We start from the raw sequence: 72,089 nt of genomic DNA, 5'->3' as shown, positions 1-72,089 counted from the left end.
CGGTGCTGCCCTGTTGCCTTGAACACTATCGCATCCTCATTATCCTGCAATGTTTCACTATCTCTTTGGCCATAGGTGCTGTCCACCAGTCTTTGCAATCTCCTTGCAATCTCAGTTTGTATTCCTCAACCTTTCTTGAATCTTACCTCAACTTAGATATTTTTCTGTCAGGAAAATTACTTTACTACCTCTAAAAATCAACAATGACAAATTTTGCAATAGTTGCAGCTCTGAGATGATCGCACAATGTTGAGGTGATGGAGCAATGCTGAGATGATCCTAAATGTTAAGGTGATATCACTAATCTCTCCACCTAAATGTTAAGTGTGCTTGTGGAAGGAACTTTGTTCACATGCTTTGCAGGGTCATGTCATGTTTATTCTTGGATGTGTAAGATTGAGACAGAGGTGTTCTCCTATCTCGCCTGCACTCTTGAAAGGTGAAGGTCTAGTGTTCAAGGACAGATGTGTTCACGCATGGAGAAGGCTCATATATCGTGCTACTCCATGTGCTCTCTGTGTCTCAGCAGGGTTTTCATGCTATGAGCCCGTACCCAGGGTTTGTGTGCACTTCTGTCAACCAAGCACTTTCAGAGTGTACATCTGCTAAGCTCACCAATAAGTGGGAGCACCTTACCAGCACAAGGTGACAGAGCTCGGCCCCTCTCAGCCACATTATTGTACTAGCGCTGAAATGTTCAACTTTGAGCATCTCTCACCCTGTAGGCGTGTGTCCTACAGGGACAAGCCCCTCGTCACAAACTAGGAATATAGCGCTGTGCGTCCCCTCACCTGAGCACTCGCCAAGGCCACTGACGCTAACTCCAAATGATCATTTGCGCAGGCAATAGAGGCTTTGAGCGTGCTCTGGAAGTGCACATGGTTGCTTTAGACAATGGAGGGGAGCAAAGGGATAGGAGTGAGATGTACAGAAGTGTGCTCTTTATTAGCAATGACGTGAGCCCTTGGGGCTTCATGGTGTGTGTGCATTTTGGACTTGGCATAGGCCTTGGCTGACCATGAGGGCACAATATCAGCATTAAAGAGAAGCCATTTTAATATCTGACAGGCAAGTGTTTGATGTTGTCATGCTCTGGTGGTCTGCATCCATATTAAGCTGAGGATAAATGCAACCCAGGATCCCTAACTGAGATTGCCGGATGTCAGTGTGATTTGGAAGAATGCAGCACAGGCTGCATGAGTCATCTCTGAATGGATTCACAGCAGCAGAACGTCTTCAGCTGCCTTGGCCCAAGTGTGACTTATCTGATTCACCATCAATGTTACACAGAGTGGGCGATTCCCTTGAGGGGATGGATCTCCTTGAGGAGCCTTGTCACATTGAAGGCATCCAGCTACAAGACCACCGAGGGTCGACTGACAGCTCCTGGCTCTTGTAGGCTGCCGCTGTGAGTGGGGTGCTGGAGAGACGCTTGAAGAGGCAGCACCTTCTAATGTCGGATATCGGGACCCCTTCCTCCAGTTAGCACCTCATCTCAGTAAGGAAACATGCTGCCGAGGGTTCATCATCGTCCAAAAAATCAGGACAATATGAGCCTGATGTGTAACTATTCACTCTCATATTGAAATACAAGGGAGAAATGAGAGGAATAGCAATGCTGGAGCTCATGCTGGCCCATGATGGGGAGATCTTGTTCAAGAGGGTACTCACTACAAGTCATCATCCTCCTGGTGGAATCTGGTGGTGGCCTCACATGCACGCCTGTCTTGTCTGGCCTGTGCTATGGCCTCTTCCCCTACAGCCTCGGCTTCCTCAAACTCATCACCCTCATCCCTTTCGGAGGAGTCGTGCAGCTCCTCCATCTCGTCATCTGGCAAGCCCTCCCCACTTTGCAGTGCCAGGTTGTGCAGCGCGCAGCAAGCCACGATGATCTGTGAGACCCTCTGGGAGTGTAATTGAGTACTCTGCCAGGTCTGTCCAGGCATCAGAATCACAGCTTCACAATGCCTATGGTGCGCTCCACCAATGCTCGACTACTGGCATGAGCCTCGTTGTACCTTCTTTCTCCAGGAGTCTGAGGCTGCCACATGGGCATCATCAGCCACTTCCTTTGTGGGTACTCTTTGTCACTGAGGAGCCAGCCCTGGATCCTGTGTGATCCCTCAAAGATATCTGGGATTTGCGATCTGCTCAAGATGTATGAGTCGCGGACGTTTCCTGGGTATCTAGTGCAAACCTGCATGATAAGTTTCTTAAGGTCACGAATCGGCTGCACCTCGAGCGTATGGTTTATGTATCGGAGTGCCTGTTGCCAGGGGACTTTTTTTTAGCCACATGAGTGCAGTGGATGGCGCCCTACACTTGTGGGAACTTGGAAATCTCTGCAAAGCCCAGCGCTCTGGCATCCTGGGCTGCTCTATCTCTGTCGAAGTGGATGTAATTGTGGGCCTTGGTAAACATGGCGCCTGTGACCTCATGTATGCATTTGTGCGTGGGCGCTTGAGAGATCATGCAAAGATCCTCAGTGGAGCCCTAGAAGGCACCACAGGTGTATAAGTTCAGTGTGGCCATTACTTTCATGGCCACTGGCAATGAATGCCCTCCCAATCCCCGTGGCACCAGTTCCTGGAGAATGTGGCAAATTTGAGTCACTAAATCCCTGAACATGTGAACCCATTAGCGACACTGGTTCTTATTCAACTGCAGATAAGACATGTGAGTTCTGTAGACCCTGGGTCTTGCGAGCCACCTACAACGTTTCTGTGAACCTCATCCTCTGCGCCCAGAGGAAGCCCTGCTGGCCCTTGGTCTTGAGGGTCTTACTCCTCCCTTTGGCAATCCAGGTGCCTCTGTCACAATCTTCTCCTACTTTCCTACCTGAAAGCGACAATGCAGGCAGCGATAAATCCAGCCTCCATCTTCCTGATGGTCTCCTCTCTGCAGTATCAATGAAAAACAGACAAGAGTTAGCATTAGTCTCCAAAGGTTCTCTTTCTCTCAATAACTCGCCAGTGAATGTGGGTTCAAAGGCTTTGTTCCCGTCTGGGAGAGTAATCACCCCTGAAATGATTGTCAGTGCGGAGTGTGTATGAAGGCCCCCCCACTGACCCCCAATATGACTGACAGCTATGAGATTGCTTTGGCCAGGCACTTGGATGTGCTGCTTTCAGCCCAGGTGCTGGGATCTTCATTCACTGCCTTCTAATACTACACCCTTAGGAATAAGCATGAGGGTAAATGTTTATTCAGGAAATTAGATTATTTGAGGGGGGGACCTGAGGCTTCTCTCAGTGAACTGTCCAGCGCCAACTTTCTAACAGGCTTCTGGAGTTTGTCTATTCAACTAATTGCTCTGGAGTTTGCTATGACTCTGGGGAATTCCCACGCTGCAAACAAGGGGTTAAAACAAGGAGATCGATTAGTGCCACTGTGTGGGATTGGTCTCACATGAATGGGCATCATTGCTTCTCTTTCCTGATTCCCTGCACTGTGATTGAAAGGTTCTTAACATGTCTCAGCTGTACCTCTCTCCTCACTTGGGAATGCACAGTTCAGTTGGGTGCCACTTTAATCAGACCCCCACCACCGTCCCCCCCAACAACCCCTACCATGCATACATCAGCCCGCCCCCAACTCCAGTGCATGCAGCTGCCCTCCAATCTGACACAGAGCTCACAGCAGCAAAGCTTCTCCTCATTTTAAATTTGTACTGGGCCATCTCTGCAGGTTGGAAGATGGTAGTGCAGAATTTTCATTGCCAGACCAGCTTGGACCCTCCTTGTTTGAACATGGGAACCCTTCCCATCACCTCAGAGGAGTTTCATGTTCAGGTTTCCCTCCCTCACGGACCTCTTCATCCGCCTCCTGAAGTCCTTGATCCCGTCATGCTCCTGGTGCGTTTCCATTAGTTAGCCCGTGAACATTTTGAAGTGGATGTGCCTATGGCCTGTGTTGACCTCACCCATCCCCATCTTGAGGCCACTTAACCTGTTCAAGATATACCCACACCCCTGCACCCTCCCCACCAGTCATGTTTCTGAGTCCAACCTTCCCCACTCGTAACCCCCAGTACAGGGGGTCCTGCAGCCCCTTCTCCTGCCTGAGGCCACTTGCCCCACTTCCTTAGTACAGGCCTAGCCCTGCAGCCCAAGAGAAGCTGGTCTGGTAGTTAGCGACTTGCCTGTGAAAACCCCTGAAAGCGATGGGGTGCTGCCTGTGGAGCCTGGTGCTAATTCCTGCAAGTGCTACATGGTGCAAGGTAGGCGAACTAACTAACTAAGTATGGAGCTAAGTGCAGGTTGCCAGGTGCATGTCGCTGATATCCTGTTGTGAAACACATCGTTTCAATTGCACGCTGACGTACCTGGATGATCCAGCATCGGGAGAGGGTGATTATTCTGGCGAGGAGACCTGATAATGACATGCAAAATGAAAAGAAATGATGTTCCCAACATGCCGCGGTGGGAAATGTGGACCGCCATTGAGGGCTGGAGTGCACAATCCCGACCTGGCTTTACAATGCCCTGAAACTGGTTTCCTGGCCGCCTTGCAATATTTTCTGCTCCTGCCCACCATGACGCCCTCCATGAACGGGAGCGGGAAACCCTGGCCAATGTCTCAGGTTTAACCTTTCATCAGAACTGGAAAAAGTTAGCGATGTAACAAATTTAAAGCAAGTATGGATTCAGGAAAAGGGGGAGCAAAAGAACAAAAGGGAAGGTTGTGATAGGGTGGGAGACTAGGAGAGGTGAACAGGCAAAGAGATGAAGCGAAAGCAAAAGGATTGGTAATGGCACAAGAAACAAAAATGTGTCTCCCATTCTCTGTCCTCAATTTCCTACGTTGTTCTAATGAAGCTGAATGTAAGCTCCAGGAACAGAACTTCATCTTCTGACTAGGCACTTTATAGCCTGCCGGACTCAAGATGAAGTTCAACAATTTCAGATCATGCCCCATGCCCCTCCTTTTGTTTTTTGGTTTGCCTGTTTTTGGATTGCTGTTGTTGGCGATGACTCCGCATTTTCCCATTCGCACCTCCGAAATTAAAATGACAGGCAATTGGAAGCTTAGGGCCACTCTCGCAAACCGAATGGAGGTGTCTGTGAAGTGGCCGCCTGATTTGCGTTTAGTCTCCCCAACACAAAGCAGATCGCTTCATGAACAGTGAATTCAGCGTACGAAATTGAAAGAAGTGCAAGTGAATCGCTGTTTCACGTGAATGAGCCACAATCAATATAGGAATACAGAGGTATTTGGACCATACCATCTGTCAGTAGTTTCTCATTTTATATTTTTTTGCCTGAATTCCAAATTAATACTGTAAAGGAATCCAATTGCTGCAGTTAGTTGAGAAGCAAATGTTCTGTGATGAGTGAGGCAATGGAATCTGCCACATGAGAGACCAACTGAAGGCAGAGTGCACAAGTCCCTGGAATTCTTTTGTCAGATTGTCTTAGGGTGCATTTGATCCCAACCCCCCTCCAACCCTCCTTTATCCTTGTAGCTTTCTTAACTAGAAAGAATTTATTTAGAAAACCCTTGAATTCCAGCAATATAAGTACCAAAATTACACTAACTCTTTCAATACTGAAAGAAGGGTGATGGAGATCTGGCATGATCGCTGTGTACCAGTTTTGCTTTTGCACAGAGGATCAAAAATACTGGCAGAAAGAAAGAACCTACATTTGTATCGCTCCTTTCATGGGCTCAGGATATCCCAATATACTTCAGAGCCAATGAAGTGCTTTTATAGTATAGTCACCATTGTAATGTAGGTGAATTGGCCACCATTGTTGTTATACACAGCTCAAAGCCGCATAAAAGCAAACCTTTTGCTGCTCTAATAACCATGCCCAATTCAGCAGCGGTAGGAGCATTGTTATTTTCTTTATCCTCCTGCAGCTTAAAACGAAAAGGTTATTGCAGGCTTCTTGTCATCCATCTGTCAAGGGTACACTTGGGATCTTTGCATTATTTTTGAGATGTTGTACATTAATAGCTTCAGTTGGTGTTATTTATACAAAAGCCCAACAAAGTGAGTCATTCTGCTCACAAAGGAAATCAAGGAACCCCGCACTTCCTCCATGCTGCTAGACAGCACCCGTGTGAACAGCACGTCCCCTCTATGTATAACTGTTATTGGGGACGACAGATATTTTTACACCCTGAAGAAGGTTTCCAATTTCCTTAGAATCCTGTGCCCGAGGCATTCTTGCATCAGACCACATAGAATTCATGTTGCCAGTCTTTGGGATGTATGGTCTACGTATCTAGTATCACACTGGCATTGAAATTCTTATACCACATTACTCATTTGTGCGATAGCTTATCACACAAACGAGTAATGTGGTATATGAATTTCAGTGCCAGGGTAATACTAGATATGTAGACCATACGTCCCAAAGACTGGTGGATCGTATCAAACAGCATGTCCCTTCTGCTGTTCGCAACAGGAGGCCCACCAGAGTCACCAATCCAGCCTGGGAGGCAGTGGCAGCAGCAGTCAGCGCCGCTAGAGAACAGGGGGGTCAGCCATCCAATGCAGGAAGGGGTTGAATGTTCTTATTCGTTCCACCAGCATAAGTCAACCACCTCATCACTCTCAACTCACAAACCCACAAACCCAACACACATCCTCAGTGATCTCACACCTCAAGGGACAACAGCACTAACTCTCACACACACCCTCATATCTCCACCATGCTCATATCCTCTGGAGCTCGCGTCCTCATCCCGCCCATGGCTCTGCTCACCGCACAAACATTCCACACAGCGCCAAGTGTCCTGCTCACACTCTCTCCATCTGTTTTCATGCAGGAGAAGCTGGCTCACAACAGCAGGGGGAGGTCCCAGACCGGGGGTGGAGTGGCCCCCATTAGGCCCCTCACTCACTTTGAGGAGTGTGCCATTATGCTGACTGGTGAGGACATAAGGACATGGACCCTGCCTGCAGTGATGGTGAGGTCAGCGGCGAACACCCTCATGAGGATCCTGCACTACATCATCCCTCACTCAATGCAACTGGGAGTGCATTTGACTCTGCTGCCATGCACTAATTATCTCTACTTTGGATCACAGGGAGCTCTGCCAAGCGACTGACACCCTCAGCCAGCCTATCCCTCAGCTCCATCCAGGTCCTCACCTCCAGCCGAGAGGACACCTGCTCCATTGAGGAGCTGGAAATAAGCAGCCTGGAAGACCCATCACAGCACTTACCCACACCCTCCACCAGCACAGAGACGCACACCTTAGAGGGACCTAGATCTAGGGCAGGCTCAGGTTTACAACCTGGTGGTCACCGCATGGACACATCTCTGCAGCAGGAGGAGGCAGGTTCCACTGAACTCCCCGACACTCGGGGGACTGCTGGGGAAGAGGCACCTGGGAGGTCCAAGTCAGATGATGAGCCCCTGGATTCGGCCTTCCAACTCATCCTGGAGAGTCAGCAGAAGGCGGAAGAACAGCACGCAATACTGTTGGAAGCCCTTAGCAGAGTGGTACGTGATTTGGTGGAGTGTGCCACCTGCTCTCTGATGAAGTGGTGCCCACATGTGTGCGCATGGAAGTGTCCATGGGAAGGATGGTAGATGCCATGGAGACCCTGGTCCAACAGAACACGGAGATGTGCACAGACCTGCACTCCATCGCTGTAGCCATGGGTGAGTTCCTGCAGTGGCAACACGAGAAGAAAAAAGGGCACCTCGATGTCCCTCCAGGTGCTCATCCCCCTCAAGGAGTCAGGCTGGGGCCCTCGGACGTGCAAAGGGAGGAGGAGCAGCAGCTGGATACCCCAGGGTCATCCACCCAGGAACCTCAGGGCTGCCCATTCCCTCCGAGTCCTCTTTGCCTGTGAGCCCCTCAACCTCATCCTCTGTCACCGCAGAGGTAGCAGCTGGCCCACAGGAGGACAGCCAAAGCAAGCTGGGGCACTCGAAGCCTTGGGTTTCCAGAGGACACACGCAGAAGGCAACATGGGCAACCATTGCACAGGCTGTCTCCACCCCTGCTGTGGATGTCAGGGCAGCACCTAGAAGAAGTGGCAGGCCTGGAAAAGTTTTGAATTTCTCATCACAAGTGGTTGCACAGGTGAACACATTTTGTCACTTTATAATCTGTAAATATATTCACTTTCATTGAATAATGTGTAATATTGCCTTTCAGCTTCATTGACAGGCTTTGCAAGTCCTCACATTGTATCCCTCCCACCACCAGCAGTTTAGCTGCATGCAGCCGGACCACGGGTGATTCTGGAGTGTGTGTGTGACAGGGCCTTTTGGAGCCTCGTGGAAGCACTCTCCCACGCTCACAGAGCCGTCATCCATCGCACTTATCTCACTGTCCCGAGCATTTACAATGCTGCCTGCTGGGGTTCTCTTTCAGTTGTCCATCTGAGCTGACCTGCATCTCCGCCCACCCACTGACTGCACTCCCATGCAGCACCTGTGCCCGTCCACACACCACTTTGCTCACTTTTGATTTCGACGGCCGTGGGTGTAGTGAAGTTTTGGATCAGCTGGCCCATCCTTTCCCCTCCCTCAGTTACCCACGTCCTTTCCCCCATCACTGTTGACCCCCTGGCATCACCTTCCACCTCTCCCCCTGTCACCTGCCAACCAGAACCCTTTCCTTTCCAGGATGCCCAGGTGAACGTGGACATTCCCTACCTTCCCGAGAATCCCACCCTCATCCACTTTGACCTCCCCAACTCCCTCCTTCCCACCCACAGGGTCCGTGTCTGCCTCCGAGACCCCACCAACCACCCTTGCTGTCCCTTCTACCTCTACTGTTGCACCCTCACCCTCCCAACCTACCAGCTCTCTCTGCCCCCTCTCATACTCACCATTCCCTCCTATCACACCCACCCTCTGTTTTCTCCCCAGGAGGCAGCCATTGACTCCACAGGCTCCTCCCTTGCACATTCACCTGGACATCCCCCACCCTCTTACTCTTACCTCCACCCTTAATCCCTCCTCCACCATTATTTCTTCCTCCCCTCGGAAACCTTCCCCTCTCTGGACTCCCTCTTCCCGTGGGCACATTCTCCCCTCCGAACTCCCTCCTCCCCCCAAACTCTCTCCTCATCCCAGAAACCTTCCCCACTCCGAACTCCCTCACTTACATCTTCTTAACCCCTTACATCTACCTCCCCACTTGCTGCATTCTCCCCCGTTACATCCTCTTCCCCCATACACTCTCTTCCCCCTCCCAACCTCACCCCCTGACACCTTTATTCCCCCACTTTCCAATCTCACCTGTCCCCTCCCCCACAGTACACCGCCCTCTCCCACTCAGCTAGACCTTCCTCTCCCTCCCTCATTGATCATCCATAGTAGCCCTTGGCCAAGACCATGGCGTTCCGAAGCAGACCCGAAGCATCAACGGAGATCTCCCACCTTCCGTTAGCTGCTTCGCAGCAGAGCCGTGTCCATGAGAATCCACCCAGCACACGATGCACATGTAGGGCTCCAGCATCCTCTTCTCTTCAGATATCCAGGATCTGAGCACGGCCTTAAAGGTGAGTCCTGACTTCTGCACATCTCACTTATCTACACATGTTCTGGGCTGGCGTGTTTTCCCTCTGGCATAACGGCAAATCGGGCGTAGGGGGACGATTCCAGTCGGACCTTACTTTGCATCCTATTATCGGGATGCAAATCGGGTTCACGCCAGCCTCCAGCGGGATTCATGTTTCACTATGGCAGACACCATCGGATGGCCCCACTGTGCTTTCACACTGACGTGAAACCAATTTCTGCCCCTCCCGCCAGAATGTTCCTCTCCCACTCTCAATGACACCCACAGCCAAAGAGACTGGACAATTCCTCCCTATGTCATGTTGTTGCTTGTCTAGTCTGGGACAGCTATCCCAATTTTGGCACAAGCCCTCATGATGGAAGGGAATTTACAGGGTTGACAGGGCTGTATTTGCCATTGTCATTTCCAGTTCCAAGGTCAATTTGTCTGGTTTCATCCCTTTTTGTAGGCTTTGTGGTGATTTGATACAACTACCCTTGCTGTCCCTTCTACCTCTACTGTTGCACCCTCGTGTATCAAAAGTTGTATCAAAAGATACAACTCGGCCATTTAAGAGTCAACTGCATTGCTGTGGGTCTGGAGTCACATGTAGGCTAGACCAGGTAGGGATGGTAGATTTCCATTCGTAAAGGACATTAGTGAACCATATTGGTTTTTACGACAATTGACAGTGGGCACTATTAGCGCGACCAGCTTTTTTTTAAACTTCAGGTTTATTAACTGAATTTAAATTCCATCAGCTGCTGTGGTGGGATTCGAACCCATGTCCCCAGACCATTAGCCTGGGCCTCTGGATTACTCATCCGGTGACATTACCGCTATGACACCACCTTCCCCTTATGCCCTGGGGTCTCTCTGTTCCCTGCACCCACTTTTGGGGTTAGGGTGAGATGCCATTTTTACTCAAATCTCCAATGTGTAGCTTGGGTGAGGATGGGAATTTTGGAACCTCTGTTAAAATTTGCCTATAGAAAGTACAATTTTTTAAAGAAGTCTCCCAGTTTACTGTAATTGCAGATGTCTCATTTGAATTTTTCATTTACAAACTGTTTAATAAAGATCTATCACAAACACATATCAAAATACAACGTAATTAATTTTAATACACAGGCAACTCTTCAAGACAGAGAAAGCTACTTCAGCAAGAATTCTGCTGTGTGACCACTAGATGAGCACTTAGATGACACAAAGTCATCAAAGTATTAGAAGACCTGGTTTGGGGACAAGTGGATCAGAGATCATAGCTTCATGGTTAGGATGTATGAGCAGCAATAGCACAAGCATTAATGATAATACTCTAGCAAATTCTTGGAAACCAATTCTGTGATGTGCTGGACTACAAGTTATCTGCATCCTGGTCCACTATGAAGGAATGACATCCAATATGGTGACACACACACACAGTAGGGTGATCAACCTTAAACAGTTTTAACTAAATCCAATATGGATTAACTCTTTAAGCTGCTTGAGGGGAAGGTTAACTAAAAAATTAGAAAGGATTGTGTTTGTCTACAAGCGAAGCTCAGAAATGTCCTTCAATCTAATCTGAAGCAGATAGTTGGCCTCCTCAGATGTCTGAAAAACACTTGTTCAAAATTGGTAAATTGTCGTGAGGGCATTACACCACAAATGAAGTACCAGGTTAGCATTGAATAGGCCTAACAGAAAGGTTTGGAGTCCTCCAAGGAGATGGTCAAAGGCATTCCTTAGGCTATCCATAATTTATCCAGAGCAAGAACTATGAGGTTTGCCAATTCTTTATAGATATAATAAATATTTACAACATGGCAATGATTCTTGACAATAGCGACAAAGAGCAGCAAGCTGCTGCTCCTGCTATAATTTTTTTTCCAATTTGTCCAATTATATTTTTCCTCTATTTCTTTTAGGGTTCTCCTTCATGGATACCACATTCTCTCAGTGAAAAGGCGAGCAGTGCTCCCTGTGGATCAATTGTCATTGTCTGATTGTCTTCTTTCCTCCATGGTCTCCCCATGATGACTGCTCACCTGTTCTTGCTCACTGCATGACTGAGATCGGAAACACTCATGTATCTGCTGAGAAACTTAGGGAAAGGGCCAATACCCATGGCTGGGGACACTATGGAGCTGGAAAGGTGTGAAGGTAGATGAAGTAAATCAAAAATAGGTCACAAGATGCCCCACTTCACCTCGGAATAGAAGTGCAGATGTGGAAGGAAGAAAAGACTAATGCTGCGAGGAGATGCCCATCATCTTGAGCCTCTGCTAACAAAAATGACTTAATTGAACATTATATTAATTGCAGTTCCATGGGTAAACCCAGGAGGCTGCTGTTAATATAATCAATATGCAATTCAAAAACATCCATTCGATGGGAAAATTCCACTTTGGGTGCAAGAACTACTAATAGCAATATGAGGAAACATCCTTTGGTTATGTTTATGTTGGTGTTAATTTATCAATGTTAACTGATTAGACAATCAGAGCTAACTAATCAGACGATGTCAGTGTTAAATAATTATATGAAGGTTTGATTAGAAGACTCAATTTGGCTAATGTATTACATCGTTTAAGCAGGAGAGCTGGCAATTTGATCCCTAATGACTATGGTCTAAAAACGTAAATTAGTTTCTAAATAGCATTTAATCTTGCAAACTTGACTGTAAGTATTAACACTTATGCAATGATAAGAAATTTTTTATTTCTAAGTGGGAAATATTTGATTTTAAGGCGTGATTTTATCTTATTACAACTGATCACATTCAGCTTTAACCCTAATGCAACAATTAAAGTTTTACAATGTTTAATTAGTGTAATAATTATACTGTGCTAATACCATGCAGAGATAAAGAATTACAGATAACTAATCTTCAGTGTTGATTTATAGACAGTATTATGCAGGTGCAAATTGTTCAAGTGATTTTTTCTCCTGAACAGTCCTGATATTTCCCTTACATCCAGTGCCAGCCCATGCAGCAGTGTGCCAAGCACCTGGAGGAGTTGTTAAAGCATCATATCTTCCTCTGCTCTTATACTTGTTTACATCTCACTCAGCCCCATGTGTTGCAGTCACTAAACTTCTTTGCTTTGTGATTGAATCAATCCTGGGGCCATCTACCAGCACTTTTTTAAAAATTAGCTGCTTTGCTACCTCAAGGGAAGAAAATTCAAATCTTTGTTTATTTTCCAATTCCGTGGTCCTGCCAATAGTTTCCATGACCTTTGTAAACATCAAAACTAGGCAAAAGGTCATTTATTAACCTCAATTAAGAGATATGCTGGAAATCAAGGAGAACAGCCGCTCTGTGAACCTAATCCACACCAGGATGTGAATTGTATCTGCTTTACTGGTTATTAAGGCAGTTTGACTGCAGATGGTCACTGTGTTTAAGGGTTAGTTTACTAGGCTAATCATCTAAAATTCTGCCTCCAGCCACTCCCTAATCTGAGAGTCATGTAGGTTTCTTCAGTTTAATGAACAATTACATGCTTTATCATTATCTGAATATTAGGTTAATACAATTTACTGCACTATACAGAATGGTCATGCAGTCCGGACATGAGGACAACTTTAATAGGATTTTACAACTTATTAAGCTCGGAAGCCCTTACTTCAGAGTATCTAATTGAGATATGTGTGACAACAATTTTTCACCCAGTATTAAGAATATTTCAGTTCGAAAGCTAATTATAGTCTAATCCTGCAAGATCATTAAATCTCATTGAAAAGAAGTGCTATGGGATTTCAGAGCCTTCAAGCAGAATAGCCTTCCATTCCGATAACAATTATTTCTAAAAATTATCCAGTTCAATGCAGAATCCATTTATCAAAGAACTACATGTGGATGACATAGACTAGTTCAGTTCATTTGGTTCTGGGTCAATCATCAGGGTCAGGCTTTTTGTCCTAGAAGAATTAAGGTATGTAAATAAATAATGTCTGTTTATGGTCTTAGTACGAATTCACCTTCTCTGCCCGAAGCCAGATCCAACCCGCAGTGCCATGACCTCCCACCATGGCTAGGGCAAGGAGGCAAGTCCCGAATCCACCACAGCCGGAATGGGGATCGAACCCCATGCTGTTGGCACCAATCTGATCCACAACAGGCCCCCAACCAGCCAGCCGCCAAGGATTCCAAGTTGCTGTGGCAACACACTCTTTTACATGCAGGTTGTAGCCTGAAGCTATGGATAGTGATGGGAGAGGCTCCAATTTCTTTCCATCACATGATGGAATCTCTTCCATTCACACCACCTGCCATTGGTGCATGTTGGAAGGATTTACAAGTTGATACTGTTACAGGCGGAGGGGGATTAATTTGAGCAGCCCTGATTTTCCTCTCACCACTCATCCATAAACAGAAAGGGATTTTTGATTTTTGATTTCCCCCTTTTTTAAGTGGTAGTGTATTTTCCCCAACCTTTTATTTTTTGGAGTTATCCAATTCTGTGTTAATAAACCCACAGCAAACTTGAGATAAGGTAAAATAAGAGGGTTGGTTTATTTTGGACACACACAAAACGTGGGAAAGGGGTTTTGCAATGTCCTTTCCATTTTTACAATAAAAGAGGGATAAGGGAAAGAAAGGGTACGGGGCAAGACCATGATAAAAATGAGTTATGGTTTCATGTAAGTCCAGAATCAAAAGTTCAGTGGTGTCTTCCTTCAGAGGTTAGCAGGCTGAAACTGCTGCGTGACCTGGCTTTCCAGAAGCGAGGACTTCCATGATGGGAGGAGGCATGTGGAGATGAATTAGCCTTGAAGGTACAGATACAGAGGTTCCAATGTTCCAGTAGTTCACAGTGTAGATGAGGGCCAGGCACTTTACCTGGACAGAGCTCTTTCTGCAACTACCTGTTAGATGGTAAAATGGTAGGCTGCCTATGTTCAGCTCCACACGGCAATATTACAGCCCTGGCTGTTGGACAAAGGATATATTTTCCCAGGTCTGGAATCTTGAGGTGTTTAACAGACGAGTCAGGGTCCCTTCTGTCCTTTGCAGACATACCGTCTCCATTGGCCAGAGCTCTGCCTTAGAAATACAAAGTGGGTTGGTGCACTTCTTTTGAATTTGATTGTCAGCAGTCACAGACGGAATTAGCATCTCTTTAAAGATAACTTTACTCTTTTGGCTGCATTATGAACAGACGTTCTTTGGCCATCAAGTCCTGGTGTGGGACTTGGACCCAGAGCTTCTGTCTCAGAAGCAAGGATACTACAACTTAAGAATAACATGTAATAATTTTACAATAGCTATTGGCTATATTATAAGTGAAACTCCAAGCAGTTTCCCTTCAAAAGCTGCATTACTATCAGAAGATCTTAAATCCTCCCATTTTGGAATCATGACAGGTCAGCTGTGGCTCAGTTGATATCACTCTTGGCTTTCAGTCAGAAGATTGTGGAATCAAGTCCCACTCCAGCCCTTGAGCCCAAAAATCTAGGCTGAGTACTGAGGGAGAGCTGCACTGTTGGAGGTGTCATCTTTCAGATGAGGTGCTTAAAACAATGTCCTTTCTGATCTCTCAGGTGGATGTAAAAGATCCCATGGCACTATTTCCAAGAAGAGCAGGGGAGTTATTCCCAGTGATCCGGCCAATAACAGCACTTCATTATTAAATTAATTATAGTTTTTGGAAACTGTTGGACTGTAACTTTAAGAATAATCCTGTGATGTAAGATCACATGATCTGTGTAAACAAAGGTATTAGCAGTGCAGGGAAGCGCTACAGAGTACAGTACTCCTGAGTGATGGAATTTGCTGGACACATGTAGTTGCTACTGCTATCTTGTAAATAAAGCCAAATGTTTCCACTAAGAAAAGTTGTCTGAAGATCTATAACTCTATAACAAGCACAAAAAAGAGCATCTGACAAATATTACATTGCAGTTTGTGGGAGCTTGCTGTGTGCAAATTGGCTGCCTCTTTCCAACAGTACAATAGTGACAACACTTCAAAAGTATTTCATTAGCTGTAAAGTGATTTGGGATGTCCATGCTATACAAATGTAAGTCTTTCTATAACCATTGACCAAGGGTGGGAAATTTCAGTGGTATAATGTATCTTCCATAAAGATACCATTAAAAGGCTGCTGCCTCTTTCCATGCCTTCAAGAGGGAGCTGGAGTAGTTCATGAGTAGGGCAGAGATCATATCACTTGGAAGACAAGTGTCTTCATCGATAAAACTGGATCCCCATGTGATCACCTGGACTGGTTTTAATTGCTTGAAGGGGCCAGATGGGAATTTTCAAGAATATTTACTCTCTAATTGGCCCTAGGTTTTTCTGTTTATTTTTGCATCTCCCAGGAGATTACATAGCTGTGTTGGCAGGAGGTGGGAGAGGGTTGTGTGGGGGCAGGGTGGGGGATGCCACGAGAAGCAGGGAGGGAAGTATCTAGTCATGATACTCCAAGGTATTTTTAAAAATGTATTATTTCACGGGTTGTGGGTGTTGTTGGCTAGGCCAGCATTTATTGCCCATCCCTAATTGCCCTTGAGAAGGTGGTGGTGAGCCACCTTCTTGAACCTCTGCAGTCCCTGTGGTGTGCATTGGAACACTCACAGTGTGTTAGGGAGTTCCAGGGTTTTGACCCAGTGACAGTTGAGGAACAGCACTGTAGTCCCAAGTCAGGATGGTGTGTTGGTTGGAGGAGAATTTGCAAGTGGTGGTGTTGCCATGCATCTGCTGTCCTTGTCCTTTGAGGTGATAGAAGTTGCAGGTTTGGAAGGTGCTGTCAAAGGAGCCTTGGCAAGTTGCTGCAGTGCATCCTGTAGATGGTATATCCTGCTGCCACTGTGTGCCAGTGGTGGAAGGAGTGAACGTTGAAGGTGGTGGATGGGGTGCCAATCAAGCAGACTGTTTTGGATTATAAGTTGTGGGGCAGGTTTAATGGACTGGCTGCCCATCAGTTTGATATGTTTGTAAAGCAACAAACACAGGAATTATTTGATTCATAGTGACTGGTTTTGTTATAATTTTAGGATGGTGAACAGCAACAAATATTCATAATAGACTGGAATGATGCAGGAATCCTTGAAGAAATGATCCCCACACAGTTCTTTCTTAACAATAGCCAGGTTGCCAGTAGAAATTATGACTGGTCTCAGGACAAAAAATTCACAATGGAGCCCATTCCAACCGAAGTGCCAAAATAACGGTGGACATTAGCACATTGATGGAGCCTGTCCAGTGAAGAGATTGACTTTTGGAGCCAATTAAACCAGGCTGTCTTGAGTCAAAGAAAGAGTGAGTTTATTAGTTACTAAACGCAAGAAAAAATAATAAAAACGCAACACACATACACGCAGATTGGAAATGAGAAATTGAGTCCAAAAATAAAAGTTAAGAAGATATACGAATCAGTCCTTTAGCTTGCCCGTGAGGAGTAGATGTTGAAACATTGCAGCCGTTAGGTTGGGGTGGTTCTGGTACCGCTGATTTTGGCAGTTGAGCAGTTGATTTGGAGATTCTTGGTTCTGCAGGTTACCTGAAAGGAATTGTCCTGTTTCCTTTTCAACTGTGGCTTTGCTGACTTGTGACTTGCTCCTAGCAATCAGAAAGACAGGATTTTTTTTTTACCTGCAAGTGCAGGGATGCCCAGTTACAGTGCTTCAGCTGTGACCGTCACAGCACACACACAGACCAAAACAGAACACCAGACTAGCACACAGAACTAGGGTTGCAGTTGGCTTTTTAAATCCCTTTCCCTGTGTATTCCTGGAAGGGAAAAACCAAATATGTCTTTCGTGAAGAATTTGGCTTTTTTTAACTCAGTTCGTGTTCACAGTCTGGGATATAATTCAACAGGAGGTGGTTTCGGCTGAGATGCTAATAATTTTTCCATTATCTCCACAACTACAGGAGATTACAGTTCAGTTTGCATTGTACTTTTTCCTTTGAAGTTCCACTGTCTGCATTAGGCCGTGTCACACCTATTAGGTGCGGCATTCCATTCTTTCTGAACAAGCTGGTCAAGTAATCCACATAGAAGCTTTCCAGCAATTTTACAGTCTCAGTGAGCTTTTGCTTGTATCTCCTTTAAAAAAAACACATGTCTTATTTAAAAGTTCAATATGTCGGTAAGTAATTTGGGGATAGGATCCATGGTCATGACACAATGAAGGAACAACGATATATTTCCAAGTCAGGATGGTGAGCGGGGAACTTCCAGGTGGTGGTGCTCCCAATTATATCTGCTGCCCTTGCCCTTCTAGATGGTAGCAGTCATGGGTTTGGAAGGTGCTACTGAAGGAGCCTTGGTGGGTTTCCGCAGTGCATCTTGTAGATGGTATACACTGCAACCACTGTTTGTCGGTGGTAGAGGGAGTGAATGCTTGTTTGTGGAAGGGCTGCCAATCAAGCAGGCTGTTGGTCCTGGATGGTGTCAAGCTTTGTGGGTGTTGTTGGAGCTGCACTCGTCCAGGCAAGTGGAGCATATTCCATCACACTCCTGACTTGTGCCTTGTAGGTGGTGGACAGGCTTTGGGGAGTCAGGATGTGAGTTACTTGCCACAGGATTCCTAGCCTGTGACCTGCTTTTGTAGCCACATTACTTATATGGCTAGTCTAGTTCTGTTTTTGGTCAATTGTAGCCCCCAGGATGTTGATAGTGGGGGATTCAGCGATGGTAATGCCTTTGAATGTCAAGGGGCGATAGTTAGATTCTCTCTTGTTGGAGATGGTCATTGCCTGGCATTTGTGTGGTGTGAATGTTACTTGCCAAGCCTGGATATTGTCCAGGTCTTGCTGAATTTGGACACGGACTGCTTCAGTATCTGAGGAGTCGCGAATGCTGCAGAACATTGTGCAATCATCAGCGAACATCCCCACTTCTGATGGAAGGGAGATCATTGATGAAGCAGCTGAAGATGTTTGGGCCTAGGACACTACCCTGAGGAACTCCTGCAGTGATGTGCTGGAACTGAGATGATTGACTTCCAACAACCACAACCATTTTACTTTGTGCTAGGTATGACTCCAACTAGCAGAGAGTTTTCCCCCTGATTCCCATTTTACTAGGGCTCCTTGATGCCATACTCGGTCAAATGCTACCTTGATGTCAAGGGCAATCACTCTCATATCACCTCAGGAGTTCAGCTCTTTTGTCCATGTTTGAACCAAGGTTGTAATGAGGTCAGGAGCTGAGTGGCCCTGGCGGAACCCAAACTGAGCATCAGTGAGCAGGTTATTTCTAAGCGAGTGCCACTTGATAGCACTGTTGATGACCCCTTCCATTACTTTACTAATGATCAAGAGTAGACTCATGGGGTGGTAATTGCCTGGGTTGGATTTGTCCTGCTTTTTATGTACAGGACATACCTGGGCAATTTTCCACATTGCTGGGTAGATGCCTGTGTTGTAGCTGTACTGGAACAGCTTGGCTAGGGGTGCAGCAAGTTCTGGAGCACAAGTATTCAGGACCTTTTTTTTTAATCATTCATGGGATGTGGGGGTCACTAGTCAGGCAAGCATTTATTGCCCATGTTCAGAGGGCAGTTAAGAGTCAACCACATTGTTATGGGTCTGGAGTCACATGCAGGCCAGACCAGGTAAGGATCATAAGACCATAAGACATAGGAGCAGAAATTAGGCCTTTGGCCCATCGAGTCTGCTCCACTATTTAATCATGGCTGATAAGTTTCTCAACCCCATTCTCCCGCCTTCTCCCCGTAACCTTTGATCCCCTTACCACTCAAGAACCTTTCTTTCTCAGTCTTAAATACATTCAATGACCTGGCCTCCACAGACTTCTGTGGCAATGAATTCCATAGATTCACCACTCTCTGGCTAAAGAAGTTTCTCCTCATCTTTGTTCTAAAAGGTCTTCCCTTTACACTGAGGCTGTGCCATCAGGTCCTAGTCTCTCCTACTAATGGAAACATCTTCCCCACGTCCACTCTATCCAGGCCTTTCAGTATTCTGTAAGTTTCAATCAAATGCCCCCTCATCCTTCTAAGCTCCATCGAGTATAGACCCAGAGTCCTCAAACGTTCCTCATATGTTAAGCCTTTCATTCCTGGGATCGTTCTCGTGAACCTCCTCTGGACCCTCTCCAGGGCCAGAACATCCTTCCTGAGGTACGGGGCCCAAAATTGCTCACAATATTCTAAATGTGGTTTGACCAGAGCCTTATAAAGCCTCAGCAGCACATCTCTGCTTTTATATTCTGGTCCTCTCGAAATAAATGCCAACATTGCATTTGCCTTCCTGACTACTGACTCAACCTGCAAGTTAACCTTAAGAGAATCCTGGACTAGGACTCCCAAGTCCCTTTGCACTCCAGATTTCTGAATTCTCTCCCCATTTAGAAAATAGTCTATGCCTCTATTCTTCCTACCAAAGTGCATGACCTCACATTTCCCCACGTTGTATTCCATCTACCACTTCTTTGCCCATTCTCCTAACCTGTCCAAATCCTTCTGCAGCCTCCCCGCCTCCTCAATACTACCTGTCCCTCCACCTATCTTTGTATCATCTGCAAACTTAGCCAGGATGCCCTCAGTTCCTTCATCTAGATCATTAATGTATAAAGTGAAAAGTTGTGGTCCCAACACTGACCCCTGCAGAACTTCACTAGTCACCGGCCGCCATCCTGAGAAGGACACCCTTATCCCTACTCTCTGCCTCCTGCCAGACAGCCAATCTTCTATCCATGCTAGTACCTTGCCTCTAACACCATGGGCTCTTATCTTACTGAGTAGCCTCCTGTGCAGCACCTTATCAAAGGCCTTCTGGAAGTCCAAGTAGATAACTTCCATTGGCTCTCCTTTGTCTAACCTACTCGTTAGCTCCTCAAAGAATTCTAATAGATTTGTCAGGCATGACCTTCCCTTGATGAAACCATGCTGACTTTGCCCTATTTTGCCATGCACTTCCAAGTATTCTGAAATCTCATCCTTAATAATGGACTCTAAAATCTTACCAACGACCGAGGTCAGGCTAATCGGCCTGTAATTTCCCATCTTTTGCCTCACTCCCTTCTTAAACAGGGGGGTTACATTAGCGATTTTCCAGTCCTCTGGGACCCTCCCTGACTCCAGTGATTCCTGAAAGATCACCACTAACGCCTCCACTATCTCTTCAGCTATCTCCTTCAGAACTCTGGGGTGTAATCCATCTGGTCCAGGTGATTTATCCACCTTCAGACCTTTCAGTTTTCCTAGCACCTTCTCCTTGGTAATGGCCACCATACTCACCTCTGCCCCCCCAACTCTCTTGAACTTTGGGGATGTTATTCGTGTCTTCCACCGTGAAGACTGATGCAAAGTACCTATTCAGTTCCTCCGCCATTTCTTTGTTCCCTACTATTACTTCTCCAGCGTCATTTTCCAGCGGCCCAATGTCCACTTTTGCCTCTCTCTTACCCTTTATATATCGAAAAAAACTCTTGCAATCTAGTTTTATATTACTGGCTAGTTTACCCTCATATTTAATCTTCTCCCTCCTTATTTCTTCTTTAGTTGTCCTCTGTTTGTCTTTGTAGGCTTCCCAATCCCCTGGTTTCCCACTGCTCTTCGCCGCATTGTATGCTTTCTCTTTAGCTTTTATGCTGCCCCTGACTTCCCTTGTCAGCCATGGTTGCCTCGTCCTCCCTTTAGTATGCTTCTTCTTCCTAGGGATGAATTTTTGCTGAGTCTCCCAAATTACTCCCAGAAACTCCTGCCATTGCTGTTCCACTGTCTTTCCTGCTAGGCTCATCTCCCAGTCAATTCTGGCCAGCTCCTCCCTCATGCCTCTGTAGTTGCCTTTATTCAACTGTAATACCGTTACATCTGATTCCAGCTTTTTCCTCTCAAATTACAGGGTGAATTCTATCATATTATGGTCACTTCCTCCTAAGGGTTCCTTCACCTTAAGCTCCCTTATCAAATCTGCCTCATTACACATCACTAAATCTAGAATTGCCTGTTCCCTAGTGGGCTCCAACACAAGCTGCTCCAAAAAGCCATCTCGTAGACATTCTACAAATTCCTTTTCTTGGGATCCACTACCAACCTGATTTTCCCAGTCTACCTGCATATTGAAATCCCCCATGATCACTGTAACCTTGCCTTTCTTACATGCCTTTTCCATCTCCTGGTGTATCTTGTGCCCCACATCCTGACTACTGTTCGGAGGCCTGTACATAACTCCCATTATGGTTTTTTTACCTTTGCGGTTCCTCAACTCTACCCACACAGATTCTACATCATCTGACCTTACGTCATTTCTTACTATCGATTTAAATTCATTTCTTACTAACAAAGCAACCCCACCCCCTCTGCCAACCTGCCTATCTTTTCGATAGGATGTATATCCTTGGATATTTAGCTCCCAGTCCTGATCCCCTTGCAGCCATGTCTCCGTGATGCCCACCACATCATACCTGCCAATTTCAATCTGCGCTACAAGCTCATTTACCTTATTTCATATACTGCATGCATTCAGATACAACACCTTCAGTCCTGTATTTCCCGTCCCCTTTCTCATTGTCGTCCCTTTATCTGATGTGCTTGAAGTTAGATAGGACAGTAGATTTCCTTCCCTAAAAGGCATTACTGAACCAGGTGAGTTTTTGGAACAATCGACACTGGTTTCATAGTCATCATTAGGCTTCTAGATTTTATTGAATTCAAATTCCACCATCTGCCATGGTGGGATTCAAACCCAGGTCCCCAGAGCATTACCCTGGGTCTCTGGATTACTATTCCTGTGACAATACCACTACGCCATTGCCTTCTCTATTGCTGGATAATTGTCAGGGCCCATAGCCTTTGCAGTATCCAGTGTCTTCAGCCATTTCTTCATACCACGTGGAGTGAACTGAATTGGCTGAAGACTGGCATCTGTGACACTGAGGACTTCCAGAGGAGGCCAAGGTGGATCATCCACTCGGCACTTCTGGCTAAAGATTGTTACAAAAGCTTCAGCCTTGTTGTCCTGATTTGCTGGTCTCCTCCATCATTGAGGATGGGGATATTTGTGGAGCCTCCTCCTCCAGTGAGTTGTTTAATTGTCCACCACCATTCAAGACTGGATGTGGCAGGACTGCAGATTTTAAGTCAGATCCATTGATTGTGGGATCACTTAGCTCTGTCTATCACTTACTGCTAATGCTGCTTGGCACACAAGTAGTCCTGTGTTATAGCTTCACCAGGTTGACACCTTTTTTTTAGGTCTGCCTAGTGCTGCTCCTGGCATGCCCTCCTGCATTCTTCATTGAACCGGGGTTGATCCCCTGGCTTGGTGGTAATGGTAGAGTGGGGGATATGCCAGGCCATGGGGTTATAGATTGTGGTTGAATACAATTCTGTCCCTGCTGATGGCCCACAGCACCTCATGGATGCCCAGCCTTGAGTTGCTAGATCTGTTTAAAACCTATCCCATTTAGCACGGTGGTAGTGCCACACAACATAATGGAGGGTATCCTCAATGTGAAGGCGGGACTTTGTCTTTACAAGGACTGTGTGGTGGTCACTCCTACTGATAATGTAGAAACATCCACTTATAGATACTGTAGATACTGTCTATCCACTTGTTCATCCACAGACTCTGTGCATCTATATCATGTAGGAAAGCAGGTTTTTTAAGACTTATTAACCCATGGGTAGTGATACTTTGTGTTCTTTTCATTGACTGTAAATTTCAGTATGCACAAGTTTCCCATTTAAATGGTTATAGCAAGGATATATTACTCAAAGCATTTGGTTGTCACAGTATTTTATTAGAGGAGGTCTTGTGGTACAGTGGGTAGTGTCCCTGTGTCTGAGCCAGAAGCTCTGGGTTCAAGACCTACTCCAGGACTTGATGGCCATGGAAGATGCATTCATGACACAGTCAAACAGGTCGAGTGCCAACCTGTAAGTTGTCTAATGGCAGGTGTTAAGAGTGGAAGAGATTCCTGGTCAGTCATGTGATGGAAAGAGCATTGGATACTCTACCATCATTATCCATAGCTATAGGGGTTACAACATGCATGTAAAAGTGCATATTACCACAGCAACTTGAACACTTTGGGGGGCTTGTTGGCTGGACAGTTGGTGTGGATCAGATTGATGCCAACAGCATGGGCTTTGATTTCCCTGTTTGGCTGGGGTGGATTTGGAACCTGGCTCCTTGCCCTACGGCAGTAGGGGTCGCGGTGCTGTGGATTAAACCTGCCTTTGGGTAGAGAACTCAGAAGAAGAAATATTCTGTGACCTGTAAATAAATCCTGCCTGGGTGCATCCTTAGTTGAATCTCAGGATCCAAAGAATTAAGAAACACTAACAGTCTGTAAAGGCTGTTGAAATTGTGTCACAAAATGAAGTTATTTTTAAGTTATGAATGATATCGAGGAATACATTTTCTTCTACAGCAGAAACAAAAATTGCTGGAAAAACTCAGCAGGTCTGACAGAATTTGTGGAGAGAAAGACAGAGTTAACATTTCGAGTCTGTATTGGACTCAAAACGGTATCCCTGACTTTCTCGCCACAGATGCTGTCAGACATGCTGAGTTTTTCCAGCAACTTTTGTTTTTGTTTCAGATTTCCAGCATCTGCAGTATTTTGCTTTTATCTTAATACATTTTCTTCTGTCTACTCAAGTTAGTGGAAGAGTTGGCTTGAGTATTAAAGGGGAAATCCGGCTTTAGATCAGGTCATTGGGCAAATGAGGCAACTGCTGTGCTAATGAGGCTGCTCCAGCTAGGCTCTAAACCCAATCATTTCTAATCTGGCTGTGGCTGCAATACAGGCATTCTCAGTTAAGAAAACAATGGCATGTTGTATTGGTACCTGAATATGGCGCAGAGTAATTTTCATGAACGTTAGCACACCAGAGGAAAATATTCCCAATACCATGCAAAGGACTGGCTCGGGGTAGAAGCGGCTGCTATTAATGGACAAATTTATTCTGATTGTGCATTTATGCTTGTCTGAACATCAAAATGATAGGCTTACCTATTTCAGCTGCTGGTGGAAATTAGACTATCTTGCACCACTGAATAAATACTTAGGTCACTTTAACTTGTTTCCTCGGTGCTCTCACATTGACGGGCTGGAATTTTGCCAATGAATTCTGGTACATATGAGACTTTCAAAAAGGAGCTTTTTTTTATCTTAATGTTGAGGGAACCATTGTGCTGATTTCTCAATCAAACCGACAGAATTTAGTGCAGCAGTGATATCAAGCCTGACTTACTCTGTAGTCATATTACACCAGCAGTATCCTAATGGCTTTGTGACTGAAAATAGAGACTTACTAGGGGAAAAAAAAGCATTAAGGCTGGTTTTCAGATGCGGGGGTCACAATGTGTGATCACCCCATGACCAGTTGCAGAAAACTTAACGCTGCCGCTGGGTCGAAATGACTTTAGCGTGCAGTGCACATGAATGCACTACTAACTGGCTGCAGGGTCAACAGGGGCCCAGTGATGCATAGCTAACCTGCAAATCGGAAAAGCAGCCTGCCCCTCTTAAAGGAGATTGCACTCATTGTGCAAAAGCTGCTGCAGAATGTGGCGGATTTGGAGGGAAGCAAAAGGGCAGAAAAAGGAGCGACAGATCGCAGAGAGAGCTCCCATGTTTTCTGATCCAGTGCTGGAGGTATTGGTGCAGGAGGTGGAAAGGGGAGATGAAAGCAAAAAAACTGCAGATGCTGGAAATCCAAAACAAAAACAGAAACAGAAATACCTGGAAAAACTCAGCAGGTCTGGCAGCATCGGCGGAGAAGAGCACAGTTGACGTTTCAAGTCCTCATGCCCCTTCAACAGAACTCAGCAGGTCTGGCAGCATCGACGGAGAAGAGCACAGTTGACGTTTCGAGTCCTCATGACCCTTCAACAGAACTCAGCAGGTCTGGCAGCATCGACGGAGAAGAGCACAGTTGACATTTCGCGTCCTCATGACCCTTCAACAGAACTCAGTTCTGTTGAAGGGTCATGAGGACTCGAAACATCAACTGTGCTCAGGGGAGATGAAATGTTTCATTAGGGGGCCAGGAGGCCATGGAGGCACATCCTGGGAGCAGGTAGCCAGAGAGGCCACTCCCCAAAGTCTGGACCCGAGGACTTGGAAGCAGTGCTGCAAGAAGTTCAGCAAGTTAATGTTTCAAGTCCTTATGACTCATCCACCTCTCCACTTTGGCTTGGACAAAGGATGTATATTTCTTAGTCTGGATTCTTGAGATCGGTAATGTTTCAACCATTAATAATTTCATAAGAGGGTTTCAGGGTCGTTTCTCCTCACAGACTGGTCATTTCCATTAGCCAGGTGTGGCCTTAGGAATGTAAATGGCCTTTGTACAATTTCCTTGGATTTGATCTCTGCAGTCACAGGGGCCATTAGTGCCTGTTCAGAGATAACAAGGTAGCAGCTCTTCTGAATGCCAGGAAGTTCATTTTGTTTGAGTCATAGCCAGTCATGGCTTCAGTCATTTTAAAGTCTTTGTCCAGTTTTTAAGATTTTATAATTTAGCCATGATGATATATATAAAAATATGGAGCGACACTACCAATGATATATCAACTGTTCCCTCTGTAAAACATGCTTCTGATGATCTAGTTAATAATGAAGATACATAATCAGGAAATGTCAATAAATAAGATCCTCAGCTTCCAATGTGAAGCATTGATTATAATATTTAGTTGAAAGACACTTTTTGGAAAAAAAAATATTTAAAAAAGCATAATTTGAATAAAATATTTTTTACAAATCCATTACCTCAAAACAATGACTCTACGGATAAAAGCCTGAATTTTGTGCCTGTCGGGCACATGCAATCGGTGGTGCTGGAAGCAGATGTGGAATCTGCTTCCGGACAACTTTGGGTAGTAAACTCAATTTCACGCCAGCTGGCCAATTAAGGTCTGCCCAACGTGAATCGTGTCTTTTTGTTGGCTTTTTGGACTGTGTGGGGGCGGGAGCCTGTTTGGTGCTGGGTCCAATGGGGACCCAGCGGGGGATTTAAAGACACCGCAGTGAGCCCCCTGAAGGCTGTCATTCTTCACGGAGGGAGCTGTACATTTCAGGACACCCTCTGGAAGCATCAATGTCAGCGGCACCTGCTGGGCACGTCAGACGGGAGGGCAAGGCACACTGCCCCCCGCTTTTCTGAGGAGGGCCTGGGCATTCTTGACCAGGCCACGCGTGAGGCCTTAATGCCCAGGGATGGCAAGATGAGGCCCCTGCGCCTGACCAAGAAGGCCTGGACAGAGGTGGCAGCAAAGGAGAGTGGGCATGACGTTGTCTGGCGCATGTGGGTGCAGTGCCGCAAATGCTTCAACGATCTTCTGCGCTCCGCAATGGTGAGCACTGAGTTGGCATGGAACTGTTTGGAGGTGTGTGGAATGTTAGCCGTTCCTCTTAGCACTTAGGGGAGTATGAGTGTGTGTGCCAAATGGCACTAAAACCTGTGCCTGCCAAGGCTGGGAGACCTGCCCCCTTGGCCTGGATGCATTGAACAGTGAGGTGAGCTAATATGATGTGCATTGCTATCTGGTTCTCAGGGGGTGTTGGACAGGCTGGAATGCTGCTGCAAGTAGAGGCTAGATTAATGAATTCCCTGTTTAGTAAAAGCAAAGTCATAACGTTGGTGAGAAATCACAGACAGGTGGTGGGGTCCCCAACCTATTTATCATGATGCGATATGAGTTGAATGCTCTGGAGTTAAGAAGCTTGACGCTGTCCAGGACAAAGCATCCCGCTTGATTGGCACCACATCCACAATCATTCACTCCCTCCACCACCGACGCACAGTAGCAGCAGTGTGTACCATTTACAAGATGCACTGCAGGAATTCACCCAGGCTCCTTCGACAGCACCTTCCAAACCCACAACCACTACCAGGAGGACAAGGGCAGCAGACACATGGGAACATCACCACCTGAAATTTCCCCTCCAAGCCACTCACCATCCTGACTTGAAAATATAGCGCCGTTCCTTCACTGTTGCTGGGTCAAAACTCTGGAACTTCCTCCCTAACAGCACTGTGGGTGTACCTACACCACATGGACTGCAGCTGTTCAAGAAGACAGCTCACCACCACCTTCTCAAGGGCAATTAAGGATGGGCAATAAATGCTGGCCCAGCCAACGAAGCCCACATCGTGAATGAATTTTTAAAAAGTTGGAATGCCAGCGAGGTCATTGGTTGTGGAGTGGCAGGGGCTTCTGACGAAGGTAAGACCCCAGTGGACAGGTGACTGTAGGGTGGCATCAACTCAGCTGAGAAGTTGCAAGCAAGAGTGCCCAATGAGGTGACAATCACATTGCCTCCGTGAGGCACTTGTTCATGGTGTCAGCAGCCTGCCTCGCACGCACAATGATATGTGAAGACTGAAACTAATGGAATTCTGTATTCCTCCTTCAGGTGTGCCATCTTCAAGAGGATGCAGGGACCCCAGAGGACCCCCTCTTGACTGCAGAGGAAGACCCACAGCCGGATCCACCCACATCACATCCTCTTTCAGAGCCAGGCACCAGCACAAATGCAAGCACGTCAGTGGGCATTAGGTCCTCAGCTCAGTGTACTGCACAGTGGTGAGGGCATGGCACACTCATTTGAGGAGCTGGCAAAGGCAGAGAGTGCCCAGGGCGCCGGCAGTGGGAGGACTGCTGGGGACCAGGGCCAGGCTGAGTCCAAGGCAAATGATGGGCCTCTGGAGTCGTCAATCAGGTGGCAGGTGCTGGATGTCCAGCAGGCTGCACAGGAGGATCTGGTGGAGATCCCTGAGGGTCTACATGACATGGTCTCTGTCATGGAGGAGTCTATGTGGAGCGAGGGCATTGCGTTGACCCTGAGCTCCAAAGCACACCAGCCTCCTCCGTTGAGACAGTGGCGACTCTCATGGAGAGGTTCCTGGGGTTGTGCTTGGACCTGCAAGCCCACACACTGGCTGTGACCTCAGGAGGTCACTGCCAGTGTGAGAGATGGATGAGGCACTTAGTCTCTGCCCATCCATCAATGATCAACAGGGAGGTTCAAACAGGCCTCACACTGGTGGACCAGCTGCTTGTCACCTCTGCAGGTGCCTGTCTAGGCACTCCGGACAATGGCAGCAGCTCCTCCGTCTCTCTGCCAGTGACTGTGGCATCTGATGAGACCACGACAACTGAGGAGTGCCCGGCCATGGCACTAGACGCACCCTCCCAGCTGACGCCTGCACTGGCTCCGCTGGCCAGGGAATGACTACCAAGGTCATCAGGGCCGACAAGACATCATAGTCAGCAGGCTGCCAGTGAGGGGTGGGGGAGGGCATCAAGATGCAGCACTCACAAACATAAGTTTCAGTTGCCATGAGTACAAGAGGGTGTTTTCATGGATGAGATTATTTCATTTATCAGTTTTATGCCTTATTTCTGTGTGACTGTTAACACTATATAAAGTGAGATTCTTTAATTTAGCCCTTGAGACATTATAAATATTGATTCTGTTTTCATGGCCTGAGTATCCTTCATGTATTTCATAGGTACTCGGGACAGCGGTGGCTTATGATAGACGGTAAGGGCTGCAAACTTTATTACAGAGGTGCGATTGGGGTCATAGTACAGCCTCATCAGGAATGTTTAATGTGGAGGAGTCGTCCTTTGCATGAGTTTCAAGGCATGCCTTGTATGCCTAGCTGAACGTATGGAGAATCAAGGCCTCCCTGGTGTTCCTGCCTCCCAGAAGGTTCCTCACGTCTGCCTCCATGTCCTCAACCTGTGCCTCCCTGGGCTCCTCATCAGAACCATCAGTAACATCATTCTCACCGGCCTGTGGAGTTGCCTCGCTATCCTCATCCTCCAGTGGATCTCCCCTTGTGAGAGCCAGATTTTCCAGAATGCAGCATACAATGGCTATAAGCGACACACGCTCTGGAGGATATTGCAGTGCTCCCCCTGATCGGTCCAGACATCTGAACCTCATCTTCTGCAGCCCAATGGTCCTCTCAATCACTGCCTTTGTGGAGGCTTGACTCCTGTTGTACCTGTCTTCTGCTTCTGTTCTTGGGTGTTGAAATGGCATCATAAGCCACCTTTTCAAGGGATAGCCTTTGTCACCCAAGAGCCAACGATCCAGCTGGATGTAGGCATTATGGGAGCTGCCAGGGTACCTTGCACATACTTGCCGAATCTGTGTCTTTTCACGCAAACTATCAGCATGTTCATGGAATGGAACCCCTTCCTGTTCACGAAGGCATCCGCTGACCCACTGGGGTCTTTATGGCTACTTGTGTGTAGTCGATGGCACCCTGGATGCAGGGGGACCCAGCAATTGCTGTAAAGCCTCTGGCTCGCTCAGCCTGGCTGGCCTCGTCAGCCTGGAAATGAATGAATATTATGACCCGCCTGAAGAGCGTGTCAGTGACCAGATTGATGCAACTGCAGGCAGCAGATTGGGACACTCCACATAGATCATAAGGTGTCACATCAAAGATTATTACGGAAAATAAAAGCACATGGCATAGTGGGTAACATATTAGCATGGATAGAAGATTGGCTGGCTGGCAGAAAGCAGACAGTATGCATAAATGGCAGGGTGTGACGAGAGGCATCCCAGAGGGGTCTGTACTGGGGCCTCAACTTTTTACGATTTATATCAATGACTTAGATGAGGTGAGTTAAGACATGGGAACTAAATTTGCAGATGACATAAAGGAAGGTAGGAAAGTATGTTGTAAAGAAGACATAAGGAGGTTGAGTGAGTGGCAAAGATCTGGCAAAGGAGTTTAATGTGGAAAAATAAGAAATTGTTCACTTTGGCAGGAAGATCAAAAAAGCAGAGTATTACTTTAATGGAGAACAGCTGCATAATTCTGAGGTGCAGAGGGATCTAGGTGTTCTAGTATGAGTCACAAAAAGTTAGTATACTGGTGCAGCAAGAAGGCTAATGGAATGCTATCCTGTATTACGAAAGGGATTGAACGTAAAAGTAAGGATGTTATGCTTCATCTATACAGGGCATTGGTCAGTTGTCCGGGCATTGGGACCTTGAATGCTGTGTGCAGTTTTGGTCTCCTTATTTAAGGAAGGATGTAAATACATTAGAGGCGATTCAAAGGAGGTTTACCAGATTGATACCCAGAATGAGTGGGTTGTCTTATGAGGAAAGGTTGGACATACTGGGCTTGTTTCCACTGGAGTTTAGAAGAGTGAGGAGTGATTTAATTGAAGTGTACAAGGTCCTGAATGGCCTTGGAAAGGCCAACGTCAAAAGGGTAGGTGAGTCCAGAACTAGGGGGCGATGTTTTAAAATTAGGGGGTCACCTTTTTAGGACAGAAATGAGGAGAATTTTTTTCTCTCAGAGGGTTGTGCGATTTTGGAACTCTCTGTCTCAGAAGGTGGTGGAGGCAGGGTCATTGAATATTTTTAAGGCAGAGGTAGATAGATTCTTGTTAGGCAAAGGAATCCAAGGTTATCGGGGTTAGATGGGAATGTGGAAATCGATACACAAGAAGATCAGCCACGATCTTATTGAATGGCGGAGCAGGCTCGAGGGGCCGAATGGTCTACTCCTGCTTCTATTTCTTATGTTCTTATGTTTTTATCCCTCACTGGCCCCTGGAAAGAACCAGTGACAAAAAAGTTGAGGGTTACAGTGACCCTTAGAGCCACTGGCATAGGGTGGCCACCCACACAGTTGGAGGAAATCTCCGGACCAATTATCTGACATATGGAGGTAACAGTCTCCCTAGAGAGGCGGAGACTCTTTTGGCACTGGACCCTCAGACATGTTGAGGGAGCTGGAGCGCTGCCTGTAGACTCTGAATGCAAGATGATGGCGCCTTCAGCAGTGTCTTTCGCCTTGCCCTTCCTGCTGGCCCTGCACCCCCTGTGGCTGTGCCTCTCCTCCCACAGGTCATTCCCTGGGACGCTGCCTGCAGACACCTGGCCTCCTCCCCCTTCTGTTCCCCTTGTCCTCTTCAGAGGAGGTCCCACCAGCGAAGTATACTATACCCACTCGCTGCAATGCAAATGGCACGCTCTCGTGCACTGAAGGGTGCACTCAGCAGAAAGTCTCTGAGAAAGTTGGAGAGACAAAAGCGTTCTCAAAAAAAAAGCTAGCAATGCAAAGAGTCCAGCAGAAAACACAGAAAAATCTATGAACTATCAGAAACAAACCAGCACCAAACTCTCACCTAAACTCCTAACTGGTCACACCACCAGGGCTCCAGTCCTCTTTTATATCCCGCCCTGGGATGAGAAATCCATCAAATCGGAATGGCTGCCTGCCCGTGTTGTCCATGTGATGACCGCAAAATCGCACGGGCAACATAAACTTCAATTTTTAATGGGCTTAATTGCCTATTTAATTGTCAGTGGGAGTGCTTGCAACTCCCGCGCACTCCCACCGACTGCAATATGGCACACGGGCATGATGACATTGGGACACTGCCCAAAGCGTTCTTGTGTGATTCCGTGCTGGATCGGGTTGGCCAGGCGTCTGCACCCACAATGTAAAATTCCAGCCTAAGAGTCCCATTATCCACTCAGGGAGCTATCCAGGCTATGTTGGAGGTCCTTGCACAAAACCTTAACACACTGGGTCTAGTATAAAGAGGCAGCACTCGTATAAAATCTCATGGAGATTGAGATCCCATTAAGGTTTGGGAACTGGAGTGAATTGTTGTCTCCTGTCGGATTCTGATGATAGCTAGGTTGTGGACGACACATCAGATGATGCTGGACTTGGGCGCATTCTGGAGGGCTCACCCGAAATGGTCCAGGTAGCTTTAGGTTGCCAATGCTTCACCATGTTCCTTGTAGTGCATGGCTCTCATGATAGCTGCCTTGTCCTCGTATGTTTGAATGGTAGAGGAGAGTCAATAGCCAGATGTATAGCGGGCACCTCTTATCACCCAGCAGCCAGCTTCTGGTTGTTTGTGGTGGGGCCAAAGATGGTGGGTACAGCTTTCAGCTACAAGGTGAAGACATTGGGGCTGCTGCCAGGATTACGGGCATTCACCAGGGGATCTTCTGGGCATGGACACACACCAACTGCACACTCATAGAGCATTAGTCCTTGCCGCTATAGAACATATCCCCATTAACATGTGGGGCACAGTGAGCCTTTTGCGTGCAGCTGATTGCATCCTGCACCATTGGGAATCCCATTAGCCAACTCTTCCTGCTTCTGTCTGGACAGTCAGAAAATGAAGAAGTCCTCTTTCCATTGGTACAGAGCCTCGTCACCTCCCTGATGGCAAACTGTGAAATGTTTCTGATGTCTCCTGCTCCCACCAGGAAGAATTTGCTGGAATAGAAACTTAGAATAACTATGGCCTTGACAGAGACATTCTTACTCTACCTTAACACTCTAACACATCAGATTGGAGGAGGTGACACAGTTCAGTTAATGCCTCCTTACTGAAACGCAGGCTCATCAGATACAGTTCCTGGCTGTGTTTGAGGTGGGAGAAGTACTTCCTGAAACCTCTTGATGTGTATGGCCTTCTAATGAGAGCTCTCCCCCTCTTCCCTTTGTACATAGCTTCCCCTCTCTGTTGCCTGTGCTCAATTTCCAAAGTTTTGCTGCAGCCTAACTATAGCCCCCAATACTTTCTCTTGACAGGCCAGCCAACTTCTCTGAAATCCCCGTCAACTCCCCTGAAAATCCACAAAATTAATAAAACTCCAATTACACAACACAGTATTCCCACTCACTCTGTATCAGCAAATGAAAATCAAAAGCACTTCACCTGGAAGTTGGATGGTTAGCCCTTTAAATAGTGCTAGTGGGAGTCCCTTATACACCTGAATGTATGCTCAACTGGGAGTGTTTATGAGGGGGCGTTATCTGGACCAGCACAGTACAAACTGGTAGGCCCTATATCAAATCAGCATTAGGGGCTATTCAATATAATAATCTGCCCACTCTGCATCCTGGCAGTGCATGAATGGCACAGCCGCCCTAGCATCCTGAGACACAGAAGCAACCAAAATGCCCGGGTCAACACTTTCCCATTTCGAGGCTTCCATAGCAATAGCAGCAGCCACATTACAGAGCGCAATGTTGTGGCCACTTAGTTTTACCTACCCCAGTGACAAGCTCAGATGTAACTTTTAGTCAGTTGTTCCATGAGTATTCATCGTTCAATTAAACAAACTTGGAGAAGAATCCTTTTTGAGCCTGGACCTGGGCCTTATTGCTGGAGCAGTGAGTCATCTCACTACCCAGCCACCCAAAACCTGGCCGGGGTTAAATTCAAGGCCAATGAGTCAGAGGAAGCAATAATGAAAACTATGCAGTGTGGTTCTGGTTTCAAAGATACTAGGGACATTCAAGCATTGGAGTCATATGGAGTAAAGCCATAAGGCTGCTTTCCAGGGCTTGAGGAACAATTGGATAGACTTGGACTCTTCAGCTTAGAGATCAATTGAACGATTGAACACTACAAAGGAGGCATCTGCGGAGTCACCTAGTATATAAGATTATTAAGGCCAGAGAAAAAGTTAACCTGGAATATTATTTTAAGTTAAGACTCGCACAAAATGGGTGCATTCATGCCTACATAACAGTGTTTCAAAGTATTTAGGAGAGACATGATAAGGAACTAGAAAAATGCAAGTTTTAATCCACATTTAATAACCATTTGTTGAAATCTGTTATCTCACTCATTTTTACTATGGCTTTAAATAGGGCTTGAAGCAACTCCGTCTCCACTTTGGCACCTTTTACGACTAAAGATTCGCATTCCTTCTTGAGTTCTTCAGGACTTCTGTCAGTATTATATGCTGCCACATAAAATGACACTTACTGGATTAAGCCTGCCACCTCTTAACAGCTCATCATTGAACATCTTGACAGCTCTAAACAAACAAAACAAAATTAGAGGAAAATAGCATTTTAGACTAGATTTCAAATCTAGACTAGAACAAAATCAGATATTCATTAAAATTCCACCAAATTTCTGTCACAGAAGTCAGGTTCCTGTGGAATATTTTAAAGCTATGACGGGTTTGGTGATGCTGTCCTTTCACGAGTGGCTGCTCATGAGGTCCAAAAGCCTTTCTTACCCATTGACCTCAAATGACCATTGTTACTTTCAGCAGTGTGTGGTCCTGTCTATGGTTATTTTGTCAGTTAAGTACAGTGAAGACACATTGCAGCATTCAGTTCCAAGTCAATAACATAAAAAAGTGGTGCCTTGTCAAACGCAGAGCTGCTGCTAATCCCATTTCCCGATTTCTTTGAAACACTGAGTTAATTTTCTTTCCCCCCATGCAGTGTTTCGTCCTAAAATCCAAAATGACTCCGATTTAAAGAATTCAAAGTTCAATTTTTGGAAAAGCTCACCTCCCATAAACTGTTTATTTCTACCGCCAGGAATCCCCCTTTTCTTAACTGATGGCACGGATTCAGATTTTTTGACAGATCTGACTAAAACAAGATTCAAGAGTTCACAGTCTTCCGTGTCATCTCTTGAGTTAAAGACTACCCACAGAGCAGTCGTTAGTAAAACATTGATCACTTCTGACAGACGTTTTTAAGTACTTGCAGGTTGTCTCTCGTTTAATAAGACCTGTGAGGGACTTGTAGCTGCAGCAGGAATATAAATGAAAGGAATTCAAGCAGCTGGTGCAGTGTACAAGTATGTGTTTTTGAAACACTTTGGGCATGCAGTAAGTAACCACTGTAAGGCAATGCTCAACCAGCCCTTTCAGGGTGGCCTAGTAAGAGGCTGCTATTCACAAATATAGTGCATGCCTTTGAAATTCCTCAATGCAGATTTACAACTTAGCAGCTGAAACACCTCAATGTTATCGTTTTAATTAACTCTTTTGTTAATAGAGCCTGCCTCATCATTCATTTTCTTTTCTTGACTTTATTCCTGTTTTGAATAAAAAAGAAAATTGACGACCACTTGCAATTTGCAAGACTGTGCATCGACTTGTGAAACGAAAGAAAGAGCTTACATGTTATAATGTTTACATGCGATGCCCTTGGTGCATTACCGTTATTTGTGGCATATGAAATTTCTCATTGATGTCAACAGTTTCAAACTTGTAACAGTTATGTTCTCTTCTCCACTTGCTTCCCATTCAGATAAATGCCTGGTAACTGGGATCATGCAATATTTGAGTGAACTTTATGATAACCATGGCGCAAACTGGAATACTTTCCACTTTGGGCAAACGGTTTCAGCTTTAATCATGGTCAGATGCTGAGTATAGCTTCCTCTGGCAGCGCAATATTCCTCGGTATCAAATATTATAGTACAATATTTATTTTCACGCCAATCACCCCATGGCCTCTGTGAGTGACCAAGGCCAAGTTAGTGCCGCATTGGCAGCAGTTTTATCTTTTTCATGACTGTTCTTGTTGCCAGGGGAGGCCTTGTGGGGCAGTTGGGTAGCGTCCCTACCTCTGAGCCAGGAGCTCTAGGTTAGTGTCCAACTCTGGGGCTTGATGGCCACAGAGGGAGTGTTCATAATGTGGCCAAAAGAGGCTGATTATCGACCCGTAATTTCTTCCGAAACGCCTATGGGCAGGTGGTAAGAGCAGGAGAGTCTCCTGGTCAGCCATGTGTGATGCAGAGGGCCGTCCATCCAGCTATAGCCACTGGCGACCTGTTCCAAGGAAAAACTAGCCTTGGAGACAGGTGTGAGCATGTGCTTTGTCTGCCTCATCTGCCACTAGGCCTGGGAAGAGAAATAGAGAAAAGTCCTTGTTGCCAGTTGACTGAGGAGACCTTTATCCCCTCATTCTGGGTCCGATTTGAACCCAGGCCCCAGAGATGAGAGATTACTGTTGATTCTACTACATCATTCAGTCCCATTCACTTTTGTTGGGGTGGATTTTGCAGGGAGGGGGTGTTGATGGTGAACAGTCAGCGTTCGCCACCATTACCCCTCTGGAACTGGCCTCAGCTTCAGGATCTCGGGCGTGCGCACGTTAGCATAGAAATCCTTAAATTGCAGTCTGTCACCCAGGCCTCCACTGCAGGCTGTGCTATGAGCCCCCTCCCCCACCACAGAGCGGGCAACCACTGAAATCAGTGAGAGCTTTGACTCTCCTGCTCTCAGATTGCTGTCACAAACCCATAAAAGATTATGCCTTGTTCAGTTTGTGTTTTAAACGCCAATGTGATTAATAACGTTCGATGGACAGTACAAGTGTGCCTTTGGCCGGGATTTTACGACCCCGTCACAGCAGGAACTGGGCCTTAAAATGCAGTGAGCCACCCTGAACTCCATTGACTTCAGTGGGACTGTAAAATCCGGCAGTCGTAAAACTCCGCCCAATGTTATCCTTGGGGCATGCGGTCAAATGATTAATTAATACACTTTCAGGCAAAATTTTAACAATAGCTTTTTAATTTTTTTTCAGAATATTTGATCTTCTACCTTCACCCCATTTGCATGTTTCAATCGTTAATTTGCTCTATGCAAAAAATTTTTCAAAGTGATTTGTTCACTGCTTGTTTTCTGGTTGGGTGTCTGAAAATCCTTTAATGTGAGTGGTTGCTAGGTCTGCTCGATGAGGTCACTGCCGCTTCAAGCTGGTATTCCCAGTAAAGAATGCTGCAATCAGTTGCAGAATCACTGCACGGTGCTGGAGGTGCAATTCTCACCAGAGAGATCGCTAGGTCGCTCTCGGTGAGACTCACTTCATTGTCAACAGCAAGTACCATCGCATCTCCCCGGAATGCAGAATCCAGGCCTATGTATCTTTTAGGGTGTGTGACTCTTCATTAGGGGTTCACACCCTCATCTCCCTTCCATTGTATCTTCTTGTGTGTTCCCATCGGATTATTCATCTCTTCTCTAGTGTCAGCTTGGCTTAGCTAGCAGGACTCTTAACTCTAAATCAGAAGGATGTGGGGTCAAGTGGTCATCTGTTGGATGAGGCATTAAACTGAGGCCCTGTCTGCCCTCTCAAGTAGACGTGAAATATCTCATGGCACAATTTGAAGAAGGTTTAGGGTGTTCCCCTCCGATGTCCCAGGAAATGTTTACCCTCAACCAACATTACCAAACACAGATTATGTCGTCACTATTGCATTGTTGTTTGTGGCAGCCTTTCCTGGGCAAATTGGTGACCACAGTGACTATACTTCAGAGAAGCAATTTATTAGCTGTAAAGTGCTTTGGGATGTCTTAAGATAATGAGAGGCACTATGCCAATGTAATTTTTTCTTTTATTTTTAAGTCCAGGAGCGCATAATCTAAGCTGGAGATTCACAGTAGTACTCAGGGAGTGCTGCCTTGATGGAGATTCCAACCTTTGGTTGAGACACTAAACTGAGGCCCTATCTGCCAGTTCACATTGATGCTTAAGACTCTTAAGATGCTTAAGAGGAGCAAAGAGTTTCCTGATACCTTGGCCAATGTTCCTCCACAAGAGGAGGAAATCCTCCTCAATAGCATCAAAAAAACCAATACTCTCCCTATTATGTCCATATAACCACTCACATTAGTTTCATAATAACTAAGCAGCTTTTACTTCCAAAACCTCTAGAACATTCCAGTCAAGGAATAATGAAAGCAATATGAGAGAGTTGCTACAATGTGCTTACTCCCATCAGGGGGTCCAACAAGTATTTAGTCAACAACTTGCAATCACTCACCCACCTTCTCTGAGATTGAACCTGATTAACAGCTAAAAACATTAACATAAACAAATTCAGCAACTGCATGATATAATAAGGCAACTCGCCAAGTTCCTTCAACAATTCCAAACCCTTGACCTCAACCACTTAGAAGAACGAGGGCAGCAGACACATGGGAACACCACCACTTGCAAGTTCCCCTCCAAGCCACTCACCATCCTGACTTTGAACTATATCGCCATTCCTTCGCTGTCACTGGTCAAAATCCTGGAACTCCCTTCCAGCACTGTGCATGTTCCTACACCACATGAACTGCAGCAGTTCAAGAGGGTGGCTCACCACCACCTTCTCAAGGGTAATAGATGCTGGTCTAGTCTGTGATGCCCACATCCCATGAATGAACATAAAAAAATTTAAAATCCCACACACTGTACACAACAGCTTCTGTTTCTTGTTCTGAAGAAGAGTCATACGGACTCGAAATGGTAACTCTATCTTCCTTTCCACAGATGCTGTCAGACCTGCTGAGTTTTTTGCTGCAATTTTTGTTTTTGTTTCAGATTTCCAGCATCCGCAGTATTTTGCTTTTAGTTTCTCTTACTATCCACTTCTCACTCTCTGCTCTTCCTTCACACCTCAAGCTTTCAAATTGCTTTGGTGAGAATGTGGAAGTACCTGTGGCAGTGCAGGAAGTGGGGACAAGCCTGGAGGAAGATGTGCCATCCTTGATTGACCTCCCCACAACTTCCAAATCAGGTTATGGCACCACTTGGTCTTTATAGGCTATGTTAGAGCAGATGTCTACACATCTTGACTCAATGAGCACAAATGTAAAGGAGCTGTGGTGGGGGGATGGGATGCAACATGTGCCAGCTCTCTTCGGGATGGGAGTGCATACTAATTCTGCTGTAGAGGACTAGTGCCATTGGGCACATTGTAGCAATTCTCTCATATTGCTTTCATTATTCCTTGACTGGAATGTTCGAGAGGTTCTGGAAGTTAAAGCTGCTTAGTTATTATGAAACTAATGTGAGTGGTTATATGGACGTAATAGGGAATGTATTGGGTTTTTTTTGATGCTATTGAGGAGGATTTCCTCCTCTTGAGGAAGAACATTGGCCAAGGGATCAGGAAACTCTTTGCTCCTCTTAAGCATCTTACTGCTCTTGTGTGGAATTGCTGATCCTAATAAGTGTCAGTAATTACAATCCCAAAGATGCTTCACTACCCAATAAAGCCTCGTAAGCAGATAACTTTAACCCTCTCCATCTGCTATCTCCTAGTGACATTTTATACTAAAGACAAGTCCAGTTACATGCTGTTTTGCACATTCTTAAATGCGTTAGAAAGGAAAAGAAAGACTTGCATTTATGTAGCATCTTTCATAACCATCGGACATCTCAAAGCACTTTACAGCCAATGAAGTACGTTTGATGTGTAGTCACTGGTATAACGGCAGCCAATTTGCACACAGCAAGCTCCCACAAACGCCAATGTGATAATGAACAGATAATCTGCTTTTGTGATGTTGATTAAGGGATAAATATTGGCTAGGACACCGTGAATAATGAAATTGTGTCATGGGATCGTTCACAGCCACCCAAGCAGTCAAGATGGGGCTGCTTCAACATCTCATCCGAAAGGCAGCACCTCCGACACAGCACTGGAGTGTAAGCCTTAATTTTTGTGCTCAAGTCCTGGGGCAGAATTTTCCCCCCGTCGGGAGGGAAGTTGATAGGCAGGTGCGTTTCTGATCGATGCCCCCGATCGGAGGCGCAGCGCCATTTTACGTGGGCGGGCCAATTAAGGCCCACCCAGCGTGACGTCCGCAGGGAAGCGCTATGCGCTCCCTGTGCGGGCGGGGGAGAATCCCTAAAATCGGGAGTGCGCTCTTTTGCACATGTGCACGATGGAGCGCACTCATCTCCCTGAGGCTAAGTGCTGCCTCAGGGAGATCGGCTGTAGTTTCAAAAATATTAAAAATAGATTTTTTTTTAAAATGCCCTTTCATGTCACCTCATGTGACAATGTCACATGAGTTGGGACATGTTCATAATTTCAAAAAAAAACTCTATTAAAATTTTTAAAACCCTGCATGAAACCTCATCCCGCCGCTGGATGAGGTTTCATGTTTTTTCTAGTTGTCGCCGGGGCTCCTGGCCTCCTGCCAACCTTAAGGTTGGACGGGCAGGTCCACTAATTACTTTAATTGATCTGTCAATGGCCTCAATTGGCCATTGACAGGTCGGCGGGCCCGCAGCTGATTTTGCTGCACCCCCGCCTTCCTGAAAATTTAAATGGGGCGTGGTGACATCGGGAGTTCCGCCCGACGTCACCATGTGTCATTTTATGCGTCGGCAAGCGGGCCCCCCCCCTCCCCCCCCGCACCGCTCGCCGACGGTAAAATCCTGCCCCTGGAGTGGAACTTGAACCCAGAGCCTTGTGCCTCAGAGGCAACGGTGCCACCAACTGAGCCACAGCGTTAACATTAGCAAGTTAGTGTATCTGAAATAAACAGTAACTGTTACTCACAAAGGCACTCCAAACACTGACAGGAAAAATTGTTTTGAACGAGTGTTACATTTTCTGGAGGTCTGTGTGGAATTAATAGGCTCATTACTATTTGAGAGTCGAGGCTGCATGATAACCCTTTTAATTGAAAGATGATGTTTTAAGGGAAGCCAGTGGCACGGTGCAGGGGGGTCGGGGGAGGTGGGGTTGTGGGGGGGCGGCGGTTAGTGCGGAGGTGGAGGGGAGTTTTGGTTCGTTCGCTGAAAGGCAGGTGAAAGGCTGAGAAGGTTAGGAAACATGGGTTTCCATTGTGTCTGAAGAGTCCTAAAGTCACTGGTCCCTATTGGGTTACAGCGAGGCTATTTACACTTGGACATGTACTTGAAACCACATCATGTCAGTACAAAGGAAGGAATGTAACATATTGTATCAGTAATATGTAGGGAGGGATAGACTCACAGTTTGGTATGTGACCTTTACTGCTAAACTACACAGGTGTCACACCTCCCCCCACCAACCCCCTCCCTTGCTTTCCAACAAGCCAGATGAAGGGAGTGATCCTTGCTCCAATCTTTGTAATCATCCTTAACTTCAAGCAGAACTGATGGCAGACCTTTTTCTTTAACCTTTCTTCCGAGAGGTATCAGATGAAAATTCTTGAAGGGTATTGCACTGTGCTCAACATCTCCTGACCTGAGACTTTAATAAAGGACACTATTATATTCAGTTTCTTTTCAAGAAAATATATTGCATTTGTACTCCTTTCACGCAGGGCGACTTGAAATACTGAAACCATCCACTTAATCAACACTAGGGGGTTCGCGAGTCCAATTCCTATCAGTTAGAAATCTCAGTCAGGTTGTTATCGATATTTATGCACTCAAACCACAGGCTCCTTTGGCTATCATTTTAACTTCAGTGTTATTCACCTGATTAACCCTACAGCACACTTCAAGCATTTTCTGTTATCATTTCATTTTATTTTTCTTTACTTTTTGTGATAGAGTAAAATGGGCACTAATGAATCGGTAGCTAATTTTACATCACTCCTGATCTATTATCTGTTGAATTCAGTGGAGATTAAAATCAGCTGAGGTGTAAATCAGGCCCAATTTAGCCTACTTACACCAGCACACGCAATTAAAATTCTGTTTGTTTGAATTAATAGAAATTTATGGTTTTCTTCTTTCATGTTATTTTGAGTGTTGCCCAATTGATTAGAACACAATCTCAGCACAATTTACCTCACGTTAGGTTTAATGTGGATAGCTTTGGAGTAAAGCTCCCTCAATGTAGGAACGTAGGAACTGGAGTAGGCCATTTTAGCCCTTCAGCTTGCTCTGCCATACAATGAGATCATGGCTGATCTGCAACCTAATTCCATATATCCATCTTTTTCCCCTATCGCTTAATACCTTTAGTTAACAAAAGTCCATCGATTTCAGATTTATCTAGCATCAACTGCTGTTTGTGGAAGAGAGTTCCTAACTTCTCCCATCTTTTGGATGTAGATGTGTTTTGTGGCTTCACTCCTGAAAGGCCTGGTTCTAATTATTAGGCTATGTCCCCTAGTCCTAGACCCCTCTCCCCCCGCCCCCTACCAGCAGAAATACTTTGTCTCTAATTTTACAGGCAGGAGGGGGTTTAATTTAAACAGCCCTGATTTCTCCTCTCATCACCCATCGTAAACAGAAAGATGTTCTAGATTTTTGATTTCCCCCTTTATACGTGCTGGCATGTTTTCCCAACCCCTCAGTTTTGGCATGATCCAATTCTCTATTAATAACCCCATAGCAAACTCGAGCTAGGATGAACGGAAAGGGTTACTTTATTTGCACACACTCTAATGCGAGGGGAGGGGCACAACGTGGACTCCTTTTCATTCATACAATAAAGGTGGGATAGAGAACAGAAAGGGGTATACGGCAAAGAACACAGACAAAATAAGAATTATTGGTTCACATGAGTCCAGAGTTCAGAATCAAAGTCCAATGGTGTATTCTTTCACAGAGTCAGCAGGTTGAAGACGGATGCTGGATAACCCACTTTTCCGGTAGGAATGACTTCCATGATGAAATGGGCCCATAGGATGAATTAGTCTTGTAGGCACTGATACAGAAGTTTGAAAGTTCCAGTAGATAACAGTGTAGGCGGGAAGCCAGGTATTCAAAAACCTGGACAAAGCCTTTTTTTGCTGCTGCCTGCTAGATGGAAAATGCAGCCTGAGCCTTTTTCTCAGCTCCACAAAGCAATATTACAGGTGCTAGCAGCTTGGGAAGGGTGTCATGTGACATGACTCCCACTTTTCCACCTTGGTTGGACAAAGGACATATATTCCTTGCCTGAATTTTTGAGAAGGTTATTGTTTCATCTGCTAATTATTTCAAAAAGAGATTTCAGAGTTCTTTGTCCTCGTAGATGGATCATCTCCATTGGCCAGGGGCCTGGCCTTAGAAATGTTAAGGGCCTTTGTACAAGTCCTGGGGATTTGATCTCTGCAGTCACAGGGGCATTCGTGCCTCTTTCGAGATAACAAGGTTGCTGCTGTTCTGAAGGCCAAAACTTCCTTTTGTGTGAATCATAGTCTATCATGGCTTCAGTCAGTTTAAAGGCTTTATCCAGTTTTAAGAAAAATAATTTTATAGGTTAGCCAGGACGCCATCTACACTATTTGTTCCTTTAATATCTTCAAAGTTTCAATCAAGTCACTTCTTAACCTCCCTAATTCTAGGGAACATGAGCCTAGTTTATGTAATCGCACCTTGTACTTTAACCCTTAGAGTCCTGGCATCATTCTGGTAAAACTACAGGACACTCCCACTGAGGCCGATATACCCTCCCTGAGGTGGTGTCCAGAACTGAGCACAGTGACTCCAGATATGGTCTAACTAGAGTTTTGTATGGTTAAAGCACAACCTCTATCCCTTGTGTTCTAGTCCTCTGGATAAAAAGGCCAGCATTTGATTAGCCTTTTTGAATGTTTTCTGTATCTGCCTGTAGCATTTTAATGTTCAGTGTCAATGATTCATAAGTCTGTTTGGACTTCCATGTTTCTAGTTTCTCGCCCTGTAGAAAGAACCCTGTTCTATCCTTTCTAGCGCCAAAGTGAATAACCTCACACTTGTCTATATTAAATCAACTTTCCACAGTTTTGCCCATTCAGTTAATCAGTATTTTTTTTGCAATTCTATGCTTCTATCTACATAACTTCTAGGGCTGAATTTTTCACCGAGTGGGCAGATGCGCGCCTGACCCGCTCGAGTGTAAAATGCTGCACGATGATGCCAGGCAAGCGTCTTGACATCATCGCGCACTCACGCAATATTTCGGTCGGCGGGCACGGGCGTGAGTCGGTAGCGCGCCCACTGACAGTTAACAGGCCTATTAAGGCCATTAAAGTATTAATTGAATTCAATTTTTCACTGCCCGCCCAACCTTACGGCTGGCGGGCAGGCGAATCGACATGGCGGCCTGTGGATTTTTTTATGAAACCTCGTCCACGGAGCCATATGAGCAGGGACATGTTTTTAACATTTGTAAGTTTTTTATTGTTGGTTTTAAAAATCTTCAGCTCCCTGAGATATGGCCTAATTATGTGCCTCAGGGAGCTTTCATTGTGTGCACCCACACGAATGCACAAACTTCCGCGCTCGCCCTCCTCCCGGCAGCACTCAGCCTTGTAGCGCATATTTCATGCTGGCTGCCCGTTAATTGGCCAGCCAATGTGAAATCGGTGTTGGGGCCCGATCGCGGGCAGCAGTCGGCTTCACAACCACTCCCGGGCCCACCCGCTGCACCCACCTGACGAGATATAAATCCTGCCAATAATGCCACCTATCTTTGTGTCACCGAAAAACTGACATATGTGGCTCTATAGAATTACCAATCAAGGTCAAACTGCCTGGCTTACATTTCAAACAATGCTGTCAGTCACCAGCATTGGTGCCACTTGCCAACCAATCAGCACTCTCTTCACATACAGTATAAATTGTTGTTTTCTCCCTTATATTGGTATTCTTGTGAGTGTCCTGACAAGTGCAAGACGAAAAGCTTAGACATGTCTCTTTTTTCAGCAATGCTCAAGTTTTGTACTACCAAATGACGATAAATCATAAGTAAACTGAATAGTTGAGATCCCAATCCAGATACCAATGGAATGTTACATTCTGCCAACTATCCCTACTCCATGTCTGTTGCTGCTGAAACAATTTCCTAGCCAGGCAATAATTTTTCTTCAATTCCATGGGCTGCAACTTTAGCAAACCATCTCTTATGAGGGACTTTATCAAATGCCCTTGAAAGACACACAAATAACATCCATAGACATTTCCCTGTCCACTCCTTTAGTAATTTCTTCTAAAATGTCAATCACCTACAAATGCACCAATGCCACATTTTCTCTTTCAACACCAGCCAACCCACAAAATCTCTGATTAAAGTTGCCAGTTTAGTGTTGAATATGGGGCAGTTTTATGCTGTGGCCAAGCACTCAATAGAAGTTGAGGCTCCTGAAACTCATTTCATTCCAGAGCCCAAAGAGTAAGGACGGGCTCTCAGATTGACCTGGAATGTCCAGGCATTGAAGATTAATTTCCAGGACCCTGCTGTGAATAATCCTGGAAAAAAGAAATCACAGAATCACAGTGCAGAAGAGGCCCATTGGCCCGAGTCTGCACCGACACGTGAGAAACATCTGACCTACCTACCTAATCCCATTTACCAGCACTTGGCCCATAGCCTTGAATGTTATGATGTGCCAAGTGCTCATCCAGGTACTTTTTAAAGGATATGAGGCAACCCGCCTCCACCACCCTCCCAGGCAGTGGATTCCTGACCGTCACCACCCTCTGGGTAAAAAAGCTTTTCCTCACATCCCCCCTAAACCTCCTGCCTCTCACCTTGAACTTATGCCCCCTTGTGACTGACCCTTCAACTAAGGGGAACAGCTGCTCCCTATCCACCCTGTCCATGCCCCTCATAATCTTGTACACCTCGATCAGGTCACTCCTCAGTCTTCTCTGCTCCAACAAAAACAACCCAAGTCTATCCAACCTCTCTTCATAACTTAAATGTTTCATCCCAGGCAACATCCTGGTGAATCTCCTCTGCACCCCCTCCAGTGCAATCACATCCTTCCTATAATGTGGCGATCAGAACTGCACACAGTACTCCAGCTGTGGCCTCACCAAGATTCTATACAACTCTAATATGACCTCCCTACTTTTGTAATCTATGCCTCGATTGATAAAGGCAAGTGTCCCATATGCCTTTTTCACCACCCCACTAACATGCCCCTCTGCCTTCAGAGATCTATGGACACACATGCCAAGGTCCCTTTGTTCCTCAGAACTCCCTAGTGTCATGCCGTTCATTGAATACTTCCTTGTCAAATTACTCCTTCCAAAGTGTATCACCTCACACTTTTCAGAGTTAAATTCCACCTGCCACTTATCTGCCCATTTGACCATCCCGTCTATATCTTCCTGTAGCCCAAGACACTCAACCTCACTGTTAATCACCCGGCCAATCTTTGTGTCATCTGCAAACTTACTAATCCTACCCGCCACAAAGTCATCTATGTCATTTATATAAATGACAAGTAATAGGGGACCCAGCACAGATCCCAGTGGTACGCCACTAGACACTGGCTTCCAGTCAATAAAGCATCCTTCTGTCATCACCCTCTGCCTCCTACAACTAAGCCAATTTTGAATCCACCTTATCAAATTACCCTGTATCCCATGTGCATTTGCCTTCTTTATAAGTCTCCCATGTGGGACCTTGTCAAAGGCTTTGCTGAAATCCATATAACTGCACTACCCTCATCTACACACCTGGTCACCTCCTCAAAAATTTCAATCAAATTTGTTAGGCATGACCTCATAAGGAATTCTTTAAAAAATATGGATTTCTTTTTTCATTTTCTTTGAACATGCCTGTTGGTCAGGTACAAATAAATAGTTAACGAGGAGGCTGGGTGGGGGAATGGTGTTTGACTGACAGTCAAGAGTTATCTGATGAGGTAATGAAGGAGCATTTTGATTTCCAATCGGCATGTGAGGATGGCGCACTGTGAGGATGGACATGTCAGGAAACCAATGGTGGGAGCAAGGATGCGGGTTGGTTGGAAGCAGGGGAACCTGTAATGAAAACACCAAAAATGTATTCAACCTGAGTTTGCAACCCTTGCCATACAACCAACAGACAGAGGAAATGTTGATCCTATCAAACTGGGCTAGCTTGCAACTCAGATTCCAGAGATGAAAGGATGATGTTTAACCCAATGCACCACCTGGTCCCCTGTGGTTCATTATATTTTGTTTAGAAAGTTCCATTGTGTCGCTCGTGCAATGTGCCATCTTTCAGCTGACAGGCTAAAAACGTGACCAACTGCTGGAGTGTCTGACAATACATATCGGTGCTGGGGGGTATGTGAAATGAATGTAGGAACGAGCTTCAATCTAATGTTCTTTTCTCCTCTGTAGAACAATAGGATGGCCAGTACATGCAAGTTCCCCAAATTGCTGGGGTTAGGAACTCAGAGGCAATTTAGGGACTCATGGGTTTAAGCCTCCATCCAAGGCACTGTGCATTGATGTTCCAATAGGCCAGTTTTTAACTCAGCATGCCTAACAGAAACATGGTGGCAGAAGAGTTAAAATAGCTGTCGAATTTACTGCCTCATCACTGCTCTTGCCATCATGCTCACTAGAGCTGCAGAATGTATTGTCGACAGAAGGCACTGCAGCAACTCCCAAATACAATGCCTACATTCCACTCAGCTTTACTGGACAGTGAGGCTCCAGATAAATAATAGAAAAATTATTTTTGTGGGGTGCAGATAAATGAGCTGCTGTTCTCCTCCGGGATCCATAAGAGTACTGTGGGCTGCTGTCATCCTGGGCCAGCTGAGGAGGCAGTGCACAAAAAAACAAAGAACAGGCATTTTTATACCATCTTAACACATCCTCAGGATGTCCGAAATCATTTTGCATTCCATCAACTTCATTTGCAATGCATCCACTCTTGTTATGTAGACAAAATACATCAGCAGCATCCTAATAGGATAGTCAGGACGCCAGGTAGAACTCCCTTCTCTTCTTCAAATAGTGCTATGGTGACTCTAACGTATATTTGAACGGCGAGCCAGGAGCTGGTTTATTGGCTCACCTGAAGGATGGCACCTCTGACAATGCAGCACTCCCCCAGTATTGCACTGAATGCCACTCAGGAATATCTCTTCCACTCTTGTGCTGATGTTTAAACCACATGATGCAAAGCATGGTAGAGGGTAAAATTCTCAAATGTGAGGAAACTACAAAAGAAGTTTGGGGATAGGCCAGGATGAGACATGGGCCAGAATTTTTAGCTCAGCGGGCGGGGGCGCACCCTATCTGCTTGAGCGTAAAATGACACGTGCTGATGTTGGGCGAACGTCCCGACGTCAACGCGCAGTTGCGTGATATTTCGGTCAGTGGGTACGCGTGGGAATCAGCAGTGTGCCCGTCGATAATTACAGGGGTTATTAAGTTCCAAAAAGATAATTAACTTAAATTTTTCGCCGCCTGTTCAACCTCACGGTTGGCGGGCAGGCAGGCATCCACAGGTGGGATGAGGTTTCCAACAGCAAATAAGAATAAAACATTTTACATTTCATTTATAACATGTCCCTGCTCATGTGACAGGGGACGTGTTTTATAGCATTTTTAAAATCTTTTTTTTTTGAAAACTGTTCATCTCCCTGAGGCAGCTCTGTGCCTCAGGGAGATTTTCAAGCGCGCATCCGAAGTTCGCGCTCGCCCTCCTCCCCCATTTCACACTGGGCGGCCATAATTGGCCTACCAGCGTGAAATCGCAATCCGGCCCCGATTGCGGGTGGCGGTCGGCTTCCCTACCACCCCCGCCTGCCCCCGCTGAGCCCGCCCAACAAGAGGAAAATTCTGCCCATGGATTTGATATTCAGCCTCCATAGTGGTTTATGTGGTGTTGGATTATTTCCTTTAACAAGCCCAGTGTCGACAACACATCAGGGTAGGTCTTTTCACCACTCGCGTGACAATCTGTGGATCGCCACTCTTTGCAAAACATGCCCAATTTTCATTCCTTGGGTGTCAAAAATGTAACACTTGGCATAAGAAAGCCACTTTTTACTTTTACTTTCATTGTAAAAGCTTCCAATAAATAAAGAAGGCAATCCAATGAATTATATTTTTTTGAATATCCTTTCTAATGCCACCTTGGCCTTTCACTAGAACATAAAACTTAGGGCTGAAAAATATTGTATTATGATACATTAAAATTGCAAGAACATTATGAAACTAATATTTTCTCTTTTAACATTTTTGTCAGAGAAGCCTAGAGAGTCCGAGAGTCACATTATCAGTTGAAGGGACTCAGTTGGGTGACTGGTTCAATTCTCAGCACACATCCATGCTTACAACCGTGATTATTCTGACAACAGTTAGGCTGGGATTCACACAATGTGTGGTAAGTCTTTGTTGGAAGAGACACCAGGGGTTAAATCAGCTACGCCTTTTCCATGTACCTATGACTTGCTGTTTGTGGCTTGGCCTCTCCTCCACTCCCAGGGCTTCGCTGAAATTCTACAAAGAACATAAGTGCCAGAGAAACTATCTTTAGAAACTGAGAATGTAACTGGAATTCGTTGAGTTTTTTTTTTCAGGAAGGTTACTTTGGTCAATTATATTCTAAAAAACAGTATGTTTACATGTGTGACAAATAAAATATTTTGATTTCAGGTTTGTCATTATGTCATTTTAATTTTTTTTCCAGCATTTTAGATGGTTCCACTGTTCACATTTTTTATATATACTTGGTCTAACTCAAAGCTCAAAAACCGCCCAAAAAAAAGCCCAAAGTGACTAACATAAACAATAAAAATGCTCGAAGGACTGCATGTATTGAAATGTTGAGGGAAGTATTGAATACAAATATGCTTCGTTAAGCAGAAGCTTTTAGTAACACTAAATACTGTTGCATGTAAGATATTTGCTGAAGAAAGAAAGATATAAATTAGCTTAAATTTTTTCTTAAACTTCATATATATATTTACATATATTTGGTATATTTAACCTTTGTATAAAAACACAAACCCTGAACAGTGGTATATCAAAATTAATGAACTGTGTGGCATGTATGTGTTACCATTTATTATTTATTTGTATAACTGTAATGTGTGAGGTTTATGAACATGCAGTGGGTACTGAAATCTATAGAGGAATTGTCCTGGTCTGTCCCTCAATCAACATCACAAAAACAGATTATCTGGTCGTTTTCACATTGCTGTTTGTGGCAGCTTGCTGTGCACAAATTGGATACTGTGCTTCCTACATTACAACAGTAACTACACTTATAAAAATGTACTACATTGTCTGCGAAGTGCTTTGGGAAGTCCTGTGGTCATGAAAGGTGCTATATAAAGGAATTAGATCATTATCTGAAAAGGGGAAAAAAATGGGCTACCGGGAAAAGGACGGGGAATGACACTACATGAATTGCTCTTGCAGAGAGCCAGCACTTATATGAGGGGACGAATGGTCTCCTTCTGTACTGCTATGATTCGATGAATTCAAGTCTTTGTTTCTTTCTAAGGAATCTGAGCCTAGCGTTGCACTACTCCTCCTTCAGGTACTATCCCCTGAAAGGGCATCGGTAACCGTGACCTTCTGCTGCATTTGTCCGTGATCATGTTTGGCAAAGTACTGCAGTTGTTTGCCATTGCCTTCTGCAGAATGGCTGACCAGGAAACTTCCTCCACTCTTACCATCTACCATTAGGTGTATTGGAAGGATTTACAGTCTGATAATCAACCTGTTTGGCCACATTTTGAATGCTCCTTCCATGGCTATCAAATCCCAGAGCAGGCCTTAAACCTGGAGCTTCAGACCCAGCGGTAAGGATGCTATCCTGCATCCCACTACTAGGAGATGTGATCTTAAATAAATCAGAAGCATTCAGACACTTAATCTACGCAGTGATTTCAAATAAAATGCATATTAAGATTTTGAAAACGAACATGTCAAATAATTGTAATTAACAGGAGCTGTTTGCAGATTTTTTCAAAGATGTTCTTTTATCATTTTCAATGTTACATTTTAGTAACTACCACTTTGAATTATTACAAAGAGTTTACAGCATAGAAACAGGCCATTCAGCCCACCTGGTCTATGCCAGCATTTATGCTTCACACAAACCTCCTCCAACCCTACTTCATTGCACCCTATTAACATAATCTTCTAGATTATATTTTGGCATAACAGCATATTATTTAATAAATTAATGACAGGGGAAAAAAAAATCCCTGGACGCTGAAAAGCAGTGAAACTACTTCAGTAGTAATTAACACTATTAATACTGGACTCCCCCAAGTCATATAGCTATGGCAAAATGCAGTGTTTGACGTGAATAGGTTTTCATTCACAGGCCAATGCTGGCTTCCTTTGCAAAGCCCTATACTGCCCCCTAGTGTAAGCCGTGAAAATACCCACTCACGACACAAGTCTGCATGGTGAGCTATCGTGGTTTTGTACTGTATACAGCCTTGATTCCTGAAGCGATGGTGATGTCAAAGAGGAATGACATTTGTTTGCCAAGTACATGCCAGTGAAACATTCTTACATTAAAATTGTGCATTGGATTGCATTGCAGCAATATAAACAATACGTGATAAGCAATGCTACCAGTGAATTTTCACCTGAGTTTGTCTTTTGCTCCTTTTTGCATTTTTGTATTTTGCGGTAAAATTGAATGTAAAACTTACCTCGATTCAGCCTCTGGCTGTGCCGGGACTTGACTTTAATAAACCATTAATAATAAACTATTGATAATAAAAATGCTATTGCGTTATGCATGAGGGCAAAGAACAAAGTTCTTAACAAATTGTTTAATGCCTTCAGCTGAAATCCCTGTGTTTACTCTTTTAGCACAGTCATTAGCCCAACTATTTAAAATGGATTAACAATATTAAAATGGCAAGTTTGGTTATCTCAGCTTCTGCTGGTCCAGCATGTAGGAGCACCAATACTCAGTGCGTTATAAACGCCATCAGAAATACTTTCTAGCCAGCACTTCCATGCAGGAAAGGATGGGCTCCAAGCTCTACAGGGTGCCTTGTTGGAGCCAGAATCCTCCATGCTTCTCGACAACGACAGGAGTCTGTCTGCAGGCCTGCCAATGAACAACCATCTAGGTGTGCCTTGGCATCAGCATTTTCCTATTGTGAAGTCCCCATCACATTCCTCACCTGAGTCTCCCACAGCAGAACCCATCTGCAGCCTGGCCCTCTGGCGAGCTGAGTGCACGTGCTATCCTTTCCCTAGCCCACTTGTACCCAATGACTCACCACAAGTTGATCCATACTAGTCTCTAAAGTTCATGGAGTGCCCAAGTCTGAGCTGGTGGCTTTGAGTATCAGATAAAGTGACAGTGCCTCTTCGTCAGTGCAGTACTCTCTCTCTCTTCCTCCTGAGGCTGTTGTGGCTGGGCAGGCAGCAGCTCTAGGGTTACTAAAAGCAGAAACTCAGAAGGGGAGGGGTGAGGTTTGTTTTTCATTTGTTCATGGGATGTGGGCATTGCTGGCTAGGCCAGGATTTATTGCCCATGCCTAATTGCCCTTGAGAAGGTGGTGGCGAGCAGCAGAGGGCATTTAAGAGTCAACCACATTGCTGTGTAGGCCAGACCAGGTAAGGACGGCAGATTTCCTTCCCTAAAGGACATTAGTGAACCGGATGGGTTTTTACAACAATCGACAATGGTTTCATGGTCATCATTAGACTTATTCCAGATTTTTTATTTGAATTCAAACTTCACCATCTGCCATGGTGGAATTCAAACCCAAGTCCCCAGAGCTTTACCCTGGGTCTCTGGGTTACTAGCCCAGTGACAATACCACTACGCCACCACCTCCCCTAAAAGGGGAGGAAAGTAGGTGGGTGTGGAAAGCAAGAGGTCCATGGTCACACCATCTGCAGCTTGTACTTAGTTTCAGATGGCAGGATAAGAATGAAGTGGGAGTTGAGAAGGAGCATAAGGCAGGAACATACCACAATCCTCAATGTTCTCGGCAAAGACAGATACAACAGGTTCTGTTCAGCATTGCCCATGATGTGGAGAACAATCTCCTCTGTCGTGCTCAGTGGATGAAGGCATGCCTTTACCCCGGCCCTGTTCTCTGTTGCTCCCTGCAGTTATCAGTTACCTCGTCCTGCAATGTGGCAGCCATGGTTGATTAGCTGGAAGTATGTGGAGGCAGTGAGAGATGGGTGAGAGGCCGGCAGCATTGTTAGGAGTGTGAGAGGGAAGTGGAGTAACTGGGCATTAGGACCTGAGACCTACCTGCTGGGGGTTGCTGATGGGTGAGTGATGGGGGTGTGGTGCATTGAGCAGTGTGAGAGGCTGATGATTTGGGGGTGCAAAGAGCCTGTGGCCTAGGCAGTTGAATGCATGGCCACCAAAGGCAAAGCAATGAAAGTCAGAGATGCTCAGGAGGCCAGAGTTGGAAGCATGCATAGATCTTGGAGGGTTACGGCATGAGAAATAGGGAGCGACGAGGCTGAGGGGGGATTTAAAAGCAAGGGCAGGAATTTTAAATTAGAATCAAAATGCACTGTGAACTCTTTTGGACTGGAGACCAGTTAAATTCACTCACAATCTAGTAGCAAACAGTGATGGGATTAAGAGGCTGTGGCTTCTCACCATCACCACCCCCTCCCTCCGCAATTGTTCACCTGACTGCCACTGACACACACAATCTGCTGTCCACTCACAACATCAATCTAATCTGATTTGACCCAAACAGGTATCACTGGAGCAAGAGTTGCAAAAGGACATTAAAATAAACCATAATTTAACCATGAGTTTATCCCAGGAGTCGTTCAGGAAAATTCAAAATCCTGTTCCCAGGTTTTCCACGAGAGTGCAAGAGTATGGTCATTTTGGGGTTGGGTTGGGTTAGGTTAGGATGTCCATCACTATAAGTAAAAAAAGCCCATCAGCCTTCAAGCTCCAATTTTAATCAGAGGTGTGGGAGGCTGAACTGGGCAGTGATCCATCTGCAACGCCCCCCCCACCCCCACCCCCCCACCCCCCACCTCGCTCCACCCAACCCCCATGCCGATTTTAACACCCAGGTCTCATTCTAATGTTTGCGCACGGAGACCTGCCTGAAGCCGGCAGTGGGTGATGCAGAGGGCAGAGGGCAGGAATGGGAAACTGCACCTCAGTAAGGATATATCGGCCTTGGAAGGGACGCAGCACAGATTCGCCAGAATGATACTGGGGTTAAAAGGGTTAAATTGTGAGAACTGGTTACAGAGATTAGGTGTATACCCTCCCGAGAACAGAAGATTAAAGGGTGATCTAATTGAGGTGCTTAGGGTGGTTGAAGGAGTTCATTGGTAGAAATAAATGACTTTCTATGGTGAGAAAGTCCAGAATGAGGAGAATTGACCTTAAAGTTAGAGTGAGGCCGTTCATGAATGATGTCAGAATGTATTTGTTCACAAAGTGTTGGTGGAAATGTCTCCCCAAATACTGTTGTGTTTGAGGGTCAACTGAAAATTTCAAAACTGAGTTTTTTGGAAGGCACATTAAGGGTTATCAAACTCTGGCGAAGCTAAGTTATTGATCAGCCATGACCTCATTGAATGGCAGGACTGTACCAAGAGGCTGAATGGCCTACTTTCCAGGTTCCGCTGCATCTTGCAGTCATGATTCTACTTGCCACCATCATTCGCTGGCAGGTCATGCGAGCCTTAGTTGACCCAGAGTTAAAACCACATGCACGAGATATTTTTGAACTCTGACTTTGCCTCTGTGATTGGCTCCCAATTGCCTGGGCCAGGCAGTTGTGCCAAAAGTAAGAAAAATGTGTTAGTCGTGATTCAGTTGGTCACTCTCTTGCCTCTGAGTCAAAAGGTTGTGGCTCCAAGTCACACTCCAAGGACTTGAGCTCAATAGTCTAGACTGCCACTGTAGTGCGGTGCTGAGAGAGTGCTGCACTGTTAGAGGCGCGGTCCTTCAAATGAGACATTAAACCGAGGCCACATCTACCCTGTCTGGTGGGTATAAAAGATCCCATGGCACGATTACAAAGAAGAGTATGGGAGTTCGTCCTAATGTCGTGGCCAATATTTATCCCTCAATAAATATCATTAAAACTGGCCATTATCATGCTCACGTTTGTGGGAGCTTGCTGTGTGCAAATTGGCTGCTGCATTTTCACATTACAAAGGTGACTACGCTCCAAGAAGGATTTTATTCGGTGCTAAGCACATTGGAATGTTCTGGGGTCGTGAAGGACACAATATAAATGTAAACCTTTCCTTTCCTTTTCATCTACTTTTTTGATCTCAAGGATGGAACCTCACAGCCATTGGATTTGCATTGGCTGCAGTGTAACTACAGCTAACCTGGAGTGAGCAGAATATTTTTGTATCCTATTCGCATTGTCTATTGGGGTGAACAACACAAATGGCCAGATGATGGAGCTCCTCTGAGCCACGGACTTTGCAGTGTGATTGGTACCCAAGTGGCCACTAGGTGGGGTGCTTCACAGTAGAAAGAAACTTGGTCACTCCACCTCCCTGCAGAACATGGAACTGGCGCAAAAGTCAGTTCATGAGGCTGTATTTTTTTGGGTACTTTCAGTTTCTATTTTTCATATCAAAGCCAGGAAATAAAACGGTAAACTCGAGGAAAACTAATAATTATCAGAGTTGATTTTTGAACATCACCAAACCCTAAGAAAACAAATAATGGACTAACACTAATAATGGACTAACACTAATAATGGACAGCCCACAAATATTTTGCACAGTTAACAGATGCCACTTTATTAGGCTTTACTGTCTTTCCCCTAAGTATTAAAATGCAGGTCTCCATGATCATAAAATACTGTCAAGCAATTTTAGCAGCAAAGTATGTTTATAATATCTGTGACCGGATTGTGTGCCACAAAAATGTTGACCGATAAATATGTGTTCAAAGCGTATGTTTTAAGTCTGATTTATGAAGCAGTTGATCCTAAAATTTAACTTTGCCGTGTGTAATATGAACAGAGGTTGTGGTCTTTGTACGCAGTGAGTGCATTTTGATAATAGCTATGCTCACGGTCAAGGCCTTTCAACAGTCTGGATGTAACAGATGTGGTACAGAGATATTTCTCTGCTATTGATTTGTGGTGAAGAGACAACAGAAAATTTCGAGGAGCCTTTTCCCCTAAGTTTTAGGATAAAGTTTGTTTTTGACCAAAAATACCTGTGAATTTTATGGGCAAAACATGACTTTAAAGCTCCCTACGTATGAAGCTTCCTGGAGCGCAATCTGATTTGTCACTAGCCCTAAAAATTGACATTCATTCCTGATTAGATTGCAAGAACTGGCTACGTGTCAATAACGTTTCCCCAGACTGGATTTCAGGTCCTGTAGAAACTCCCACTGCTTCCCCTCAGATTGTTCTGATACAGTAAAAGGGGGAGATTGATGCGGGTGTCACTTAACCAAATCTCCAGTAACTTTAAATGTAAGTTTAAAGTATATGTCAGCCACAAAATGCAGGACAAAGCCAAGCCGGCAAATTAAGGCCCCATCAGTCTACTCTCAATCATGAAAGGCCTCATAGACTGTGCTATCAAGCTGCACTTACTCACCAATAACCTGCTCACTGATGCTCAGCTTGGGTTCCACCAAGGCCACTCGGATCCAGGTCTTATTCCAGCCTTCATCCAAATATGGACAAAGAGCTGAATTCTGGAGGTGAGGTGACCATGACTGTCATTAACATCAAGGCAGCACTTAAACTGAGTGTGGCATCAAGGAGCCCTAGCAAAACTGAAGTCAATGAGAATCAGGGGGAAAACTCTCCACTGGTTGGAGTTATACCTAGCACAAAGGAAGATGATTGTGGTTGTTGAAGGACAATCATTGCAGGCCCAGAACATCGCTGCAGGGCAGTGTCCTAGTCCCAACCACCTACAAAATATATAAGATGCTCTGTAGCAACTCGTCACGGGTTCTTTGACAGCACCTCCTAAAACCTGCCACCTAGAAGGGCATGGGCAGCAGGCTCATGGAATTGGAGGTTCCCCTCCAAATCATGCATTGCTCTCATCTGAAAATTAATCCCTACTTGAGCATCGTCACTGGGTCAAAATCCTGGAACTCCCTCCCTAACAGCACTGTGGGTCTACCTGCACCACATGGACTGCAGTGGTTCAAAAGGATGGCCCTCCACCGCTTTCTCAAGCAGCAATTAGAATGGGCAATAAATGTTGGTCTTGCCAGTGAAGCCTAGATTCCCAAGAGCAAATAAAAAAACAAGCAAATGGTAGGCATGAGGTTATTTTGTGCAGCATGAATTAATGATGGGGATGGCACAGGGGAAGGGAGTAGTGTCCAGTCTAGAACTAATGTAGGTATAATCTGTCCTACTGCCTATTAGGGGTCACGTGATTGTTCTTGACGAATGAGTTCCAAGCACAGGTAATCTGCGGAGCTTCCTAGTCATGGACCTGGTTCAAGCGTGTAGCTCTTAAAAGATCTCTGTAATAAAGTTATCTGCTTCAAGTGGAAACCTGTCCAGTACGTCAAGTTTATTACATTTGGCGACGAGGGTAAAATAGCTCTGATGCTGCACCTCATCTTGTGAATGTGAGTACATCAGTTATTAAGAAAAAAAGGAAAGTGTACTCACTCTTCGGCAGAATCGATCCTTATGACGCGTCCATGGGGGACTGCAGCCAATATGTAGAGCGCCTTGGTTTTTATTTTGTGGTGAATGAAATTATCATGGAGGAGAAGCAGAAAGTAATTCTTTTGAGTGTTTGTGGTGGCAAGGTATATAACCTCATCTGCAGTCTGATGGCCCCGAATGCGCCCAATTCTAAATCTTTTAACAAATTGGTAACCTCGTGAAGACGCATTTTCAGTCAAAGCCATCGGTAATAATGCAGAGGTTTCAGTTTAACTCCATAGTAAGGGCCCCGGGAGAGTCCATCGCAACTTATATAGTGAAGTTGAAGCAGTTGACTGAGCACTGCGACTTCAAAGACACACTCAATGATATGTTGCTGGACCGATTATTTTGTGGTGTTCACGATGACACCATTCAGCATCGTTTATTCGCAGAAGTTAATATCGATTTGAAACGCACTGTGGAAATAGCGCTCGCCAATGGAAAGTGCTGCGATGGACACACAGGCTTTACAGAATGTGAAACATGGCGTCGTCCTTCAGTTGGGGCGGGAATCTACACCCGGGAGGGGCGCAAAAACCAGACACACAGCAACAAATTGAGAGACATTCTCTGCTGCTCGAAAAACGAAATAGCCCAGTGGAAGCATTTCAGCAGCAACTCCAAAGTTAATCGGAGTAACCACGTACCAGACACCTGCAGATTCAAGGAGGCAGAATGCCATTACTGTCACTAAAAAGGGCACGTTATAAAGCAACGCAGGGTGAAATCGAGACAGCCAGCAGACCAAGGTGATTGAAGTAATTAATATAACAGAACCTGAAGCTGCCGATACTGATAAATATTCCCTGTGCAATGTCAAAGCAGTGAAAACTGAACCAATAACCATCACCTTTCAAGTGAATGGGAAGCCACTAATAATGGAGATAGATATGGGAGCCTCAATCACAGTGGTGTGAGAACACACATTTAAATACCTAAATGAAGGTACCCAGCCACTGAATCTAGAGCAAACCATGCCTCAACTGAAGACAAACACTGCAGAGTCGATACAGCTAAAGGGCATCGCCACAGTACCTGTGTCCTTTAGGCAACAGACAGCCCAGCTTCCAGTGATCGTAGTGACAGGTGAAGGACTTTCGTCTTCTGGCCGAGACTGATTACAAAAAATTAAGCTCAGCTAGTTTGAAATATTTCATGTGAGAGCAAAAGGAGTTCCTGAGCTGCTAAAGAAATATGACAGTGTATTTCGTGATGAATTAGGAAAGTTAAGAGACTTGCAAGCAAAAATATATCTAGATTCTCAAGCGACACCCCACTTCTTTAAGGCCAGACCTGTGCCTTATGCCCTAAAGGAGAAGGTGGATGCAGGATTGTACCGCTTAGAAAAGCTGGGCATCATCCAACCAGCCCAATTTTCGGAATGGGCGGCGCCCACAGTCCCTGTGATGAAACCTGATCAAACTATTCACCTTTGTTGGGACTACAAATTGACCGTCAACAAGGCAGCCAAACTAGATAAATATCCTATCCTGAAGAGAGACGATTTGTACGCAAAGCTAGCTGGCAGCAAGCCCTATACCAAACTGGACATGAGCCATGCATACCAAGAGCTAGAGCTGGATAGCACACCTAGAGGGCGTGTAACAATCAAGACGCACAAGGGACTGTATTAATATACACTCCTACCCTTTGGTGTATCATCTACATGTGCAATCTTCCAAAGGTCCATGGAAAGTCTATTGCAAGGACTTCCCTGAGTAGATGATGTTCTGATCACAGGGTCAATGGAAGCCGAACATTTGGCCAACCTGGAAGAGGTTTTAAGAAGATTTTTGGAAGCCGGTGTACAATTAATGAAAACGAAAGGTACATTCCAATCGCCGGAAGTCACTTACCTGGGTGACTGGGTGAATGCCCTGGGGTTACATCCAGTAGAGAGAAAGTCAAGGCAATCAAAGAGGTGCCCACTTTGTCCAGTGTAACTGAATTCAAGTCTTTTTTGAGCCTGATCAATTATTATAGCTGCTTCTTGCCAAACTTGTCAACAGTGTTAGCACCATTACACTTATTATTGAGAAGGAATCATCGTTGGTCATGGAAGGCGCAACAAGAAGCCTTTGTGAAAGTCAAGAAGCTATTACATTCATCATGTCTACTGGTACGTTATGACCCATCAAAAGAAGTAATATTGACCTGTGAAGCGTCTCCTTACGGTGTGGGAGCTGTGTTGTCACACAGGATGGAAGATGGTTCCAAAAGGTCAATTGGCTATATCCCCAGAACCCTCTCTGCAGCCGAGAAGGGTTATTCACAACTAGAAAAGGTCAGTGATATTCGGAGTGAAGAAATTCCACCAGTACCTGCATTGACGACATTTCACCATAGTGTTGGACCATAAACCATTAATGGGTTTACTTAGTGAGGATAAAGCCATTCCACCAATAGCTTCAGCAAGAATTCAACGTTGAGCTTTGATATTATCTGAGTAGGAGTATACCTTTATGCATCGTCCTGGCTTACATATTGCAAATACAGGTGCACTCAGCCATCTCCCGTTACCAGATAGCATTGTACATGGTCCAGTGCCACATGAAGTTGGGCTTGTGCTGATTTTCTTGGACTTTTCACCTGTGTGTGTGAAGCAAATAAGGAGCTGGACAAACAGAGATCCAATTTTGTCAAAAGTCCAAGACCTTGTATTGCAAGGGTGGTGGAATTCACCAGCGTCTGAAGAGATGAGACCATTCCATGCCCATAAAGCAGAGTTAAGCTGTCAAGATGGAATCTTGTTGTGGGGATCACGAGTTGACAAGGAAGGGAACCACTCTTGGCAGAGCTTCACAGTGCGCATCTAGGTATATCGAAGATGAAGATGCTTGCACAAAGCTATGTCTGGTGGCCAGATATAGGTAGTGACATTGAAAGCATGGTCAAGCACTGTCTCATTGTCAGCAACAACAGAAGTTGCCTGTTTCAGCTCCAGTGCATCCGTGGGAGTGGCCTGTATGACCCTGGGTTAGACTACATATTGATTATGTCGGTCCATTCTTAGGTACCATGTTTTATGATCATCAATTCGCATTCTAAGTGGATGGATGTATATGAAGTTAGATCACTGGCATTGAGTGCAACTATTGAAAAGCTGCTTCAATGTTTTAGTCTACATGGCCTACTGGAAGTTCTTGTTTAGGATAACATTACTGTCTTTACTGGTACAAAATTTCTGAGATGCAGGAGTTTAAACGGAATCAATCATATTAAAACAGCACCATATCATCCCTCATCCAATGGTTTAGCTGAAAGGGCAGTGCAAACTTTCAATTCAGGAATGAAGAGGTTATCCAAAAGGTACTCTAGACAGCTCGACTTTGACATTTTCTTCTCAATTATCGTACGACTCCTCATTTAATTATGGGTTCAACACCATCTGAATTATTAACGAAACCCCACCTACATACAAGGTTAAGTCTGGTGTTTCCAAACTTAGAGGGGAATGTAGAGAAGAATCAGAGTAATCGAAAATTGAATCACGATATTCATAGCAAATCTCGAAGATTTACCGTAGGAGATTTACAGTTTTTGTGCAGAATTGTGGAAGTGGACCTTGTTGGGTTCCTGGTATAATTATCTCAGAAGCTGGTCCCTTGCCATTCTAGGTGGAAGTGGAAGACCGAATTGTTTGAAAACACGTGGATCATCTAAGGAGTAGAGAGACATTCCAAAAACCAGTTATTCCATCTGTAATTAACGTCGAACCATTAATCCCTGAGGTGATAGGGCAACCTAGAATAGACATAACTGACATGTCTGTAAAATTACCTAACCCTGAACTGCCACTTTCTAAGGATGTACCCAATGCTGTAGTTCCTGATCAGAGTGGGTGAACCTAAAGTGGTAGAGCTATGCCACTCTAACCAAGTAAAACTCTTCTTTACCTTCTCCTCTAAGTTTGGAAACACCAGACTTAACCTTGTACATAGGCGGCATTTCATCAATAATTCCTCAGAGACTTCATCTCTAATCACCTGACCTGTATATACGTATATGTTGTGGATTAAAATGTTCTTTGTAACTAGGAAATGTAAAAAAAAACTAAAGGGGGAGGAAATGTAGTGATTGAAGGTATAGCTTTTCCTACTGCCTATTGGAGTCACATGATTGTTCTTGACGAATGAGCCCTAAATGCGGTAATCCAGGGGATGGGGCTTTTAGTCATGAACCTGGTTCAAGCCTGTAGCTTCTAAAAGAGCTCTGTAATAAAGTTATCTGTTTCAAGCAGAAATCTGTCCAGCATGTTAGGTCATTACAACTAAGCAGGGAGAAAGATCTTTCAGGACCATTTGAACACCACTGAGGCGTCGAAACAGAAGTCGGCTAATGGACTATCAAAGCCTACTCCACCATTTTGATGGCCAAGGCATTCTTTGCTCATCACAGCCCTCTGCTTTATCTCCATACCTCTTTCTGTCTTTAATCCCCAGGTACGTAGCTTTTTATTCTCTTTTTCAGGAACTTCAATTGATTCTGCATCCATTGCCTTCTACAACAAAGCATTCCACATTCACACTACCCTTTCTCCCCTACACACCTTCTTAATCCCCTACATTATTTCAAATACCTCACTCAGTTCACTCAATTTTACCCATGATAGCCTCAGTTCATCTGTCCCCCTGGCGAATCATTGCTGTATTTTCTCCATGAGCCAGCATAGTCGTCATAAATGGGGTGCCCAAAGCTGAACACAATAGGATAGATCTGATTAATTTGCTCTGCGTGCCTGGTGTATATAATGGGGGTTCGGGTGGGAAAGTCAGTAAGATTTTCCATCCATTCTAATTAACATAGGAATCTCTGCAGTGCCCACTGAGCTCTATGCTGAATTCCCACGTGCTGAAATCTACCATAATATTCCAAATAAGGTCTGAACAGTGCACCGAATTTATACTTCTTTGCTTTGATATTCTACAGTTTTTGTGATGAAACTGCCACACTAATTGTCACTTTGACAACTGTGAGCTGGCACCTTGTATCACGCGCCTAGATTATTTTGACCAGAGGTCAGTGATCTGAAACGTAAACCGATTCTCTCCACAGATGCTGCCAGACCTGCTGGGTGTTTCCAGTGCTTTCTGTTCATGTTCCAAATTTCAAGTGTCTGTGATATTTTGCCTTTGTTGACTGTCATCTGTTTTCATCAGTCCCTTTTTTGCCCTTATTGCCATTAGCCTTGTTCACACCACCACATCCAGCATGATCTCAGTAGCTGCTTTTTCTGCCTTCTCTCCCCTCCTGGATGGATTATCCCTTTTCTCTAACTCATTCTTTCTCTCCATCTGTTGGGTGGTCACCATCTAAAATGTTTATTCCAGACATCTTTCCTCCTCCTGAGTATTACAGTGTCTCTAGCTGTTAGTCCGGCCCACTGATTTTGAGATCGGATAAATCTATCTACTAATGTTTTTTGCATTTGTGGTGATCCTAGATATATTTCACTTCCGGGATCTTCTATGTCTTGCAAGCTGCACGTAATACTACACTTCCTTGTCCTACTCTACTAAATACCTGTCCTGATATATTAACTACATCTCATCTGAGAGGCTGAACCTTTGTCTCAGGGGTGGAATTCCTGACTCTGAGTCAGAAGGTGCAGAATTTGTGATTCCACAAATTCACTGCGGACAATCCCAGTGAGCGGAGTCCAGGACAATCCCAGTGAGCGGAGTCCAGGACACTGGTTCAGAATTTTGAGTTGTCATCCCATCATTTGGGTTGTGGGAGCAGATAAAACTCTCCCAGTGGGTTGGACTAACCAACCCGTCGGCTGGTACGGAGATGGTTATGGCCAGGGAGGATGTGTTGACATTGCAGCCTGTCAGGTTGTTGACCAGCCTGTGAACCTTCCCACTGCTGTGAAGTTAAGAAAAGCAACATCAACCTGACTTGGTCAGATGGGTCAGCCCAAGTCTCTGTAAGGCCTAAATCCTTCAGATCTACCTCACTCTGTGACTCCCCTCTCAGGTCATCTCACAGGCCGCATGTGACCTACTCACTTCGGCAAGGAACACTCCAGGTTCCTGCTCCTGCCACAGAGTTTATGGCAGGAGGAGAACATTCCGGCTGTGGCGTATAAATCTCATTTGCCACATATTAAAGTGAATATTGTTTGCCCTTCTGCCTTGAAGGTGCTGACCACTGCTGGACAACTGTTACATGGACACCAGCAGATCCTCCGATATCTCAACCACGTTCTATTATCTATGTGCGAACCCAGTCACTACATGCTGGCAAGGTATTTGGTCATGGAGAAGCATCAAAGCCAGGCCTGATCCTGTTCTAAACATTGACATTTTCCAGCAGAGGTAACTAGAATCTGATGATCTCACTTCAGCTACCCCTTCCCCTCAAGGAGTCAGCCAGGAGCCCTTGGGCGCCCATATGAAGGGGGATGAGCAGGTGTGCACACCAGGGCCATCCACCCAGGTGACACCAGGAATGTCCAGCCTATTCAAATCCCCTCTTCCAGCGACCCCAGCAGCTCCAGCTCCACATCTTGAGGAGGGTGCCACTGCCACACAGCAGGTCCCCAAAAGCAGGCCGGGACCCTCCAGGTCTCGGCTCTCCAGAGGACGCCTGTCAAGGTCGTCAAAGGCAGGGTGTAGCAGTCAGCAGGCTGCCTCTGTCTCTGCTGTGGATGTCCGGGGAGCACCAAGACGCAGCGGCAGAGTTAGGAAGGTTAAGAAGATGAAGTTGTACAGCTTGGGCAGGGGTGTAAATCACTTGTACATACTGTTCCCTATTGTCAATAAACTCCCAAGAATGTCTCCCTGCTTATGGCTCCTTGTTCTGATGAGCAGTGTTCGTGTCACTGGCATAGGCAATGTAAAGGTGCATGGAGGTGGCATGGGGTGGGTGGTCGGGGCGGGTGTGCGGGGATGAGAGGTGAGGCTTAGAGGTCTTTAAATGATGTTGGGAACTGGGCAGTTGCGTTGGAGAACCAAGGTGAGCCTTCCATGGTTCCACCCGCACTCCTCACAAATTCCATTGCAGCTCACAAGGTGAAACCTGACCACTGTGCGAAAAGACAAAAATCCTGGGCAAAGTCACACATGGGGTTGGGTCTGTATTTCAGAAAGCGGAAGAGTTCACAGTTCCAATTTACCAGAGCCCACGGGAAAATCCAGCGCCTAATCTATAAAGTTTAACATCTCACCACATGAGGCATTTCTCCACTAAGCCGTGGAGATGACATTAATACAGAATACTTCCTCACTCCTCTAGTGATATGTGATAATATTTTGGGGGTAAAGATTATCTTTTGGTACCAAGATGGCTTGCTGTGGTAACAGTTGAGTGCAGCACAAAGTTCGCTTGTCAACTTGACTAAGGGAAGCACACGGACTTCTAATAGTCCACCCCTGTACCACTACAAGTCAAGTTGCTGAACAAAACCAGTAGGAGGCAATATGGAAACAGCAAGTACCACAGATTATTTATTTGCCGTTGGGATAGACTTTCTCACTCTCTGAATTTCAGGCACCGCTACTGAGCCCAGTCACTAATTAACACAACACGTTTACTTGTTGATGCATCTGGTATCACTTTCAACATTCATATTGCAGAACTCCTGTCTGATGACTGGAACAACAGAGTGGAGATCTAATTATATAAACTTAACATCAATGATATAACTAGTGCTTACTTCAGCTGATTTTAAAACAAGTGCTGGTTTAAATATATAACATCAGCATTTATATAATACAATGTCATTCTGTATTCATTGAGGGGAGCTATTACAAGATTATTACTGAAGCAAGATGACATAGTCATTATGTTATCTGTGGAATAAAAATTGTGATATTTTGTGCTTTTCAATAATTACTTAAAAGTTCAATCAGCCATTGTAACATTCGTTGTGGGCCAGTTTTGAGGCCCAGCGCATTATAGTAGCTATGGAGGTCCAGCAGTGAGTGATATGTTGATGTTAAGGCACAGTGTTACAACCAGGTGAGGAAGAGTGAACTGGCTCCCCTCTATTCAGCCTCCTCGGTTGGTCACGCAAAAGTTTTGAAATTTCCCATGGATGCCTTTTTCAAACCCAAAAGTGTTTTTTACTATTCATGCAGTGTACAATAAGGAGCTAATCAACGAGATTTCCTTGAGTCAAAGAAAGAGCAAGTTTATTAGCCACTAAACCTGAGGGGGAAATAAAGACGCAACGTCACATGCACACAGATATCAGAAGTAATAGAGTCCAAATAAAAGTTAAAAGAATATACGGTTAGAAGTCCTTTGCTTGTCTTTGAGGGGTAGACTGTTAAGTGTTGCGGCTAATTGAAGTTATATGGTTCCTTGGAGCAGGTAGATGTAGAAGGTGTTGCAATTCTTACAAGACCTTGGTTTGTTGGTAGGTCTTAGGTACTCTGATTTCTTGAACTGGGTGCTGAGCTTATTCCGAGGGGGAGAGAAAAGCTCCTTCCTGCTCCATTAGCAACTTATCCAGATTCCTCTGCTTCTGCTTGGCAAACCCAGTTCTTAAAGTCCAGCTCACTGTTCATTCCAAAGGAATTTGATTACCATGTCCACTGTAGTCATCATTGTAGAATAAGTAATCACACTTTGGATGTTTTATCTCAGAAACGTTTGGCACATTTGAAGATAGTAGAAATCAACAGGATGGGGTTCTTTCATCCTCCACAGGGGGTTTTGAGTGTCTGTTTGGTTGTATATCCTGGCTGGCTAGCCGTTCCCCACTGTTTTGATGGACTCTTGGTTTCCACTGGAGAGGTAAGCTCATAAAGATGCAAATGACATGTTCATTCCTTTCAACAGACCTTTTAGAAGTGGACTTTGGCACCCCCAAGAGTGACATTCCATGAGCAATCATGTCAGAGTGTGTCTGCAGTGCAATCCATATAGTAACTTAGTGGCCAAATTACATTTCCAGACATCAGATGACTTGTGGCAGCCATCTTTAGTCAGTGTTCTTTTTCTTGTCTCTAAAGAGAAGGTCCTCTTTAACCAGTTTAGTATGTTTTTGGTTAGCTGGTGAAGCTATAGTTAGATCCCACCCATTCACAATTTCCCGTCATTGTGACAATAGTGGGAGGAAAGCAATAGGCAAATGTGAAAGGTCATCAGAGAGTGGGAGATCAGAAAAGAGCCTAAACATGAAAATGTTATTAGATAGATAAATGTTGAGTTTGAAGAGATATATTTTATAACATTATTGTTCCTTATCATTTCAGTTACATTTTTTCCATTTTTCCCACTAGGTCTTCCTGCACTATTCCACAACCTCAGGAAGTAGACCAGATGACCTGCTCACTCATTAACTGAGCTAAAGTGGCCTCTGATTTCTTCTCCTTCCCCGCGGGAAAACAACGTTGGCAGCTGTTATGTCTTCTGGTTCCCATGATTTAAGAAGTAGTCACATTTTAGACTCAAAATGCTGGAGCTTCATTGAGTGCATTTCTTTCTGCTCTTCAAGTGGTTGGGTGGACTGATAGACTGCCACATTGTTGCTCAGCACATGACTCCAGCGTAGCAGTAAAACGTGGCACCCTGGATGGACATTCTCATGCCAATTCATTCCCATTTCTTTACAAATATTATAACAATATAACAATAAAACAGCAGCATTTCTGAGCTAGAGGGAAAGGTGTGGTAAGTTAGCAAATTCATAAAGGTAGTGCAGCCAATAGGTACAGAGAACCAACCTGTGTCAGCTAACTTACTTCCTATAATCTAAAAACGTGAGGAATAAAATAATTTGCATACATATATATGAAGTAAATTTATGCAATTATTTTGCTGGTACTGCCAAAATATCCCACAACATAAAGGCCAATCCTTCTCCATATTTCATAACTCACTGTTTGATTGGATAGGTATTACAACTGCTAGCATTAGAAGGGCAATAGAATATAATATATTGCACCAGTCCTAACATGCCCAGGGCATGGATTCTCTTCATTGACACTGTTGCCTGGTCATGAAATGAAGGTAAGAATGAAAAAAACCTGTAATGCAGCAATTTTCACGACCTTGGGACAACCCAAAGCGATTTGCAACCAATGAAACATTTTGAAGGGTGATGTCTGTTGTAACAGGGAAGTATAGGGGCCAACTTGCACACAGCAAGGTCCCATAAACAGCAATGAATAAATGGCTATGTCATATGATTTTTGGGTGTTGATGGTTGAAGAATAAATTTTGGTCAGGGCAAATCCTCTGTTCTTCTTCGGACAGTGCCAAGGGATTGTTTGCCAGCACTTGAGAAGGTGGATCGGACCTTGGTTTAACATATTATCCAAAACATATCATCCAAAAGACCGCACTTCCAATAGTTTAGAACTCTTTCAGTTCTGTGCTGTGCCAAAACACGCGCCTCGATTCTATGCTCAAGTTCTGGGGGAGAATTTTCTCCCCGTCGGTGGGGGGGGTGGTTGGGTCATTTTACACGTTGGCAAGCGGGCCCCGCCCCCGCTCGCTTACCCGAAAGTCCTGGCCCTGGAGTAGGGTTGGAATCCACAACCAGCTGACTCAGGCGAGTGCTGCCCTGAGTTGCCCTGAGCCAAGGTTGATAGCAATGTTTCACTCATCTTATTACATGCACTAAATATTAAGAAGTACAGAGCACAACTAGCAAAAAAAAAAAGCAGGAACTATTACTGCACAACTGATTGATGGGAACTTGTTCATTCCACTTAGCTGGTTGAAATCAGCAAGATTAGGCATGAGACTGGAACCTTAAGTGAAAAACTCACACTTCGAAACCTTTCATTAAGGCATGGCTGGCTTAACGGGTAGGCTGACTTCAGTATAAAAATGGCAGGAGATCAACATGTTTATTTTAAGTATGTTTTTACAGTGCTCCCATACTCGCAGTGCCTCCCCCTCCAACTGGCTGTGCCCCCTGTACTGCCTTACAGTCTGACACAAATTAGCCAGGACCACAATTATATTAAATGTTATTTTTATTATATCCAAGTTGACAGATTTGAACTGAATCGGCACAAGAATTTCAGGCTTAGAATTTTTGTAGCAATTCCACAAAAAGCATTAGGTTTATAAAAGAACTCCATTAAAGAGCTGATTTTCATTTTGATAAAAGTTGACACCTTTTGTTAACTTCATCAAATTTAAAATCAATCAAATCAGATCAATGCTCCTTACAATATCCCAATCCCGCACTGGAGTTGCTCCATTACACTCATAAGAACATAAGTGCTTAAGTGCTGGAGGGGGTCAAGGACAGAAAATATTTGGTTAGAGCAAAGGAATGATAGAGGTACAATTACACTGCAGAACATATTCCATAGGTCACCAAATAGTGTGAAAGCAAGGAACAAATTTGCAAGCTAATTACAGCGTGCTGCAGAAACTATAGAGTGGCTATAATGGGGGATTTTAATTGTCCTGATGTAGACTAGGATAGCAATAGTCTAAAGGAGAAAGAATCCTTGAAGTGTGTTCAGGAGGATTTTCTAAACCAGTATGTTTCCAGTCTAATGAGGAGGGAGGCATTTCTGGATCTGGTGCTAGTGAATGAGGTGGGTTTATGTGGATCAAGTGTCATTAGGAGAACATTTACGGGACATTGATCATAGATTTAGGTAGCTGTGGAAAAGGACAAGGAAAAGCCAAGAGTAAAAAATTTAGTTGGAGAAGGGCCAATTTCAGTGGCATGATAACAGATTTAGTCCAGTAAATTGGAATCAAAGCTTGCGAGGCAAAACAATGGGCTGGTTTAAAGAGGAGATTAAAAAAAAACAAAAATAAAAATACCTGGAAAAAGTCAGCAGGTCTGGCAGCATCTGCAGAGAGGAACACAGTTAACGTTTCGAGTCCGTGTGACTCTTCAACAGAAATTATTAAAGAGGAGATAGTTTGGATGCAATTAAGCTACACACCTGTGGGGTCGGGGGGTGGTGGGGGTGGGGGATGCGGTAGTAGGGCAAACAAATTCAGAGATCCCTGGATGACAAAAGAGATAGAGTGTAAGATGAAACAGAAAAAGGGTGCATATGACAAAATAAAAAAGGAAAATGCTGGAAAAACTCAACTGGTCTGACAGCATCTGTGGAGAGAGAAACAAAGTGAACATTTGCAGTCTGCATGACTCCTCCTCAGAGCTAAAGAGAGGTAGAAATGAGATGGAAGTTATACTGTTGGAGGAGGGGTGGGGGGGAGTGGAGCAGGTAAAGCAGAATAGAAGGTCAGCGATAGGTGGGAGCTGAGGAGGGATTGACAGAACTGAAGCAAGGAAGTTTTGATGAACCTTTACGAAACACTGATTCAGTCTTATTTGAATATTGTGTCCTATTATGGATACCACACCTTAGGAAACTGTGACAGCAGTAGAGAGGGTACAAAAAAGATTCATGAGAAAGGTTCCAGGGATGAGGGACTTCATTCATATGGATAGATTGGAGAAGCTGGTGTTGTTCTCCTTAGAGAAGAGAAGGGTCAAAGTAAATAGGGAGAAACTGTGCCCATTGCTGGAAGGGTTGAGAACCAGGGGACACTGATTTAAGATGAATGACAAAAGGACCAACAGCGACATGGAGAAAAACTTTTTCATGCAACACGTGGTTAGGATCTGGGATGCACTGTCTGAAAATGTGGTGGATGCAGAGTTAATCATGGCTTTCAGAAGAGAATTGGGTAATTGTCTGAAGAGGAAAAATTGCAAGGCCATGGGGAAAGTATAGTTGGTGGGACTAGCTGAGTTACTCTTGCAGAGAGCCGGAATATTGGGCTGAATGGCCTCATTCAGTACTGTAAGCATTCTATAATTCTATCATAAGAAAGTCTATTGTTTCATCATGTGTTCGGGATCTAGATGGGGTTCTTTGGGGCTTGTGTATTACCCCAAAGTAAGCTGCTCAGGGCTGTAGTTAGTTAAAATTATTCCTCTTTATTTACAGTTACTGTGTATATAGTAGGACCTCTGCATGAAGTTGGAACATCTTCTCCCTCCAAATTTCTGTTACTCAATCATGTGATGTACATCATCATTATATCAGCATCATCTGCTTCTGATGGTAACCCTTTACTCTACATCTCCCCTCAGTCTTTATCCCTATCATATCTACATTCTCCTACATTGCCCTCAGAGTCTCTGACTTCACAGGGTTAGTCTCGGTGGTGCCTTGACCAATCTCCCCATTCTTGTTCTGATGTCTTTCTGAGGTGAAGGATATTCCATGCTCTCCCTTCTGCCAGTGAGTGTCCCTATCCTGGGTGACTGTGCAGCTTTGTTTTACTTCTTCTTCCTTCTGTTCAGGATTTGAATAGTAAGCCCAAGTTTCTGCTGGCTTTCTTTCCAAGGATATTAAGGCGCTATGGACTCTCCTTATAGTTCCCCAGTCTGACTCAACCCTGTACAATCTCGGTTGTGGAGTTTTTTTGATAATTGTCTTCTCCCTGTTGGTCTCGTACTTATACTCTCTCCCCGGGCTTTAGCACTGGGAAGTCACGTGCTCTGTGCCTGTGGTTAATGTTATGAGCCTGTTTGTTTCTCTGTTCTTCCTCATGCTTTTTTACCCTCTCATTTGTGGTGATTGAATTGGATTGAAGTTTGTAAGTTGTGTTCTCAATCTCTTCCCCCATCAATAACTCAGATGATGGAAAACTATTTTGTGGTGTGAAGTTCAGTAACTCAGAAAAGCTGGATTAAGGTCTTCATTCTTCTTTAGCAACTTCGTACACTTTACAGATTAGCTTCAATTTTAAGCATGCCTTTCTGCTTAGTAGAGAGCATTCTTGATTTTGAATGGCACACAGAGCGGTTTGAAGATTTCTCCATCTTTATAGAAACATAGGGGGGAATTTTCATGTTGGCATGCGGGGGAGGGCCCAGCAGAGCGATGCATAAAATGATGCGCGATGACGTCAGGCATGTGTCCCGACATCACCGTGTGTCATTCAGATCTTTCATTTGGTGGGTGCGTGCCGGAGGCGGCTGTGTGCCCGCCGAACTGTCAAAGGCCTGTTAAGGCCAATAAAAAACCAATTGAAGTCATTATCAATGCTGCAACCCTTAAGGTTGGCGGGCAGGTGAAGAGTCCAAGCGGCCTTCGCATTTTTCAGGAACCCTCATCCACGAGCGGGATGAGTTTTCCTGAAGGTTTTATTAAATAAATTAATAACTTTTCCACATTCCATAAGCATGTCCCAGCTCATGTGACACTGTCACATGAGGGGACAATTGTAAATAATTTTTAACTTTCTTTGTTAAAAATTCTCAATATGTTCTTAATCTCCATGAGGGAGCTCCGTGCCTCAGGGAGATTCCTGCGCTCTTTTGCGCGCAGGCGTGAAAGAGTGCAGGCTCCGACCCTCCCTCCTACCCCCCCGCCCACACAGGTAGCGCTGAGCGCTACCGACCATGCATCACACTGGACGGGCCTTAATTGGCCCGCCCACGTAAAATGGCAGTGCAGAGTCGATCACATGCGGCGATCAGCTCCGCACCTGCCTGCACCCGCTCCTGACCGGCCCGCCCGACAGGGAGAAATTTCTCCTCATAGAAAATAGGAGCAGGAGTAGGCCATCTGGCCCCTTGAACCTGCTCCACCAATCAATATGATCATGGCTGATCCTCTATCTCAACACCATACTCCTGCTCTCTCCCCATACCCCTTAATGCCTTTAGTGACTCAAAATCTATCTATTTCCTTCTTAAATACATTCAGTGACTTGGCCTCCAGAGCTTCCTGTGGTAGAGAATTCCACAGGTTCACCACCCTCTGAGTGAAGAAGTTTCTCCTCATCTCAGTCCTAAATGGACTACCCCGTATCCTGAGACTGTGACCCCTTGTTCTAGACCTCCAAGCTGGGAAAAACATCATCCCTGCAACCAGTCTGTTCAGCCCTGTCAGAATT

The sequence above is a fragment of the Cetorhinus maximus genome, chromosome 11 (assembly GCF_964194155.1).
Source record: "Cetorhinus maximus chromosome 11, sCetMax3.hap1.1, whole genome shotgun sequence".
NCBI classification, from domain to species: Eukaryota; Metazoa; Chordata; class Chondrichthyes; order Lamniformes; family Cetorhinidae; genus Cetorhinus; species Cetorhinus maximus.
Note: the sequence above shows the minus strand (reverse complement) of the source record.